The sequence below is a fragment of the Marmota monax genome, unplaced genomic scaffold (assembly GCF_021218885.2).
Source record: "Marmota monax isolate L192 unplaced genomic scaffold, Marmota_monax_Labrador192_F-V1.1 WCK01_AAM20220418_F8-fsc00003, whole genome shotgun sequence".
Classification (NCBI taxonomy): Eukaryota; Metazoa; Chordata; class Mammalia; order Rodentia; family Sciuridae; genus Marmota; species Marmota monax.
The window spans coordinates 6,246,471-6,318,559 of NW_026694084.1; the positions used below are offsets into that span (position 1 = coordinate 6,246,471).

A 72,089-nucleotide genomic window follows, 5' to 3' on the forward strand; every position below is an offset into this window, starting at 1 on the left:
CTATAGTAGAGCACTTGCCTAGCACATGTGAGGCCCTGAGTTCAATCCCCAAGACTGAAAAATAATAATAATTCATGAAATTTTAGGATGTTCTAAGGACATTGATGCATCTTAGAAATATCAATCCATTTTGAAAAGGGTTTGGGGCCTGTCTTAAGCATATTACAAGGTTCCGCTTTGATAAAGCAGCACTGTGATAAGTCAGAAGGAGCAAGGACTGACTACTCCACATACCTGGTTTCCAACCCCGGCTCTGCTTCTCAAGCAGTGTCCCACAAGCTCAAGATCAAAAACTTTACATCATGTACAACCATAGAAAAAATGTAAAGTTGTGCTGCAATTGTGTACCATGAATCAAAATGCATTCTGCTGCCATATAGACCTAATTAAAATAAATAAATTAATTTTAAAAAGAAGATTAAAAACTTATGCCTTGGGCAAGTCACAGCCTTTTGGAAGCTCAGAAAAGTCACCTAGAAAATGGTGGTTCCTCAGTGGGCGACGGTGAGGATCCAATGAAATGTCAAAAGAGTTTCATAAACATTGAAACACTGAATGGGTATAGGCCTTTTTACTAGAATATTCATTAGGCACAAGCCTGAAACATGGAGTGGAACAGGACAGCAGAGTTCTCATACTCAAAAAGAGTCACTGCTGAATTATAACACTTAGAAAATTGGGCCCAACTCTAATCCTCCTTACAATGAATAAGAGTGTTCCTTCCCGCCCAAGGGTTCTCTTCCTTCCTCATGGTCTAATACCCATAATATCTGACCATATTTGTGAATGCAATGCAAATATATGGCAAAATAAAATTACAGGTCTGGCAAAATGAGGTATTTCATGAGGTCAATGAAAGTGATGTTGAAAGCTGCATAATTCAGGAACCCTCACCACTGACCAAGAAGTACAGGCAAAAGTAGCCGGCACCCGAATAAAGAGAGTAAGGTTAGAGATGCTTCCAAGAAAATTACTTCAATGGCAAGGCTTTGGGGGAAGAAATGATATAAACTCAAGTGTTTTGTAAAAAAAAAAATTGATCCTATTTGGATTGTGTTACAAAAATTAAATGTGAAGAATTTAGTACCAGGCAATCGTATAATTTTGGGGGGAATTTTTCACACATTAAAAAAAAAAAAACAGTTTTATTCATTCTTTAAGAATCTGCTGACAGTTGATATTTATGACCTAAGTTTTGCTCAACATTACATAAAACATATTTTTATAGTTTTTAGTATGATTTTTCTAAGCAAAACTCAAACAAACCTATTGTTTGTTGTCCTTATGTGCTTTTTGGTGTTTTTGTGTTGTGTTTATTTGTTTGGTCTGTTGTTGTTTTTTTACTATTTACCATGATCTTTTTTTGGTTAATGTTATAAGTGGATTCACTTTCTAGTGGTTGCTTATTTTTTTCTGATATCAAGCATTCTCAGATAATGAGGCCCTTTCATAATTATTGAATTATTATTGCTAATTTTATTATTTCCCAGTCTCCTTCTATGAAAATGGTGTTGACAGCCTTGTCAAGCCCAGGAGAGGGAAACAAATGTGCTTCCAAGCCTTTTGGAAATGAGAAGGCCCAGGAAGCTTGGAAACAATGCAGATAGGAGAAAGCCCAATTTAGGGGCCAGGGCTGATGCCGGTATCCCAGGCCAGGTGCAGACTGTGCTGGAGAGAAGCTGGCAGAAATTGATATGCCGGACATATACCTCCTTGATCTCCACATCCTGTAACCCATCATGATGGCCGTGTGCTCACCCTCATCCTATCCAATGGCTCCAACTGTCCTCTCCCCTCTGCCAGTGTTGGTACTTTGTCCCTCCAGGTCCTGGACCACACCATTCAGAGAAAATATGCAGCTAAAAGATCTCAGGGTGCTTCCAGGCAGACCTGGGTTTGAATCATAATTCTGCCATCTTACTTGTTGTGTGATTGCAGGTAAGTAAGTGTCTCCCACTGTCTAAGCATCAAATTTTCCCTTCTGTAAAATGGGGAAGGATTTACTATAATAGATCTACCTCATGGGACTTGGGGTACGTGTGTCTTAGGTTAGACTCACAGAAGCAACCCCTAAGAGACGGATTCATATGGACTCAATTAATCTTGGTTATGCTCCCACTAAGAGAATTAGCAGGGCAAGTAGGAAGGAGGTACAGCCAAGTAATAGGCAGGTTCCCAGCCTCATACCACAGGGCATTCTGAAAGATCAGTTACTCCCCAGTTGGTCCCAACTGAAGCAAGGGAGCTGGACTGTAAAAATCCTGCACTTGTCACTCATGAGGTTGGCCCAGGAACTCTGGCTCTCTTCATGGTGGGCAGAGACTCCAGGAGCCCTCAGGCAGGGTCACAGGTGTGAGCCATTGGGAGTGTTGTCATGGTAAGGGACCCAAGAATCTGGGCAGAGCATGAAGGGTCTCTGATCCAGCACCAGTTAAAGTAGATCATTTATGTCAAAACCTAGCACAGTGCCTGGTGCAGAGGGGGCTCAGCACATGATCCCTGCTAGCTTTTGTTGTTGCTGGAATTATTAAAACTACAATTAATCATTTTCTTAAGCACTTTATATCGGGGAATCTGCACTATGGGCTACAGATGAGGAGCTGGTGGTCAAAGCCTCCATGTGGGTAAATAGTACATTCTAATAGGAAAAAAGAAGGGGCACTAACATTTATTGAACGCCTACTGTTCAAATGTCAGGCTCTGTGCTGAGCACTTCACATGAGCTGTCTCATCTAATCCTTCTAACTGCCCCATGAGGTAGGTTATTATTGTCATCTTTATAGCTAAAGAAACTGGTCCAGAAAATAAAAATACACTGCCTATTGTCACACAGCTAAAAAAGCAATCGAGACAGAATTCAAATACACTTATAACCAGGTTCCAAAGCAATATTCTTTCTACCTAAGCTTCAGAGGCTGCCCCTAAGAGAGATGACAGAGCCTGTCTGTTGTCTGCCCAATATATTCTGAGCAGCAAAGTACACTAAAATAATACATATCTCAGCTTCCCTTTCAACTCAGATTTTACCAATATAATTAAATTATCTGGTGGGACTCCTTTAAATAAAATGGATTCCATCAGGTGGTATTATTTTTGTCCTACTTCCTTCATTCTTCTGCTTAGAACATAGATGTAATGGCTGGTACTCCAGAAACCATCTTGGGCCATGGAAGCCAGAGACCTATAGATGAGCTCTGAACTTATCTAGGAATCAGTGTTGTCATATATAACAAATTAAAATTTAAAAAATACATTCACAATTTATGCAACCATTACCACCATCCCTTTAGAATCATCCTTTAGAATCACCCTTTTCAATCATCCCAGACAGAAATTCCACACCCATTAAATTCCCAATAAGCCCCTTGACTCCGCCCATTGTTTTCCTTTCTGCCTCTATGAATCGACTTTTCTAGGTCTCTTTCGTAAGATGGAATCATACAATATTTGTCCATTATTTCACTTAACAGAATGTCTACAAGGTTCATCCATGTTGTAGGATATTTCAGAATTTCCTTTTTCAGGCTAAATAACATGCCACTATATGAGTATTTCACATTTTGCTGACCCACTTATCTTTTGATACCCTTGGGTTGCTTCCACCTTTGGTGATTGTGACTAATGCTGCTAAGGACACTGGTGTACAAGTATCTGTTTCAGTCCCTACTTTTGATTCTTTGGGGTACATATGCTAAAGTAGAGTAGCTGGATTGCATGGTGCTTCACGTTTAACTTTTTGAGATTCCATTTCCATAGTGGTGGTACATTCCCACGAGCAAAGCACAAGGGTTCTGATTTTTCCACATCTTCCCAGCACGTGTTCTTTTCTGCTTTTTGTGGTGGTGGCTGTAAATAGCCATCCAGCCAGGAGTGTGTTTATATTTTTTTAAAGTTGGTCTTTTCTTGGTCACAAATATCAGCAAGAACAAATTCCCAGATTACCCTCTAATTATTAAAAATAGTCACTGTTTGACTTTGACCAAGTGGTGCACATGATGAAGATTCAGCATGCATGGTGATTCAGAGCCACAGAAAGCTGACAGATATTTAATAATGTAAATGGGCACGATTGGGCACAAGAGTGGGCACAAATTGTAAGTGGTTCCCATAAAAGAGAGTACTTGGGCAAATTCTATATAATCAAAGTAAACCAAGTTTTCCTCTTAAAAAAAAAAACGATTTATTTTATATGAGAGAAAATAAACCTCTCTGTTACCTAAGCCATTGTGCAGCTGGACCTAATCCTAACAGGCACAGATTGGATGACATTTATGAACTTTACTATCTTGAATCAAAGTCAACTACCCACATGCCCCAGGCTCTCTGACCTGGAAAAATGTTGATGCATCTCCATGCTACAAGGCTGAACCATTAAGTCCTAACTTGTTGCTTTCTAATCATCAACAGATATGTCACATAAACTATGAGCAGTCTGATGTTCAAGAATTTCCAGAGCAGGTACAATTTATTACTTTTTGAAACCAGGGAGACAGGGGCACCTGCTAAGAGACAAAGTCCTGATCTGACAGGGTTCTCTGAGACCCTGGAGTCACTACCCCCAGCACCTGGACTTCGGTGCCTCCCTGGATGTCACCCATGGAAGCAGCATTCAGTTTCTCCTCAGGGAAGCAACAGCGTTTTGCCCTGTACCTTGCAGGCTCCTGACTCCCCACTACACAGCCGATGGTTTCCTGACTGCAGTTCCAGAATTGGTGAATGACTGAAAGCCTGATGAGGACTTCAATCTATATCCTGTCATTTGCAGGAAGAGGTGACCAGAAGCTTCAGTCAATGTGGTATCTCCCCAGTCCAAAGCACAGCAGAGGGCTTACATAATCAAGGATGATTTGTCAAAGCAAATTTCACATGCAACTTGATTCTATCACCTTGGGGACTATCTGGCAGAATAAATAATCACCATACACATTTTGTTAGCTACGCCTCGTTAGAGATGGATTTTTGGAAATGGCATCCTGAAGGCTGCTTATCTCTCAATGCTCTTTTTAAGCATGGTAAGCTTTCCAGATTGGCTTTTCTGAAAAATCAGACTGTTGCCATGGCCAGGTGCAACCCGTCATGGTTACTGGCACTGTGGGAGCCAAAGGTAGGAATATGAAGACCCGAGCTCACCTTCAGAACTTGCATCTTCAAGTGCTGGAAGAAAGCTGTTTCTCTGCAGAGTGAAAGCTTCCTGGGAACCCCGTCAGAGAAGTCTCTGGATTCAACATCACAAGACCCAGCTTCAACACCCCCTGTATTTCTATTTCTTTCTTCCATATCATTCTTGCCTCCTCTACTCTTCAGGATGTGTTTGATCGATCCTGCTGGAACCACTAGAGTACAGCAAAAGGAACTGGTTGGAAAATAACTCTACCCTCAATAACCGAACCGAGTCACAAGATGGCAGATGGTCTTCAAGCAGGCTCTGACAGGGGCCCCCTCTTGCTGAGGGGCCCTCTGCTCTTCCCTACTACTTGAGGGCAGGGACTAGTTACTGGGCTTTCTACTCCCTAGACACAGTATAGCCCCTGTTACACAGTAGGTGCTCAATACACAAATTCAAAAGAATTTGATGGGCACATCCTCCAATGATCTTGGGCTTCTTGTAACTGTGAATAGCTTCTCTACAGTGAAACTACTTTCCAGGCCCTATCATACATTCTCCTCATCTATATTCAAAGTTTCAAGGCAGGAGCCTTCTGATTAGCATCAGCAAAAGGCCACAGGCAGGATGGATACTACCAGTAATTCCAGCACAAAGCAACGGAACCTGATTGTCTGGTTGGGGATGTTATACATGAGAAAATAAAGACACGGGTTACCTGATTCAAGGTTTCATATGGTACTCAAACATACAGTTTGTCATTCTTTGTGAAAATCTGAATTTACCATGAGGCAAAAGATTAAGAAATGACAACTCTTCTCAAAAAAGGATTCCTTTAATTTCCTTATATTTTCCAACTATCCTTGTGCAGCTAAATATAATTATCAAATTTTTTGTACATATGTAACTTTCAGGATCATGCTCAGTCCACAGAGTAAGGGTTGTTTGTCCAGATGAGCTTGGTCCTAGTCGTTAGGTACCTATGAGGTTGGAGAGCAGCTCATTTTCGAATTGGAGTACGGTGTTCAGCCAGGAGTGTCATTAGAGGGTCATTGGCGCACTTTCTCCAACTGAAAAGCAAGGAACACAAGTTAGGAGCCCCAGAGGAAACAGCTCTGTCCCCGGTAGGCCAAACTTAGCCAAGCTGTAATTCTGAGCTGAGTAATTAGTGGCTATTTTATTCATCCTTTTGGGACTTGTTTCCCCAGGAGGAAAAAAAAGAAGGGGGTCAGATAAAGCAAATTTCCATACTCTTCTCAGACATGATATTCTAAGGTTCTAAATTCAAGAGGAGCAGTGGCAGAGAGGTGGGTAGGGTTAGAATGGACAGCAACGGTCACCTGGTACAAGACAAAGAGGATAAAAACTTTTATTCAAACTCCCACCAATGCCCTACAGTGACTGCAAGATTATTCCATTTAACACACACACACACACACACACACACACAAACAAACACTGGCCAAATGTTTTGCATATCAGTCTCCTTGAATTTGGCAACAGTAGTGTTTGTGAAGGATGCACTTCTCCGCATCTACTACAGAAGTAGTCCCTTTATCCATTTGGCTTCCAAAGCATCCAGGGGAGAGGTTCTTGTGTCAGAGGAATGAGCACTGAGCCTAGGAATCAGGAGAACTTTCAAGTTCTCTCCAAAGTGAAGCTGCCCTAGTCAATTGTTTTCTCCAACCTGCCACCATAAAACAAGATGAACAGTAGCAGGGCACAGTGCTTAGAGCGAGGATCTACTGCAACAGCTCTTACACTCTTTCCCCTTAAAAAACAAAGGCATTAAGTTTATGGATGTGTTTGTTGGAACAGAGAAGTCCCCTGTAAAGAAAGTTTCTAGGACATAAGTAATGGCTAGTGACAGACTGGGCTTCAGGGATTCCTAACAAATGAGTGCTCCCTGAACTTCAGTCTGTCTGCTCAGCCCATGGCCAGCTGTCCAGACCTGTTCAACCCTAGAAACAGGGAGAGCTGTGGCATTCCCCAGGCTCTGGCCTCACGCAGGACAAACAGGTCACAAAGGGCTCAGCCTGTGGGTTTTCTCTCTCCAAAAGTTATCTCTTTCCTTCTCCCTGTGATGACCCCACACACCATACATCTTGAGTAGGATCCTCTTGAATGAGATGAAGGATGGACATTCACTATGCTTCTATCTTGCTTTCTATGCTTCTGTGATTCTTAGGGTTGTGGGAGGACCACCATGTTGCACAACTCCAGAGAACTTCATTCCCACACAGACCCAGGATGTGGTTTGGGAATTATATTTTTAACTCCATTTAGTATCTAGTGTGTTACTGAATGGTAATCTACATTTTACATCTTAAAACTTGGGTCTGTTCTTTCTGAGTACTCTTTAGTATATTTTATACTCAAATTCTTATAATACACAGTCCTTATTTCCTATACCACACCAGCCTCAAGAAAAATCAAGATCTGTGATTAATGAACAAGGCCACTGGCTCTGGAGCCACAATTTGTTTAATACACTAATTTTCTTTATCTCACCTTTCAATCATGTGCCCCATCCCCACTTCCTGTCACATGGAGAACTTTATAGGCCTTAGACAATTTCTACATGGTGTCAACCACATTCAAACACACCCAGTCTTCATTTATAGATACTAGGTAGATGGACAGATAGAAGTTCATATATATATATATATATATATATATATATATATATATATATATTTATCTAATTATATATTGTTCTATATTGTTTTGCTATAAATTTTGAAAGGATGTTTAATTTTCACAAGTTTTGAATTTAAGAATTGTTTTATGATACAAATTTTAATATTTACATATAACTGTATGACATCTATCCTATACATCATCCATTATTCGTTGATTAAATGTCATAACTTTTTAAATTTTTAATTATTAATTTGGGCTTTGAAGTTTTCTTTATGTATCAAAAGATAATCAATATTTTTACAATTCCTGAAATATTTATAGGTCCTAGACAATCAATGAATAAACAACCCTGTACTTGTCCCCTCATCCCCAACAACACCTCAGCCAGTCCCAAATCCCCTTCCTCAGGATCTCAAGAAGCCCTGTTCCTGTATCCTGGCTACTAGGCAGATGTTGCTACTGGGTTCCCATTTCTGATGCACTGTATTACCTAAGATGACCACACCCTCGAAAAGTCCATCCTTCTCTTAAGGATTAAGCTCCCCGTTATGGAGACTTTCCATCAAGTTTCCTCAACATTCAGCTTTTCCATTTTCTATGCTGCCACAGAATGTGTGTCTCAGGAGGGACACAAAACTTGACTCTCCCCCACATGGGGGTGAATTCCTGACTCCTGACGACAGCCTTGACTGCCTCATTTTATCTTCAAAGTCAATCCCAGTGTCTGGGGATCTGACTGTGCATCCAATGCACTTACTCTCCAAAGGTCCAGGATCATAGAAATCTGATTTTGGTATTTCATGCTCACATTGAGATAGCTTTTACCTTCCTCAAAGGATCTTTATGGACAATAAAAGATGTCTAGATCCCAAAAGATGTTCTGTCCTAGGGATATTTGCACTCCTAAGCGTAATACCTTTTAAGCCATAGTTACATCATCATGGGTATATTTTTGTTTTTTGTTTGTTTGTTTGTTTGTTTTTTAATTTTTTTATTGTTGGTTGTTCAAAACATTACATAGTTCTTGATATATCATATTTCACACTTTGATTCAATGGGTATATTTTTGTACTGACAGAATTTTTTGGAGAAAACTCCATATCAATTTAATTCCTTAAACAATTTTTTTAAAACAGTACAGTTAAATCCTTTCCAATACTTTCAATTTTCAGTTCATATTGTATTTCACAGAAGTTATTTTCAATGGGGATTAATTTCTTCCCCAGGCAAATTTTGCATAAGGCTTTGACCCATCATTTGTTTTCTTTACATTAAACATTATGGTTGAAAATTAAGCTATATCCATTTATGAATATATCAATGAATCCTGCTTATGTACATAATTATAATGTACTAACTAAACTAATAATAATAATAATAATAATAATAGAAGGGAGATCAGTAAAGCAAAAAGATCAGAGGGGAGAGGTGGGAAGGGAAAGGGAAGGTACTGTGGACTGAGATGAAACAAATTATGAGTGTGCATATATGAATGTGACATAATGAATCCCACCATTTGTATAACCATAATACTCACCAATTTTAAAGAAAGAAAAAAATATGGTTATAACTTTTCGTCTTGACCACTTATTTTATTTGACATTTTTTCCTGCAAAATTCAATGTTCCTAATTCAGACTTCACAGATCAAAATTTTACGTTGTACAGATTTTAGCCACTATTGACTTTCTGTCAATCACATCAACCAGTGATATTAATCATGAACTTTATAAAAAAAACTGAGGATGTCTCTTTCATAGCAAAACCACATGCTTGTACCCTCAGATCTTCTAGACTAGACCCTGTCTTTAGGGCTGCATTGTATACAGTGAGTGCCTAAGGCATGAGCCCTGGAATGGAACCATCTGGGTTAACCTGGGCAAACAATTTAATCTCTCTGTTTTCCTATTTGTTAAAATGGGATCAATATTAGTACATGGATCACAAGGTTCTTGTGAAACTTAAAGCATAATATACTTCACACATTGCATGGCATGTAGAAACCAGGTAAAAATTAATACCTTTTGCTATTGCTCCAACCACCTTTAAACCTCTGTTACTACAATGACAAACCATCTGAAACCTAATGCCTTAAAATATCAGCAATTTATGACTGCATAATACTCCATTGTATGGATATACCACATTTTGCTTACTGACTCATGAACTGATATATACTTGGGTTGTTCTCATTTCTTGGCTATTGTGATAGTGTCGGAATAAACCCCAGTGTACAAGCATTTGCTTGAGTGCAAAGAGGAATGAAGTATTTGATACACGATCCAATGTAGAAAAACACTGAAAACATCATGTTAAATGAAAGAAGCCAGTTTTAAAAGTCTGTCTCCAGAGTAGCAGAAAGCAGACTGGTGATTGCTAGGGGCTAGGAGGAGGGGAAGAAGGGTGTGGCTACTTACTGGGTACAGGGCTTGCTTTTGGGGTGCTGAAAATGTTTGTCAATATAAATAGTTATGGTCATACAACATTGTGAATATACTAAGTGCCGATGAATTGTAGACTTTAAAACCGTTAATTTGGTATTAAGTGAAATTTGTCTCAATTTTGAAAATTATACAAAAGCCATTCATTATTTCTTTGGACAGCTGGAAGGCCCTGTGGCCTCACGTGGGCTGGCAGGAAGCTGGGTAACCATCTTCTACTTGGTCTTTTGCCCTCAAGGGAGAGAGCCCCAGCTTTGGCAAATCCCAATGAAGGAGCATCAATCAAACTTCTGCTTGTGTTATGTGTGCCAAAGTCCCACTGACCAAAACAAGTCACATGGTCAGGCCCAGGGTCAGTGGGGTGAGCTCCACACAAGAAAGATACTGGAAGGCATGACTCATTGGGGCCGTTACTGTGACAACCCTCCACAGGCATCATTCTAATCATCCACCCCAATTCAGATTTGGGTCTGAACTGACCCTTGCATCTTAACTGATGGGAAACAGGAAGCTTGGGCCTGTGATGCCAATGTGGTTCAAGAATAGGGAGAACGCTTTAAATATATTCAAATCCTCTGAGTGGAATGCAACTCAGCTTCCTTTGGCTTTTCCTGGACTTCACTCATATTTAATTTCACTGGTTTTGATCATGGACCACAAGGTTAGACTCTCTTACTCTGAACCCTGATTACAATTTAATATGAAACAGCTGAATAAAGGGCAATGTAGACACCATAAAATGATTTTCACAGTGTCCAACTCTGAGGGCTCTGGATTCACCACCCTGAAATTCCTGGGTAGTTAATCCTATCAGAAGGGACTGAGGTCACCTCTGCTGGGAAAGGACACCTACAGCTAGTGCCTTTCAGGCAAAATACACCCACAATGTCCTTAAAGAAAACTGATGTCAATTTACAAAAGATTTGTACACATGGTAACTGACTGACACCCTGCAAGGTTAGTACATTGTGATCCCCACTGAACAGATGAAGAATATGCTGAAACACAGCACTGCCCAAAACCTCCTACTGGAAGGAAGGACTTTTTGCCTCCAGCTATTAGTAGCTCTTTCAGGTGTGCTTGCCACATAGAGCTGCTTAACCCCAGGGCATTTCTTTCCCAACCAGGCAGCCTGTGTGCACAAATGACAGAGGCAGGGATGTTAGGCTTATGATAGGACACCTTTGTGAGCTGTGTATGCTCCAGAGCGCCCCATATGGATTGCTGGCCAACTCCCTATGCCCTGTTCCACTCCCTTCCCTTCAAGTTCACACTGTTGATCTACAGTAAATACCTTAGAGGCCAAACACTATCCTGAGTCTGCTTCCAGAAATTCCAACTGCTACAAAGAAACTGAGGTTTCTCAACATCCAACAGTAAGAACTTAGAACTCAGGACTGCAGCACCACCCCTGAAGGCAGTTTATGACAGTGAGTACTGGGCTTGGAGGCAGATAATCTACTGCATCAGGTAGAATGGATTCAGCCATGAGTAACAGGGACCCCAAATAGCAATGGCTTAAACAACATGGACAGTTATTTATCTCACACATAAAATCCAGTCCCGGACTGGCATGGGAGGTGCTCCATGGAGTCTTCAGGACCCTGGCTCACAGTTCTGTCATGTTCTGCCATAACAGGTAGCAGGTGGAAAAGTGTAAGGATAAAGGAAGTGAAGTGTGTGCACTGGCTGTTTTTAAAGGAAGGTTTCTAGGGGCTGAGGATAAAGCTCAGTTGGTAGAGTACTTGCCTTGCATGCATAAGGCCCTGGGTTCGATCCCCAGCACCAAAATAAATAAATGAAGGAAGTTTTCTAAGAGCCACTGCCAACATTCTCTGCTTTCACTCCAATGGGCAAAACTTCATCACATTGTCACATCTATCTGCAAATAAGCCTATGGAATTGTCTTTCTTCTGGATGACGATGTTCCCCAGTTACAGTTGGGGAGATTAATATGGGAGAACAGACATTGGACAGATACCCAGAAAGCCCCGATGCACGTGGTGTTTGGGTTTTGCACTTGCTAGTTCTCAGTTAGTGAATCTCAGAGGTTATTTTGCCTGTCTGGGTAAAGGGTCTGCTTTTCATCACTATGACCAAAATACCTGACAAGAACAAATTAGAGAAGGAAAAGTTTATTTTGGCTCATGGCTTCAGAGGTTCAGTCCATTGTCGGCTGACTCCATTGCTTTGGCCCCAAGGTGAAGCAGAACATCATGGAGGAAGGGCTGGCAGAGGAGTGATACTCAGCTCATGGTAGCCAGGATGCAGCCAGGGGTGGGGGTGGGGGTCTACAGGGAAGAAGAACCCAGGGCACACCCAAGTGACCTACCACCCATACCACACCTGCCTACAATGGTCACTGCCTAATCAGTCCATTCAAACTAGGATGGACCAATGATTAGTTTACAGCTCTCATAATCTAAACATTTCATCTCTGAATGTTCCTGTATTACACAGAAGCTTTGGGGGTACACCTCCTATCCAAACCATAACAGGATGTGAGAAGGATGCCCAACCACCTCACAGAGTGTCAATGAGATACAGAGATGCCTGTGAAATAGAAGCAGGATGCGTTGACTCTGATATTTACTCTTTGTTCCAATAATATGTGAACATCCTTTCTTGGATCCTCAGATTCCCACCTAGTTTTTTCCAATGGTCTTAGATATAGATCCACTATGGCTGGGCTTGGTAGAACACGCCTGTAATCTCAGCGGTTTGGGAGAGTAAGTCAGGAGGATCGCCAGTTCAAATGCCAGCCTCAGCAATAGCAAGGCACTAAGCAACTCAGTGAGACCCTGTCTATAAATAAAATACAAAATTAGGCTGGGGATGTGGCTCAGTGGTTGAGTGCCCCTGAGCTCAATCCCCTGTGCCCTTCCTCAAAAACATATATAGATCCACTATGTACTAGTTCCTGTGGTGACAATAGTGCCTCATCTTACTTAATACTCATGAAAACACTATGAAATAGGTACTATCTGATATTTACTATTTCACTGCTTTCAAAGAAATTTATATCTGACAAAATCTGCTAAGCAATTTAAAAAGTATCATTACTGCTGAAAACTGGCCCTCAGATAGATAGATCTGACCCTACTTGGCCCCAAATCACACAGCTCCTAAGTCCTGGGGCCAAAGATTCAAACTCTCGTCTGTCTTGTTGCAAAACCAGTGTTCCCAATCACTACGCTGACACTGTCCTCTTCCTTTCCTCCCTCTCCACCACAACCTGCCCCAGTCCCATATGCACTTGCATTCTCACATAGCCCAGTAGGCTGTCCCTTCAGGCTCAAGCACAGCTGAAAGGGGCCACACAGCCAGCCTTTAGGAAACCACTGCTGCTATGTGGAGGGCTGGGGTCCAGCAGACAAGTCCCAAGGTGCCTCCTATGGCTTAGCCTTACTCTGATATTTGCTCTTTGTTCCAACAATATGTGGACATCCTTTCTTGGATCCTCAGACACCCACCTAGTTTTTTCAAATGATTTTAAATATTGATCCACTATGGCTAGGCATGGTAGCACATGCCTGTAATCCCAATTTCTAGTGGGTTCCTTTCTCTTCCTACCCACAACTGCACCCCTCCTGGGCAGGAAGAGAGAAAGCAAACCCCTTCTGAAAAGAGGCACGTAGACAGCAGCAGTCCCTTCTTTCAAAGGCAAAGGAAGCTCATGGAAGATGCCCAGAACTCTTCTGCAGCAAGAGCCCTGCAGCAATGGAGCCAAGAGCAAGAGCCACAGAAGGCTGCAAACAGTGGACAGGGAGAGATTGGCACTGCCAAGACCACACTCCTCAAGCGAGGCCGGCTCCAGGCTACATCCTCTTCTGCAAATAAACATCATGGCAGCACTGCCCGGGGCCAGCCACACAGCTAGCAAGGAGCTGCCAACATTTCCATTAGGAAGCCCTCATTTCTCATGTTGAAAATGGAGCTTTCAGAGTTTATTCTGGGTTGAGATTCTTCCATGTAATCTCGGGAGGCAGTTTTTCATTTATTTCTCATTGACTTAAGATTCTCTAGGGATGAAGAACTCCCCTGACTCTTCACTGTCCCAACACATCCATTCAAAACCAAACCCCCCGTTGATAAAATGGTCTTACTTTCTGCTTTGGACTTCTTTTTTTCTTTCTGTGCTACAGAAGTCGGAATTAAGCCTAAAAGAACAAATGGTTCCTCTAGGTTGGGCTGGAGACTGAGTGCTTTATTATTTAAAAGTGCTTATGTGGGTGGGAGAGGCAGAAGGCCCTCACAAAGGCTTGGCAAAAAATAGGACATAAACTGCACAGCCCTGGGCCAAGGCGGAAGGGACCTGCAGGAACCTTCCTGAAGTACGCTCCCTGGTTCTCCAGTGAACTCCCAGCTTCCTCCACCCAGCATGTATTTCTCTGTTGAAGGCCTTAGGCCTGGTCTTAGGCTGCTGGCCCTGCATTCTTACTCCGCATCACTTCATCCTCCTGTCCCCCCACAGCTGGCTCCACACAGAGCTCAACTCAGCCACAGAGGAGGGAAATGGGTGTGCAAAGGTCAGAGACAATGAGCGTGTGTCCTGGGTCTCTTGCCTTGGGACAGGAAAGGCCTCCTCCCTGGGTGGTCTCTTTCCTTCCACACTAGCCTCAGCCTAAAGCTCTTTTCCTCTTTCACATTCTAGCCCAAGGCTGAGCATCCTGCTGAACCCCTCTGGTGGCTGAAGGAGGAAATGTCCTCCCTGCTTGGGCCCAGGCCCATCCCTTGGATTCCTGCATGGAATTACAGGGACTCCCACCCACCCCGACCTAGTTAGCCCCTGCCACTTTTATGCCCTACTGCTGGGCCTCTCTTTTCCCTTAGTTCCACATCAAAGACTGGATCCCCCCATTCAAGCTCCTACATTTTGAGCAATTCATCTAAAATTTTCTTCATTCTCTCAGCCACCTCCTCCCTCACCAGGGCCCACCACCCCTACCAAGAAGAGTTCCCCTCTTTCTCTGACCCATGTTCTTACGGTAGGTTTCTGTGGAACACATCTTGTGTTATAATTCATTCTAATCCTATCCTTTTTATGTCTTGAGGTAAATCTTGCCATCTCCCTGAGGCTCAGGGACTTCACTTGTATCTCCCTCCTTAAGCAGTACTGTCCAGTGTTGGAAGACACCCACCCATCTGTGGGCAAAAGAAAAGAAGGACTGGGCTCTGGACTGGAAAGGGGAAGTGAAAAATCCTTAAATCTCCCTGAAGTACAAGCAACCTTCCGTACTAGTGAGTTCTGGAGGATTCAACCAATGTAGACTGCAAATGGCACTAGGCCTACAATGGCTGCCTCTGTACTGAACATGTACAGACTTTTTTTCTTGTCATTACTCCCTAAACATCATAGTATAACAACTACTTCCATAGTATTTATGTGGTATTAGGTATTACAAGTAATCTAGAAGTGTAAGTATACAGGAGGATGCATTTAGGTAATATGCAAATACTATATACCCTTTTATATAAATGACTTGAACATCTGAAAATTTTGTTATCACTAGGGATCCTGGATCCAATCCTTGGATATCAAAGGGTGATTATACATGGAAAGCCCTGTGGTTCCCAGGAAAATTCCATCCACAGATTCTCACACACCTGCCTGAGTCATCTGGCCCAGCACCTACGCCCAACAAGGAGCCCTCATCATCTGTCAGTAGCAGCGACTGGCCTCTGTTTTTGAACTTCCCAGTCTCATACGAACCCAGACAACAATTATTAAAAGATTATCTATAGCCAAGATGCACACCAGAAAATACAGAAGAAAACTACCAAGGCATTAAGAGGAATAATAGCAATTCAACAAGGACTGGTGACTTCAGAGTTTAAAGCAATGTAGGTTGTATATTACCTCCCAGCTACAACCAAATTTCAATAGAATAAAGATTGTCAAACTGCAGAGAAAGGCAGGGTTAACAGTTGGTGATTCTTGATGCCTGACCTCAGCCTAAATTCTTGTAAATAATAGTGCTGTTGTTCTTGCCCACCCCCACTTCCGTATTAACAAGGATGACCTGGGAGTGGCCTAGGTCCAGTGGGCATCTATTGTTTTGGCCTGCTCAGCAACCATCCCTCTTGCTCTGGTACTAGCAACATGATTTATTTACATCTGAAAAAAAAAATAATAATCCCTTCCCTATTGTCATTCCTTGGAGCTTGGGTGGGTCTGATCCCATTCCTCGCCCCTGGGCTGGGCAGTGACCCAGCTCTTAATTTGGTTCAAGTGTTCATAATGACCTAATAAGCCCAGTCAATCTCAGGACTTCTTTTTTTCCCTATCCTCTTGGTACTGGCAGGAAAAGAATACTTTGTACTTTTTTTTCTTTATTGGGGTTGCTGAAAGGGTAAGACCTGTTGGCCTAGAGCATCAAGAAGCCATCCTGCCATAAGGAAGAAAGCACCTACCCCTGAATCAAGACCTATCCTGAACTCAAATTGTCCCTGGGCTTTAATATTTTATTCTGACAATTGAAGTCTTTTTAAAAAAATGATTTTACCCAACTCCAAACTTCTGTTGCTCTTTTACAGATAAGAAAACTGGATCCTCCAGAAGCTAAGTTATCTAACAAGTTCCCACACACTAGCTAGTAGTTATCAGAGTTTGGATATGAACCCAAATAGGCCCAACTCCAAGTTTTAGCTGTCATTATCTAAGACCTCTGATGCTATTTTTTCCCCTCAATCTGAACATCCCAGGCCTAGCTTTGGGGGATATTTAGCAGTCAATCATTCTGGAACATCTGGTGTCAGCATCAAGTACTCAAAGCCAGTGACTCTGGGAAGACTTGCTTAGATGACAGTCCAGACTCTTCTCTTTCTTGCTTCCAACTAGAGTTTTGGTTTTGGAGATGAATGTCAAGGCTTTCAGACACAGACCTCAAGCCAGCCACAAGGTGGGCATGTTCTGCAATCTGAATTTTGCTCTTTTTCTTTAGCCAAGAGATCCACAACATTTTACCCAGTTGCTCTTTGGCCCAGAACCTACTGGAGTACTCAAAGGAAGAGGATGACCCACGGCTGTGGGGCAGCACTGTCTCTTTTTAGGTTGATTTCAGTCATCCTGGCTCCAGCTTGCTAGGATTGAGGAACATTTAAAATGCCTAACAGGGTGTAATAAGGCAGCAAAATGATTACACCCACTCCCATCAGAACAAGCCCTGAAAAGAGAGCCTGGGAAATGCCAGGGCCTACGCCAGGTGGGGAATGACACTCCCTGCTCAACTCCAACTCCACAACAAAAAGAGGCTAGATAAATAAGGTAAGCTTTTCTGGGAGGATTCTATAACAAAAGTCCAACAACAAAAATCAGGGCCTTCCAAAGGGTGATCTTATCAAAGTTAACTGGGTTACAGGGAATATTCTCAAGAAATGAGAATTCACGCTTTGGGTCACCATTTGGGGACTTGGGGGTTTCAAATGGTGACTACTCTTAACCAACATATTATAGAAGAAGCAACATAAAATTATCAGAGAAGTAGTATGTTTAATCTTCTTATGGGACTTTTCTAGAAACTAGGGTCATATTGAGAAGATTGCCTATAATCAGAGGCCAAATTAAGGTTTTTGGCTATTGCTGTGGCATTTTACATTATTCAAATGCCTCAAATATAACTACTGAAATAAATGTTCATGCTTAATTTGAATTTAAGGTCCCACAATTTCATTTCAATGCTGCATAGACCCACAGGGAACCCACCAAAAGGAAAATAAGTCATAAGATAGCCATACTTGGTAACACTACCAGGACTAATGTTTAAATTTATGGTTGGCTCACATCTCTTGCTGAAGCACCAAATATTTCTTCTAGGAAACCACAAACATTGTATTTAACATTTAAGAATAATTTCCTTGTCCAAAAATAGCCTCAGATCAAATTGAGAAATTTATGTTCATTTTCTTTGGAAGGAAATAATGAAAATAAAAATACAAAATTAATCCTGCTGATAAAAAAGAACACAAAGTGCTTTCTCCAATAATGAGTAGGTCAAAGACTCTTACAAAGTCTACTGCATTTCTCTCTGACCCAGAGACTGTTACTAAGTTTTTGTTCCATGATTTTATTGAATTGTTCACATATATATGTTCTCCTCCCTGGTTTAGATTATATAATATGTGCAAGCCTGAATCCTGAAGTTATTTTGACCCTCCATGGTGCCTGAGATTAGAGAAGGTACCAAACAAGCAAGCTGTCCAAATCAGTGAATAAGTCGCGAGTACTCTCAATTCTCCAAGGTATTCTGTTCCAGCGATGGCAGTCACAGAGCCTGGTGAGCTCTTGGCTTTAATAGTACATGGCCAGCAGCCAGACTCCTTCTTTGCAGTCTCCATGGAACTAGTGCTGGTCATTCATGGAATTCGCATTCCTCTTTGGCAGAAATAGGACTAAGGGGGAACTCATTTCTGGCCAGTGAGATGTAAAGCAAAGTCCATGGGAAGCTTCAGGAAGCATTTTTGCTCCCCAGTAAAAGAGAACAGAGTCTCCATTTGCCCTCTTTCCTGGTTTCCTATTTGGAACACTGTCTTTGAAGACACGATGCTGGAACAGGAACAGCCATCTTGAAGCCATTAGACAAGTTTGAGAACAAAAAGTTCTTGCCAAGTCCATGCCAAAGGTGTTGGAGGAAAAGGATGGAAAGATCTGGGGGCTTATTAAGATAAATAAGCAGCTATACTAACTATGGGGTCACCTACTTCCAAATTCCCTATTTTGAAAACAATAACTGCCCTGGTCCTTGGGCATCATTAGTTAGGGTTTCTGTTACTTGCAGCTGAAAACAATCTAAGTACTTCATATCATTCTTATTAAAAATAGGACAAATTACGTCTGTCTTCTTCTAGTAAGGACAATATAGTATAGTATGGAGAACAAAGGTTTTAGAACCAAACAGACTCTAATCATACAGAATTCTGGCTGAGTAACCCTAAGCAAGTTTCTTAGTTTTCAGATCTTCAGTGTTATTAACTGGAAAATGCAGGTAACAATGATGACTTCATAAGTTTGCTATTGCAAAGAAAAAGAAAAAAACAACAAAAAAAGAAAAAACAATAAGATAATGACTGAATATATGCCACTTAGGCATGTAGTAGGTGCTCAGTTAATGTCAACTCCTTTCTTCCTTTCCCTCCACAATATCCCTGTGTGGAGTAGATGTTTCAGTGAAATTTTGTGCAATGAGAGAAGCACAGCCTCTGCTAATGCCAAGAAATCACGGTTTGTCTATCATTATCCTTATTCAGAGACAAGAAAGAATAACAGAGATAGCTGTCCATGTGAGAGGCTGGAGCTCAAAGAAGACCTTTGATCAGCATGCCTGCCTATGTTGCCAGTGCACAAACAAGTCCCCTCATTTAGTAGCTGTTACAGCCTTTTGTTGGGCCTGGTTCTGTTTGTGACCTAGCTGCTGGTCAAACCATCTGATCAATGCCCCTATTCAGAAAGGCCTTGTCTTCGGGCTGCAGCAGACCAGAAGGTCTTTGTCCCCCCAAGTTGCATACAACTAAGAGCCTTTAAAATGTGGACTCAATTGCCCCAGTGGGCAGTGAGCCCTGAATGAGCCTGCATCATGCCCTGGCAGCCACAGGATGGTATGGGGACAAGCAGCAGGCAATCTACACTGTGTTCCCAAGCTGGCTCTCTAACCACTCTCATGGCCTTCCTATAAACACACATTGCAACACCCCTACCCCTACACACACACACACACACACACACACACACACACACTCAATGGTGATTAGGCACAGTGAAGCCACCTCAGGAGAGCTCTATATTCATCTATTCCCACACACTATCTTCTCTCTCTTCTGAAGTAAGAGCACAATGTGAGCTTAGCTCACCAACTCCTACCACAATCTCCAGCCTGACAGGAGTACAGAATCATGATTAAAGAGCTCACCCTTAACTCTGAGAGTTTCAACTTACATAACCTTGGGCAAGTTACCTAAACTCTTTTGAGCTTTTTCATCTCATTTGTAAAATAAGGATAATAATAGAATTGTTGTAATAATGTGTGTAATGTGTTCAGCACTGTGCTTCACCTGTAGTACTTACTTGATAGAAATGGACTCTCCAAGACCCATCCCATATACGAAGAGGCATCTCCTCTTGCCATAGGACAATTCCAAGGTCTGACCATTCCACCTGCTATCTTCACTGACCATGGCTAAGACTAACACTTCCATTTGTCTAAATATTTGTCAAGTACCTCCCATGGATAAACTCTGGGATCTACCAGTGAACATAGATTCTTAAAAGCTTACAGTCTAAGGGAAGAAACAAACTCAGAGACAAAATCATGGCCATGAATTGTGATTAATTCTATAAAGGAAAAGAAAAGGTAGCTGTGAGAAGAAACAGAGAGTGAGCAGTATGAGTAGGAGTATAGTCGACTGGGACATCAGACAAGACCTCCTGCAGGCAGAATGGCAGGGAAAGGACTTCAGTGTCCCTCACATAAGTGCAAGCAATCCCAAGCCAGAGGTGGCACTGAAAATAAGATGGATTCTCCCAAGGGAAGGTGAAGGAGTTTTATTATGATACCCCAAAGCCCTACAGCCTCCTGAGGGATAATCTGCCCCATGATTATCTCTTGTCCAGAATGTTCCTGGGTTTGAAAGGCCTTGTTTTGCATGTGTCTCCCCCTCTCTCAAGAATTCTAAAATCTTTCACAAAGTATCTGATGCCACAACATTAAGCAAAGCAGAATTGGGCTTTGATGACCCTATTTTCCTCATAATCCTAAAAGTTAGGCTATTTTGTATTGAAACTCAAGGTGATTTTTCCCTAGATCTGCTCACCCTGTCCATTCTGCAGTTTTAATCTCCTGTTCAGCTTGTTTTCCAATGATATTGCTCTTTTAGAGACTGTCTTTGTTCTAATCCGATTTTTGTAGTCATCTAAATTCAAGGGGCCTCTTAAGACAGCTCAGACTATATATACATATCTATGTAGAATGAGAAAAAGATACCAGGAAAGTCATTGTCCACAATCACATCAGCTTTGCTCGCTCTTCTTTTCGATTACAGACTCTTGTGCTATGGAACATTACTAAAGCATAGCACACATGGTACATTTTCTACATTTTTCAGTTGCTTTCCTGCTCTCTTCTATTTTCCTACTTGATTTCCAATATGCTGTGAGATTTATTTGATGCCACTAAGGGGTTTTTTTTGCCTGAGGCTTTGTGCAGGTAATAGCCACCCTAACCACCCCCACCCTCTGCCTTTAATTCATTTGTATTAGATTCATGCTTCTCCTTCACTCCAAATTATTCCCATTCTCTGCTCCTGGGCCCTTTCAAAATCCTTTTGTCCATTTTTTCGTGCTTAATAAGCACCTACTATGTGTAAGCCACTGTGCTAAGGGAATAAAAAATGATTAAGACATATGGTTTGTTATTATCATTTAGTGACCTAACAACCTTAGAGTCTCTGGTGAAAGTGGACACGTAAAAAATAAGTGCAAGTCATTACATTAGGTAGGCACTATAAACTGAACTATGGACAAAATATTGTGGAATTTAAAAGAAAGGAAGGATTAATTCAGCCTTAAAAGACTAAAAAGAACAGCACAGAAAAATTATAACTGAGGCACATCTGAAAGCTTTCTTGCTGGTGAAAAAGCTTGTACAAATAAGGATGTTCAGAGAACCAGAAGGGCTCATACTGGCTGAGCACCACACCCAGGGTGATAGGAGACAGGGACGAGGGTGAGTGGTCTGATAAAAGTTCATTAGGGTCAAATTGCACATCAACTGAGTGGCCAAAAGAAAGAGGACTGTAATTGGCTGTAGATCAAGCAAAAAAACAAGCACAAGGTGGAGCTTTCTGGTCAAAAGCAGTGACTACAAGTCCTGGTAGGAAAGGCAGCTGTACATTGCCCCCAGGTATTGTCTCATGTTCAATGTCAGCAAAATTATCCAGGAAAGAATGAACCCACGAGTGACTGAAGATCTCTAGCTCTAGCCCCTTGACCTCGACTTATTTCCTGCTGCAGAATCCCACTCCCATGACAGGTGCTGAAAAGTTCTAGATTTTCTCAAGGTAGGATGCAGAAGTATAACACATTTCTAGCCCAAGGGTCCTAACTGAGGTCTTCTGAAACCCACTAGGGACCACTGGCAAAGAATTTTTTCCCTGATCAAAGCAGACACTGACCAGGCTCCCTCTCCCTACTTCCTTCCTGCCTTTAAGTGCAGCTGGGAAAGGGTGTGATGCCTGAAGCTAAGGAGTCATGAGGGGAAAGCCAGCGGGTAAAGGTGGACTCAAAACCATGACACAAGCCTGTAACCCCATATCGCCAGATGTTGTATGTCAGCAAATTTTCCTTCTTTTCCCAAATCATTTATAATCAAGTATAGACACTTACAGGCCAAAAAACTTGCTCAGCCTCCATCTGTAGCTATACTCTGCTTAGAATGAATCCTAACCTACAGCAATTTAGTTGGAGGAGGCCTCCCTCACCATTCTGAGTCAAGTCAGTCCTACTCCTAACTGAGCTCCAACAGCATGCATGCTGCTGTTTAAGATGGTAAAGAAGGTTCACATTCATAGCCAACTCAAAGGGATTTTGGCTAATGGACTGTGCAGAGAGTTAAATATAGATTCGGTGCCTAGATATATACAGCCAGATATTTGCCCTAGGCTGCATGTTCACCGTCCAAGGGGTGGATGGAGTTTGGAATCAAAGGACTTAGGTTTAAGTCCTGCCTCTAATACTTACTGATTTTGTGATTTTAGTCAAGTCATTTAACTTCTTGGAGCCTTCTTATGGAACAGTTGTTATAATTGAGATAATCTAAAGTGCCTTGTAAACCACGAAGTGTCACACAACAGTAGCTATTGTGCCTTCTGCTTGTCACATCAGCTGAGGATCAGGTCGACAGGAGGGACGGAAGAGGAATTTCAAGGCATGAGACTGAGTAGCTGGTAGCAGTACACTTGACTGAAGGGTGCTGATCTGGAGAAGAGAAGTATAATTACCACGAGGCCAGAGTTCAGCCAAAAGTCAATCAGCAGAAGTAAGGGTTTGAATAGTGAAATACAGTTAGTTGGAGAAGTTTCCAAAAGTAGAAGTGAAGATGTAAGGAAATATAGAAAAAAAATGGGCTATTTATCTATTTATGCTGCCCCAATACCTGAGGGATATGACCCTACCCCATTAGTAACTCTCCAAATCTAAGTATCTCAGGAAGTAAGAGAATAGAAGGACTTTCTAATAAGATACAAATGAATCTGCTAGTAGTTCTCTCCCTGGGGGATTCTAAAATCTGTCCTTAGGGAAATGAGTCTCTTTCCTCTGTTGCAAATCACCATCATAGTGTAGAGGGGGGAAGCCAAATGTGTAAGAAGAGAGTCAGAAGTGAGTAGAGATATTGGGTAAGCTAACGGTGGCAGGGCCACTTATTTTTCTCTCCTTTCTCACCTATGGCATAGCACAAACTTCATACACTCCCAAAAAAGTCCAGCAAGTAACATAACAAGAAATCAGGCTGGGTGCAGTGGTGCACGCCTATAATCCCAGTGGCTGGGAGGCTGAGGCAGGAGGATCGTGAGTTCAAAGCCAGCCTCAGCAATTTAATGAGGCCCTAAGCATCTCAGTAAGACTCTGTCTCTACATAAAATATAAAAAGGGCTGGGAATGTGGCTCAGAGGTTAAGCATCCCTGGGTTTAATCCCCGGTACCAAAGAAAGAAAGAAAAAAAAAAGAAATCAGATAAGGGCCTTTTATAATAAAATTCAAAGGTGGGATAGGGGCCAGGGTCTCAGTCATGAGGTCCTTGTGCTCCAGGTTAGGAAGTGCCTGAGTGCCTTGTGAAGTCTCACCTAAAGGCCAAGGGTGGGGAAGCCCTCTAGCCCCTTCCTCATCACTATGGATCTAAAGAACTTTCCAGCACTATCCAGGAAAAAAAGAGAAAAGAGGAAATTAAATAACAATCCTAGGCAAAAAGAGAGAAGAGGTTGAAACCTGGGGAGTGGAAGGAATATCAGAATAATTCAGGGCTGTATTTGTTCATAGCTCTGTCTCCAAGGCCTACAACAGAGACTTGCACACATAGGAAGGAGCAAATGAATCAGCCCATGGGCAGGTGGTGAATACCAGCTCAAATAGAAGGTAAGCTACAGTTTGAATATGGCTTGAGTTTGTTCCACAACTGTTCATATCTTCAAAGGTTGGTCCTCATAGTGACTCTCCCTCTCACATGTACTCCTGCCAAGATGCCATTTGCTATGATGTGATATGACCAGAGGAGCCCTCACCAGAACTATTTGGACTATGCTATTTGGACTTTTCCAGGGACATCCTCTCCACTTTTTCCTGAAAATGTCCATAACAAAGAGCCTCTAAAACTGTGAGCCAAATAAACCTTTTCTCTTTATAAAGTGCATGGCCTTCGGTATTCATTATAGTAACAGAAAATTGATTAACACAAGGTGGTCAAAGGCAGGACCTGGAAAATGGAGGCCCTGCATCTGTGGAGAAGTAAGTGCATAAGCCAAATTGGGCAGAAAGCATCTCCTAATTTGTAATCCAAAAGGACTCTGCACAAATTCCAAGAAAAGGCTCAGGCCTGAAGAGGCTGCTCTCAATTGCCTTATACACTCCACATATTGATAAATTGAAAAACTTAGGTGTTTATAAATGTTTTTCTAGTTGGAAATTTAGGATATTCTGCATAAAGATCCTGATTCCCTACTTCTCTTTGAAAGTGCAGCTTACAAAGGTCTGCACTGGCCAGGTAAACAATGCTAGAGGCTCCAGAGCTGCTGCTCCTGACCTATAAACAACACCTCTCCATTTGTGCCCAGGCACCAATGCCCTATCTGATTGGTCCTCTGAGTGTCAGCCTTGGTTTGTTATCCTTACAGTATAAACTACTTTTGTCCCAAAGTCTGTCTCTGTAAGTATTGCTTCAGAGCACCTTTCTTTTGATAATGCATGACTATTCCTATGTAATTCAGACAAGAACTATATGTGTGGATTCTTGAAACAAACACTCAAGTGTAAAGCATGGATCTACATGAACAATTTACTTCTTTTTTCCTCATCCTGTGCCCTCGCTGGGGATATCATCACCTACCTCAAAGGACAGTGGTAAAAGTTCAATAAGTTAATCTTTCTAAAGCTCCTACAACAATGCCCATTACCATGAGCCTCAATAAAATAAAATAAATACAACTTAAGTTGTTCTTAAGAGCTGAATTATGCCCCCTGACCCGTGTCCACCACCACCAAATTCCTATGCTGAAGTCCTAATCCCTAGTACCTCAGAATATGTCTGTATTTGGAGACAAGGACTTTAAAAGCTAACAAAAGTTAAATGAGGTCATTGCAGTGGGTCCCAATTCAATGTGACTGGTGTCCTTTTAAGAAGGGATTAGGACATAAGACACACTTCATATCTGTGAAGATAACAGAGAAAAGAAATCTATCTACAAGCCAAGGAGAGATACCCTCAGAAGAAACCAACCCCGTCAACACCTTGATCTTGGATTTCTAGCCTTTAGAACTGCATAAACAATTTTCTGTTGTCTAAGTCACCCAATCTCTAATACTTTGTGATGGCAGCCTCAGAAAACCAATATGGTTGACCTCTAAAATGAATTTCACCAACCTTACAAATTTACCAACCCCTCCTTAGTGTATCTGAATCTAAACTGTGGATGAATTCTTTGTTTCACTCAACATTGGAGAACCTGTGAACACTGCACATTTATTCAGCACCTTCCTTATTTAAACCAATTTCATATTGTCATTTAAACACCCACCTGTATTTTTTTTTCAATCATTTTCTGCTGGGCAATCTCTTTCCTGATTTAGGAAAACTTATTTTTAATTGATTTAGTTGGTCTTTGTATAGGACTCTGGCAGTATATATTTTTAAGCATTCCTGTTAATTCAAATGTGCAACAAAGGTTAAATGTCATTATTCTAGTTTAAAGGGCCTTCATGGGCACCTCCCTTGTGGCCATAGGGCAGTCCACAAACAGCAGCAAAGTCATCATCTGGAAGCTTGTTAGCAACAGAATCTCAAGTTCTACCCCAGATTACTAATATTAGAATTCATATTTTAACAAGATTCCCAGAACAATTCAGATGTACTCTAAAATTTGAGAAGCACTGAATTCCCACTGGAAACAGCTGGATAACTTGTTAAAAACAAGAATACCTGGCTTCCTCTCAGAACCACAGAATCTCAATCTCTGGAAAAGGTTTTGGAATCAGGACTTTTCTTGTATTTATGTTATTGTTTTTGTAGCTAGTCACACAATAGTCTGAGGCCTGGGAATCACTTATCACAGCCAACGTATATGTCCCTCAACTGCCCAGGCTCTGCCTAACAACCTCCCAATTATTTTTTTACAAATAAGAAATATAACAGAGATATAGGTTTTTATTTTTACAACATGCATATAAGCTTACAACTATTTATACTGTTTAGGAACACAGAAATAATTGCATTATTACCAGGGTGTCAAATTATCAAGTACAACAACCAGTGAGTGATTACTTTGGGGAGGTTATTTTCACCAAATACAGCAACAATTTCCAAATTTTATTTCCAAGACCAGAATTATGAGACCAGGATAAGCCGATAACAATCCTAACAGTTGCACAAATCTCCACGTTACATAGAGGAAAAACAAAAAAAAAAGGCTGATATCATGGCAAAGGATCTCAATTAAGTACCTTATACTGGAGTCTTTGAAAGAGTTTTAGAACCCAACAATCTGTCCTTTTGTGGACACAGAGCATCCCTTCATCTCTTTTTCAGACCCCTTGTTATGAAGACTCATTTCTTAGGTCCATTTCTGGGACTTCATTAACACTAAGAGCAAAAAAACAGACTTGTTATAATAATGATAGCATACCCCACAACCATCACTACCAGAGTCCCAATCTCCCAAAGTAGCCCTGGCTACACTGGAATAGTACCTTGGAACTTTCAATAAAAAATAAAGGTGGAAGAAGGAGCTACAGACAAAAGTTAACTGATCATAACAGGAAACTGATGTACCTAGGTGATGACCACACAAGGTCCAGGGACATCCTCTCCACTTTTTCTGAAAATGTCCATAACAAAGAGCAAAACTGTTTGTTGTTGTTGTTGTTGTTGATAGCAGGTACTGAACTCAGGGGCACTTAACCACTGAGCCATATCCCCAGCCTTTTTTTCATATTTTATTTAGAGACAGGATCTCATGAGTTGCTTAGGGCCTCACTAAATTGCTGAGACTGGCTTTGAACTCATGATCCTCCTGCCTCAGCCTCCCCAGCCACTGGGATTACAGGCGAGCACCACCACACCCGGCAAAACTGTGTTTTGTTTTGGTTTGTTTTTTTGTTAAAGCAGATTTGTACAGCTATATTTTCACTTTTTCCAAGAGGCAAAAATGGGAGAAATGGTTAACATTTTACTTAGGAGGTGAAATGTACAGCATACAGCATTCGTCTCCCACATATACAAGGCCACATCTAAACCAAGGGAAAGCATCCAAAGTAATATAAATAAAGATTCAGATTAGACAAAAGTTTGGACCCTTGCCTAGGCACCCTATTTACCGACAACCCCTTTAATTCTTCTTTCCCAACCCTGAAAAGAGTTCCTCCTATCCCCTCCTTAACTGAGAGAGAGGCATGCTATCCCTGCAGTTTCTCAAACCATTCCTGCTTTTCCAGGCCAACACCACACCAGCTCATACCTGCTGTGTTTGCTGATTTCCCTGCCTCGCATCCTCCAGCTACAACTTCAGTCAAAGACTCTGGTGCATAACTTAGGATGAGGTCTTCTATAAGGTAAGGGAAGTTAGGGGGAAGGCAGGTATGGACTTAGTCCCCCTCAGGGATGAGGGGGAGAGAGGACAGGCAAGCTTGGGCAGGAGGGCTCAGTTCAGCTTGCATACTCACTGGAAACAACCTAAAGATCTAGAACAGATTCCACCAATGCCCTTTCCCATAGCCTGGGATCCTCCATCATGGAGTCTAAAGCCTACTCCCATGGGATTTGAAGGCAAAGAGAACAAGTCCACTAAAAGTGGAAAAGCTCAGTGCTGAGCATCCAGGTGACCAAGGCTGCCCACAGAACAGCAGAAGGCCCTAAGTCTTAAAGGGTATGCACACACACAAAAAAAGAGCAAGAGTAGACAATAGTCCAAACACTGCTGCCTTGAGATTTCTAATTCTGGCATATGAACAGGCATAAAAGGGGCTTCAACTTCAAAACTGCAGATTGAGCCAAGGAAGTCAGGACCAGCATTTGACCACAGACCAAGTGGGGTTCTGGTTTCCTATACCCTATTTCAGTCTAGTGTGTGAGCGTGCATACCGAGTGCCCGCTATCTCCCTAACTGTGTATATAAAACCCTGTTCTTGTTTTTGTTTTGTTTTCTGAGATGTGGTTCTATTGAAGCAAAAAAGGAAGAGGAGGAAGATTAAGGAAGGTTGAAAGGGAGGAGACAAGGGAAAAGAGGAGAGTAGCAGAAAACGAAGGAAAGAAAGGGGGGAACAGTAGGAGGGAAGTTAAGAGGCAGGTCAGGAAGCTGGAGTATGGAAATGTAAGATGAAGTCAAGTGGAGAGATGAGAAATTCCTCTTCCCCAGCATTCTGATCATATTTTAGGAGAGGATAAAGGACTCTGACAAAGGTACCTAGTTGACAAAGGTAGCTCCACCCTCACCTGTAGTATGATGACAATGAGCATATGTCCACACACACCAACCCACCCATCAGTCTGGCAGCCAGTAGGGTTCCTGGAAGTATGAGGAGTGCATTTGTGTGTCTCATGCACTGGCAGGGTGTCTGGGTTCACAGGCAGTTCTTGAGGTTCTTGTTGACCTGGAAGTCAACTGGGGCCAATGCAACCTAGATAAAACCCAGTGGCCTGACAAATGACCAAGCATGGCCAGACCTTGAAGAAGGTTCACCAGGAGATGGGTCCATAGGCAAGAAGAGACATGATGGTACAGAACACATGGCATACTGCTTCTTGCCCTTGACCTCGTCCATGCCCGGCAATCAAATGCCATTCTGCTGGATGTCCAGCAGGTGGTCAGCACAGACTTCAAGCCAAAGCTGGAGATAAAAGTAGATAGCATCTTGGCCGGTACCCCCAGAGCCACAGAGCAATAAATTCTGGCTGATGACTAATACTTTGTACACTGGACTTATTTTGCAGTGGCAATAGAAAAGTTTGCCATTGATGGCATGCATGGCCAGCATAAACATGAAGCCCAGCAAATGACTGGCTGTGAAGTAGCAGAGCCTGAGGCTGTTCTGGCCTTCCTGGTAGATGACTCCTGAGTGTCCATGTTAAAGACAAGTGAGAAAGATCAGAGTCAAGAACAAAGCCTAGGCAATGTACAGAAAGGCAGCACACATCTGAAGCATAAGTGCTTAACATAATAAACAGCAGGGGTGAAGTCACATAGCATGTGACACTGTTATAAAAAAGCAAGTAGGCCATAGGGAGGCAAAAGAACATGATCAAAAATGCCATATTCTTGCAACTAAAGTCCAAAGGGACTATAGTACACAAAGGCCAACATGAAGAGAAGGCAGAGAGCCAAACACACATGTAGTCAGCCAGAACAGGTCCAGCAGGAGGTAGTAGGGAGATTTATGCAGGATCAGTTGGATTGGTTTACCCCAGGCTCAGGGGTCTCCACTGGCTGCTTTGCTGGACCTGGCCTGCCCTCCTTTCCTTTCTCTCCACGGGCCCCTTCACTCATAAGGTAGTACTGCAGGGGATTGGGCCATAGTTCCTCGTTGATTATCTCAACAATCTTGTCAGATTCGATAGAGCTGTGGTTTGAAAACCAACCAAAGAAGCTACGGTTGTTTTCTGGGTTTCCCTGGCTAAGAGACTGAAGGTCGTGACCTGGGAGCCACTGGATTGGAGTAGACCGAGACACCACCTGACCTGAAGGACCACACCCGTATTCCTTGATGAGCACCTTATTTTGGAAATAGGGGTTGCGGCCGAAGTAGAACTTGATTTTGTAGCCCAATCTGGCGAGGCCAAGCTCTTCCACCTCCAAGCTGTTCAAGTAGCTTAGTACCTCTTTATCTTGGTTGTTCAGAAAGGATGATAACTGGGGGTGATTCTGAAAAGCTTGCCCCCAAAAGCCTGGGATATTCTGGATGAGAAGGTTCCTTCGTTCCAGGTGGTGCAGTCGCAGCTGCCCAAACTTGCGAGAGAGCCTAAGGTAGGCCCTGTCCGCCTGGGCATTCATGGTCTCCAGCTTCAGCTGGACGTTCTCCAGAGTATCCATGCTGCCTTCTGTCGCCGGGATACCTGACCCTGCATCCTTCTCCACCACCTTCTTTTCCTCCACTACTGAGACGGGATTACCTTCCCCAGACGTCCCTTTCTTTGGCTTCCCACCAGCTATGGCCTGAGGTCCCCTCCCCAAGGCGCTACAGGTTTCTGGGGCCTTCTTCCCAGCAGGGCCACGCCGATTCCCAATGCGGGGGGCATTTTTCGGCCTTCCCACGGTTCCCACGGTTCCCACGAAGACGGTGTCGGTTGCCAGGCGCTCTGAGAGAGATGCGGCCATCCCCGGACAAAGCCTGGTGGCGGCCAGTCCGCGGTTCCCAGCTCGGGCGCGGAGCGCGAGGCCACAATCCAGCGGGAGCCGGCAGGCAGCATCCTCCCCGGGCTGCAGAGGCGACGCGGGCGCAGCGGTTTCCAGACCACCCCAACCCGCGCCAGCCTGCACCTGTGCCGCCGGGATGTCCTCCCCGAGCCTCTGAAACTGTGGAGGGTCCGGGTCGCGCAGGGCGTCGTCAGGAGCAGCGCGGACTCGGGCTTTGGCGCGGCCTTTGCCCCGGCTTTTGGCACGAGAGGACTTTCGACCTCTACTTCGGCCGCTCATGGTGGTAGCGGACTCGGCTTCAAAGCCACGCTGTGACCCTGCGGCCCCTGGCGTCAGCTCGCGGTCCCTACCGAGCGCGCCTCTCCATGGCAACCGCCGACGTCACGGCGGCACGACTGTACCGTCGCGCTAGGACCCGCTGCGCCCGGTGATTGGCTCCGGCGTCGCGGCTGCGCACGAGCCCAGCTCGTGCACACTCCCAGCTCAATCCAACCCTTTTTCATTACTAAAAGTTTCTACTGACATGGGCCTGGGATGTGCTAACCCTTGGTCTCTTCCCATTGACCTCAGGCGTGCCCCCGCCCCAGGGTCTCATAGAACACATCTGTCCCTCTTATAGGAGACAACCTGAAGACAGCCATCTCGACCTGGCCCCCTCATGATCTATTTTCTGAACACGTTCAGTTGCTTCAGTTATCTCTGGTGACCCCTATCATGATGAAACTGCTATTGACCTCCGTGTCTCATCATGCACACCTCTCCTGAGAGTTACTCTGATAACTCCTGGGAACTCAAGGTGGGTGACAATGATAGTGATACCGCCGGTTATCAGTGATGAGTACTGCTTCCCCACATGTTGAATTTGAACATTAGAGAAGCATGAGGCAAGCATATGAAACAGGGTTTATTTAAAAAGGAGTAACATAGACTTCTCCTGCGAGGGAGAAGGGGGCCATAGATGGTATCCTGGTACCCCAAGTGGTGAGGTGCTCTGTCCTTTTTATATGTCCCCGTTATCTTTCTCCTTCCTGCATACATTACTAGGGGTGAGATGGACAAAAGGTGGGAAATAGGTGGGCTGAGGGGGGAAGGGCAGGATGGAGTAGACAAGGACACATTAATAACCTTATAGCTCTCTGTAGGGAGCTGAAATTCCTGGGACAGGTTACCTTGGCAACTGGTTGGAGCAGGAGAAGGTTCTTGATAAGATCCCTCAGGGGACAGTCTCCACCTTCCCAGACTTGCTCAAAATTGGCCTCCTAGATCCAACCTGACTCGATTTACCTACACTGACTGCCTAATTCTGGCTTCAATAGCAAGTCTCAGAGTGATTTAGAAAAGTAATAGCAACTAGTATTTCGTGATTGTCATATGTGCCAGGCTGGATACATTATCTCCATGTATGAGAGAAGTATTGTTATTCCCTTTTCCTGATGAGAAAACTCTAGTTCAGGGATGCCAACAAGCATCCCTGAGATTACACAGTAAGGGACAGAGGGTGAGTCCATATCCTATACTTTTTATTTACAGATGGCTAGACATTTCAGGTCTAAATTACTTTACTGGCTCTTAGGAAAATCAGCCTACTCTGTTAACAAAGAGGTACCAGTGGAGCACCTTTTCTCCCAGAGGACATTTCCCAAGTCCTTCAGGTACCTCAGGCCTAGTTTGTAGAGCAGGGATATCCCTCAAGGTATGGGACCAAAACAGAAGGCCAGGAGTCAGAACTCCTGGAGTAATTGGAGTAAGTCACAAATGTAGCTCGAGTGAGATGATCATTCAAGAAGCAGAGTAGGGTTTTCTAGATTGAGGTTCAGAAGCAGAGTCTTCATGTAGCAGGGTAGAGGCCCTAGAAACTGTTAATACCCTGCATGAAAGCAGCCAAACAACCTGCCTTATGTTTCAGAGGCAGCCCTAAACTGTGCTTTGACTAGCCAGGTGATAGGGCGGTGAATAGTGAGGGCACCTGTGGCCAGTATCAAAGTATGGACAGAAACCTTGTGAGGTGATCCTTTCAGGTTCAAAGGGGAAAAAAAAGCCCTTGCAGCCAGCTAATGGAGAGTTAGAGTTAGTACTCTGGGAGTTCAGAGTTCCCAGGATTTTATGTTCATTATTCAAAGTATTTTATGGACCAGAAGCCTGGCTTCATCTGGAAGCTTTTCAAGGATGCAGACTCTTAGGCCCTACCCCATTCCTATTAAATCAGAATGTGAATTTTAATAGGATACAGGTGATTTTTATGTACATTAACGTTTTAAGTATAGAAGACAGGGAAGAAGAGGAATTATTTTGATATAGGCAACCCTGCTTTAAGCCAGCCCAGTACAAGTGATATCTAGCTTTCTCCAAAGCCATGCAATAGCCTGCAAGGTTCTGCATGCTCTACAGGTCCCCTCACCACCACTAACAAGTTACCTCTCTGATCTCCTCTCTCCAGCCCCTTCCAACTACACTAGTCTCCTTGCTTTTCTTCAAACTCAATAGATAAGTGATGAGTCCTGCTTCCCTACATGTTGAAGTTTGAACATTAGAGAAGCACACTGGCTCTTTCTTCTGCTTTAAATGTTCTTTATTCAAATTTGGTTAGTAATCGTGGCCAGCTCCCTTCATAATTGCCTTAAATTTCACCTTCTCAGTGGCCATCCTGCTTAAAATTACCACCTGCCCCATCTCCTTTACTCTGTGCTATTTTTCTTTATTCCATAGCACTTATTATCATCCAACACACTATACCAATTGTTTTTTATGCTTCTTGTTTATCCTGTCTCCAAAATTTCAACTCCTTGAGAGCAGCGATCTTTGTTTTGCTATTGATATACCCTCAGTGCCTTTAAAAAAAGTATCTGCATGTAGTAAATAATTGTTGAGTGAAAGAACCAATTAAAGCAAGAGTCTTCAAAAATGGGTTTGTAAATCAATTGTCTGAAATTCAGCATACATCCTTTTCCCCACAGGTACAATGTTATAAATGAAGTCTATATTCTCATATCAACCCATGGAAACCTATTGAACTCTCATGTTAGTCAGAAAATTATCTTTGGTTACAGAGTACCATTTAAGGATAGTCTATAGGTGAAAATCTAGAATGACAAATTTAAAAATTAAGTTTTGGAGAACTAATATTTAATTTGAAAGGAACTAGTAGTCCAAGGGTCACCTTACATTCCTATTGATGACCCTTTCTTAACCACTTTTTCCAAGGCCTTTCATATTCACCCCAGACCATTCTACCCTTGATCTAATGGAGAACTTGCTAGCTGTACCATTTATTTAGCAGTTAGACAGGCACTATTTTGTACTATTTATTGTGCAGAATTATCTCTTACACTGGAGACTCATAGTCTGGAATTCTCCATAAATCTCAGAAAAATCAAAAAAACGGCTGAAGCGTCTACTATCCCTCCATAAATGGCATTGACTGGTTGTCCCACTTCTCAGAGTGCTCTAAGCTCAACCCATCTCTTGTCAAGAACCTTAATTCAGCATCAGCACCTGTATCATTTAACATTCACCCACGGCTGGCCCACTACAAACAGCATTAATTATGTAATCTGCCTAGAGCCTTTTTTCATCATTTCAAAGAGATCAGCATCCAGTGAAAGGAAATTAGTATAAGACTAACATCTTTTATAAAAATACTTCTCTTGTCCAGGTCACCCAGTCCTTATGACTTTTGTATTTAAAAGTCTGGTCTGTGCTGCTGAACTACGTGGTTAGTTTTTCTTCCCAGGTATTAATATTTAATTTAACATGGGAATGTAGCACAGGTTCCTAATTATATAGTAAACTATATAAAGGTAGGGACTGTGTATCTTTTTTACTTGTATCCCTCAGAGCCCCTAGCATGGAGCCTTGAACATACTACTAATTATAATGAAGGTTCACATTTATTTGTACTTTATAGGGTTCCATGTCTTAACTCATTCAATCTCTATAACCATCCCAGAGGGCAGGTACCATTATTGCTCCCATCTTGGAGATGAGGCTACTGCTACACAAAATGGTCCAGGAACTTCCCCAAGGTCACACAGCTAGTAAGTGGCTTTTACCCAGGCATTCCAGCTCCAGTACCATGATCTTAACCACTACTCCATGGTGGAAAATTATGGCTAGAGAGATTAATTACTGTGGTACTTTGCTTTCTCTTTTACTCTCTAGAAGGTAAAAATATTTTTTTTAATTTTTAAAAATTATATATATATTCACATATATATGTATACATATACATTTAATACATACATGATCAATCATGATTCATTAATCTATTGGGCATGTAATACATTTGATGTGGTGATATTCAACATAAGGAGGTTAGTTTCAACAGCCCATGTTGGAAAAATCATCTCCATTTGCACTGCATTTGTCATAAGCATTCTGTGAACAGTATAAAAGAAACACACATTCACTGTCATGAATTCAGAGATCAGGGATGTTTTAATGTGTGCCCATATTTAAGCATTAATTTCATGTAAGCAAGCATCTTTTTAATGTGATATTTTATTATTAGCAAATACTCATTAAAACACTTTTCAAAATGTTAGAATAATGCATCTTCACTTTGTTGTCTGAAAACCAGTCTTCCTCTCTTCCTTTTGAAATCCGTTTTCCTCAAGTCATAGAAATTAACAAGCTGGGAAAAGGATATTTCAGTCATCCATTCCCTTCCCCAACCTAGGGAACCACATTTCCCATAGTTTCTCTTGCAGAGCTTTAGGGTTCCAGACTTGATGTTTTTAGCCAGAGGGCTCTCTCTTCTTCCCCAAGGAGCTGGTCTATGTCATTAGATGGCAGTGAGCATTGCTTTCTGTGTGGGATTTTGCCAAACAGCCCTCCCAGGTTATGAAAGGGCGTGGAAAAGAAGGCATTGCCATGAAATACTTTCAAAACCAAAAAAGGATGGAGAGAAAAACTTTCCTCTTATGGTAGATTTCCAGGCTATTTGAGCTTAACATCTTGAAAAATACGCCTAGCTTCTTTCTAGTTTTCCCCCAAAGGTCAATTGTATAGCAGGCCACCTGCAACATTTCAGTTCTTATCATATAAGTAGTTGTAGAATATTTTTAAATATTGCCAGATGTATTCTTTATTCTTGGAATTTTCTTTTTACCCTAAAGCATCTTCACTATTAAAAATAGATGTATAGATCTTTAGGCTAAGACTTTTGTCCTAGAAAAAAGAAAATACTAAAGAACCCAGCAAGCAGAACTCAGTAAGTCAAAATTCAAAATTAGGCGTTTGAGAGAGAAAAATACAATAGCCTTGAGAGATAAAAGATAAGAAAGGAAAATAGATTTTAAAATACATAAAATATATGTTTTTTTCAACGGTAAATCATCCTGGGCACTATGCACATAGAGTTTGTAACATAAACCATAGAAAAAGAAAAGCATGTGATGGAATATGAGCTATTTGTCCACCCCACAGAGAGGAGATAAGAACCTTTTCTGGAATGGGGAGTTGGAGAATATTCAGAAAGTGAATAGATGGCATAGGATTTTTAAGAAAGGGATTCTCACAGTGACCCTCCCCAGGAGTCCAAAACCTCAGGGAATTGGTGGAGCTGCCCTCACTTGATAAGATAGAGATATGAGATTGAGGGATATTAGTTCCCAAGTTCAAAATTGGAATTTAGACAATAATTTTTTTCAAAAGGTAGCCAGAATAGTATAATAGTTCATACAGGTAAATGTTGATAAAGAACAGTCTGAAATTGCCTGACCCACCCTCCATGCACCCTACTCCCAATCTCTCATGACCCTAGTGTAGCGTGGAAGAACAGCTATATATTCCCCATGCTTACTAAGAGAAACACAAGGTTAGCTAAGAGCAAGTGGTGAGTCCCATTGGACCTTGCAACGCAGGCACAGAAGATGCAGAGTAAAAAACTTGGTGATCAGAAACCATGGGGGACATGCCTCATCAGTGGACAATGGAAGTACAGCAGATTCCAAAGACTAGCAGAGCCAGCTAGATCTCAACAGAGACCAGCAAAGACAGAAGATGAAACACACACCAGACACTATTTCATCAATGACAGGAGAGATGACCCTTAACCTCTGAGGGAGATGGAGGAATAAAACAGAGAACATGATAAATAACTAGGTATGTGTTAACCTAAAGGAAACTAGAGTATTAAGTAGTAAGTTACCAAGTCTCTTGAACTGCCAAGTTTAAATTCACCTGAGTTATATGTTGAAACTATGAAAATTCATACTTGATACAATGGTATTACCTAGACCACACCCAGTGTCTAATGGATTTAACCATACAACACTAAAGCTAATGAAATTTAAGAGGCAGGTGACCTTAAAACTCTTTAGAGGATGAGTGCAGCAGCCCACGCCTGTAATCCCAGTGGCTCAGGAGGCTGAGGCAGGAGAATTGAGAGTTCAAAGCCAGCCTCAGCAAAAGCCAGACACTCAGCAACTCAGTGAGACCCTGACTCTAATACAAAATAGGGCTGGGGATGTGGCTCAGTAGTTCAGTGCCCCCGAGTTCAATCCCTGGTACCCCTACCCCCCCAAAAAAAACTCTTAAGGAGACAAGAAACATTGATATTTTATAAAATAGCAGAAAAATTCAAATAAAACCTTGTAAAAAAACATGACATATGATGGCAAAAGTCAAGAAATCCATGAGACTGCAAATATAAGCATTTTGCTACTGCTTAGGTTGGAATTCCAGAAACAAACACAACCAGTGCACTCCAAGAAAGTCTTCTATTCATTGACTATGGATTAAATTCAGAACTGTGGGTATACCTATTAGTTATGGTTATTTTTAATATCATAACTTAGTAATTTATCAAACTTTTGAATTCTTCTCTAGTTGGATTACCTATCTATGCCAATCTTTTCTTCAAACCAAATCAGAAATTCTATGTGTTACATAAACTGTACAGCATCTTCTCCCAATTGGACTCACCACGTGCTCTTAGCTACAGATCCATAGTGGTTCAGGACCAAAGACATTGCTACATCAAACAACCCTCATCAACTTTCAAACCAACGAGAAATTGTTCTCAGTCAACATACCACATGTTGTCTAGGGCAGCAAACGATAGTAAGGAAGAGAGACACCTGTGTCCTATTTCTTTTCATGCTGCTCAGGAATGTTTGTTGATACCATACCCCTAAATTTTGTATTTTCTATTGTGTGTACACATAGACACACCCTCAACATCTTTACTCCTCTTTTCTTTCCCAACTATGACACCTCAACAGTAGGAAAAAAAAAAGTTGTGGTTGCAAAATTTTCACTTGAAAAACTAATGAGAGGAAAAAATTCCAATGGGTCCTTGATACAAATCTTGGATTATAACAGGAAAAGTTATTGAAAAGGGTAACATGAAAAACTGAAACTGGAGTCACTTCTTCCTCAAATACTTAAAATCCTAGATGGATCTCATGTGGTGAGAGTGTAGGTCGCAGCATACTGCTATGAAGAGTGACCAGGACCAGCATGTAGTTAGGGTCCTGGAACAGGAGTGGAGAAGGAACCCTCTTAGATAAGCCAGCTCAGACACCAACCAAGAAACAGTGGTGGTGAGAGACCCAATTAGAAGATCCCAGCCCTCTTTTTCAAGCAAATCATCAGTTATCATGGAACTAGGATCACTGAGGACATGGGAAGAATGAACAAAGATAAAACTATGTTGACTCTTAAACTAACAGGCAAACATCATGGGGTTAAATAAAATGTTCTAATAGTTTGTAACCAACTGGTACCCATAAGCATGGGGTCTCATTGTTCCATTTTATTTTACCAAGACTAATTTAAAGATGATCTTTTCCCACATCTGGAATGCCCACTTTAGTCATTCATTCTGTATTTGTGTAATACCTGGTAGCAATAAGACATTTTACAAAGAAAGCACTTAAAATTAATAGTTAAGAAAAAATAAGGGGGCTGGGACTGGGGCTCAGTGCTTGAGCACTTGCCTGGCATGTGTGAGGCACTGGGTTCGATTCTCAGCACCACATATGAATAAAATAAAGGTCTATCAACAAACTAAAAAAAAATTTTAAAGAAAAAAAATAAATAAAAATTAAGGGCTTGGAAATCCAGAATAAACAAACCAGAATGAAATATGCATTCTACTTCTTTATGCATCATATGCTTGCGAGAGGCAGGTCATGGATTTGACTCTAATCTTTTATCCACTAGTACAAGTAGTCAATGTTGGGTAGCATTTATAATTCTTATAATATAGGAAAAACAAATTCTTAGAGAAAACACACATATTTGCAATACTAAATCTAGAGAGGGATGTTTTATTTAAAATTCCCAGTTGTATCCTGACCCTGAATCCAGCCCTGTGCACCATGCCCTGTGCACCATGCCCTATAACACCTGTCTTACAGATCTGTGAGCAGCACAGAGAGTGACTTGGTAAAAACAGATCCATAGTGGTTTAGGTCCAAAGCTAGAATGACTTAATCCAAGGAAACAGTTTGTAGAATTTAGAGGAGAGGGCACACACATATCACAGAGTCAGCCTCTGAGACACTGTCTTCTTCCACGACATTACTCTCCCTGACAGGAACCTGGAGCCCAGGGAATTGCGTGTGGTAGGCAACATCACATGAAGAACTGACTGAGGGATTTCATTCTGCTCTCTGCTGCCAGAGGGCTTCAGAGAGCCATGCCTTCTCGCCGTCCCTTCCTCTTCTTTTCTGTCTCTCCTCACTTTCCCTTCTTTTCTCTCCCCCACAAAATGATGCATTCTGAGAAATGAATTTTATTCCTTTACAAAGTGTTTTCCCATTTCAAGGTGTATCCCATTTACATTCAGAATGAGTCCCAAGTGGAGGTAAATTTCATTTTCCTCTTACAGTTACTCCGTGCCTCTGTTTCTCCAGAATGTCAGGAGTGGTTGTTGGGATCAGGGTGCAGATACAGGGCCAGGCACATGAGGAAGAAATGGGGAGGGTGAATATTTATGCCCCATCTCAGTTTGACAGTGCCACTCAACTCCAGCTGATTGTTGCCATGGAGAAACCCAAGTTTTTCTGTGAACTGTCTCACTTTTTAAAATCCTACAAAAGCCAAATAAAATAGTTTGACTTGGAGGCTTCACTTTGCAACCTACTCCACACCCTTATTTCTTGAAACCTAAGTTTTTAAGTAAAATCATGAACAAATGTCTGAAAAGTATTTCTGTTCCCCCAAAGAAGAGAGGTTTTTGTTCCTATCGCTCCAGGGAAGCTTTTGAAAACAGATAGTACAATAGAGTCATGGTGGAACTCTTCAGGTTAAAGCAAGCAAGCCATATGGAGGGGGGGAGCAGCTTTTAAAAGAAAGGGATACCTTTGACAAGCAATATTTCCATCCTTTTTCATTTTAAACCTCAAAGATCATCATTATTTTTAATGAGGGTTTTTTTTTTCCCCATACACAGGACTCCATGTTGCCTCTGATTTTTTACCACAGATAATGCAGGCTTCACAAACATTTTCCCTCCCTACACTCAGATGCCTTTTCAAGACCAGTTCCAAGCATCCGTGCTGCTCACTGCCCTCAGCAGCCGAATCTGCAAATCTTTACAGAGCAACTAAGTCGCTCCTGACATAAATGGCAGATTGAGTGACTAACTGTGCCTCTCTGGATATTTCTTTCCTCCCCAACTTAATCAATACCTATATAATTGATCAGGTGGGCCATATGGCCCCTCTGATTCACAGATTAAGACAATTAGGACAGCAGCCAGGTAATTACTCAAGCTGGCATTTTTCATAACTAAGACAAGCAAATCTAACACTTTGTCTTCCTCAGAAAAAGCAAGCTCCATCTGGTCTTGGGCATGATTCAGTACTAATTCATACACAGTTTAGCTAAAAATGGGTATAACCATATTTAGACAAAATATTGAATAAAAGTGAATTATGTGGCAGTAAATTTGTAAGAGCTTCCACCACAGAATCTGGATTGAAATGAGATAGTAAAAATCTAACACAAGATTACTGAGTTTACTGCTCAGACCAAGATTTTACAGATTTTGCAGATGAGTGGGAGATGCAGAATATTTCTCAGAGACAGGAAAGCTCTGAGACGAGGGAGCCTCCATCTCTGAGCTCTAAAATTATTGTGGGGAAAGAAGACCTAGAAATACAAGGCCAAGTAGAAGGAAAGATAAAACATATTTTTCTGAAACTCAGACTTATAAAGAATGCTCCGCCTATGCTCAACCCTAGTTCATTAGGAAAAAAAATAAGCAAAACAAGCAACCATTTGAACACAGAATTATAATTTTACTTAGAACAGAGAGGATATCTATCATTTTCTGATTTGATGTATGACCTACAATTCGAGAGACCAGGAGGTTTGTGCTTCCTGCTATGATGTGTTCTCTCACCTCTGAGCCTCAGTGTCCCATTACAGGAGTGGTTTAGGAAGCCAGCTCCACCATAGCAGGGACAGCCCTGGAAATGAGGGGACACTGAACACCTTAAGGCTGCAGGAGATTTACAAAGATTAGAGAGGCCTGAGGTCCCTGGGTATTCTCATCACACAGAGAAGAGTCGAAATATGACAAGTGCCTCTGGGAAGGAGATGACAATACCCCTCCTGTCTCTTCCCTTCCATCCCTCAAACCAATTATAAGGTAAAATGACAGTACCTGAAAGAAGCAAGCAACAATTAATTATCCTGGTTTATAATCAAACCAGATTTCAGCAAGCAGTGATGTTTTTAAAATGGCTGCCATATGTCCTGTATATTACAATAGGAAATGAACTCTGTCTCCATTAAGAGTGTTTACATGACATTTTCTGGATGATAAAAGAATTCATTTACTAGAAGAGTTTTCTAGAAAAGGTCGTGTTAAGAATCATCCTGGCATAATTCAGGTTTATCTAAACCTCAGCTTCTGGCCCTTGATTTTATCACTCAACAGTGACTGGAAAAGAATGGGACAAACTCCCCCCCACTCACACCCCAATTACACATGGTTAACAAAAGAAAGTGTCATTTCAAACATAAAAGCAATTTGTGTTTTTGAGATTGTTTTGTAGGATAGAATAGGGTGGGATCATGCGGGATGTGGGGTGAAAAAGGGTGGACACAGGCAGGGAGCTAATTTGTGAGTTGGTAAGAATCAAGATCTAAAGAAATCGAACCCAGGCCTTTATGATTTTTTTTTTAACTCAGAAGAATGAGATTGTTTGCCAAAGAAAAGCAGCAATGTTGAAATAGGGGAAAAGGGAACTGGGGCATGAACTAGTTTCCTATTGCTGCTAAACAAATTCCCTCAAATTTAGTGGCTTTAAATAGTATAAATGTATTAGTTGACAGTCGTGGGGGGGGCTAGAAGTTCAATTTGATTACACTGGACTACAATCAAGGAGTGGGTAGGGCTGTGTTCCTGATGGAAGACAAGAACAAATTTGTTCCCTGGATAGCTTCCCTGTCTTCGATAAGCTGTCCACATCGGACTCCTCCAGCCAGCAATGATATCCTTCCTAATCCCATTACCTTTGTCACACCTCCTTCTCTCACTCAGGCTCTCCTGTCTCCCTCTTTCACTTACAAGGACCCTTGTGGTTATATTGGGTCCCCCTGGATAGTCCAGGATGATTGCCCCCTAGAAAAATACTTAACTTTATCACATTTGTAAAGTCCCTTTTGCCCTGTGAAGTAACACAGTGACAGGTTCTGGGAATTAGAATTTGGACATCTTTGGGGGCCATTGTTCTAATACAAGACCACAAACTATGGACTGTTATTTTTTAAAAGAGAAATGCTACAAGATTTATGATCAATTGTCATGCTTCATAATTGTTCTCCCTCTCATCTATTTTAAATCTGAGCCCTAAATCTATTTTACAATAACAACAGCTAGCATTTATTATTTTGTAAGCACTATGCTAAGCAATTTACTTGTGTTTTCATACTTAATCATTTCAACAATCCAAACAGGTCAATGTCATTATCAGTCCCTTGTCACAAATGAGAAAACTGAGACTTAAAAAAGTTACATCATTTAGCTAAGGTGGCACAACTGAAATTCAAACCTAGGTCTGTCTGGCTCTTAACCAATAGGAAACAACCCAAATATGTTGAGGTTTATAAAAACAAAGTATATTTCTTGCTTATGCTCCATGTCTACTACACATCATCTTGGATCTCCTACATCTCTGTTCCACATCATTATCATTCTGAGACCCAGGCTAAAGAAGCAGCTCCTATTGAGATATTTGCTAAAATGTTTCTTGGAAGTTTTCCTTGTTGGCAAAGGGGAAAGGAATAGACAGTAGAACTTCACATTGACTTTTAGAGCATTCATTTGACAGTGATGTACATCACTTCTGCTTATATCTCATTGACCAAGGCAAGTCAGGGATGATGCCTGACATCCATGAAGTTGGAAGTGATCATTCTCTCACCATGTATGGCAGCAGACATTGGAAGCAATAATATAATCTACCACAGCTCTTAGCTACTTTGCTCACTGGGAGTGAGAGAAAAGTAATATGATATTATCACTAGAACTATCACAGAGAGTTAAGAGGAATGGGACTTTCTATAGTGGCACATCACTCACTTCCAGGCCAGCTTGACTCCTGGGTCTATGTAATCAGAAGCCACTTCATTTGTATAGGGGGAGATTTTCAGATCCTGAAATTTTCCTTCATTCATGAGCCCAACATGGCTAACACTATACCAATGGAAAGTTCTGCCACCTAAGGACAGCTATGCACTACTGAGTTATGACTTGTTCTTCACAGGGACTTTCTCCCAGCTAGTAGGACAATAGATTTGAGTGGAGCTCCCTCAAATTAGAAGATGACAATAATGTTCTCCAAAGGTCCTCTCTAGTCCAAAAGCATTTAGGATTCTAAACCATATGAAGAACACTCTTCCCTTGAGGACAGTTCTTAGAAATCAAAGCCTGGGGATGATGATTGCATCACTATGTTTTAGAAATCCATGTTCTATAAAAGTGTCTCAGAAAGAGCCAGTGAATTCAAAAGAAATAATCAGGAACATGAAGAGAGAGCCTAAGAATGGGAGAAAACCTTTACCACCTGCACCTCAGAGCATGAATCTCCAGGATCTATAAAGAATTCAAAAAACTTAACACCAAAACAACAAATAACCCAATCAATAAATGGGCTAAGGAACTGCACAGATACTTTACAGAAGCAGAAATACTAATGGTCAACAAATATATGAAAAAATTTTCAACATCAACAGCAATTAGAGAAATGCAAATTAAAACTACTGAGATGTCAGCTCATTCCAGTCAGAATGGCAATTATCAAGAATACAAGCAACAATAAATGTTGGCGAGGATGTGGGAAAAAAAGGTTCACTCATACATTGCTGGTGGGACTGCAAACTGGTGCAACCACTCTGGAAAGCAGTATGGGGATTCCCTAGAAAACTTGGAATGGAACCACCATTTGACCCCCTTATCCCACTCCTCAGTTTATACCAAAAGGACTTAAAATCAGCATACTATAGTGACACAACCACATCAATGTTTATAGCAGCTCAATTCACAGTAGCTAAACAATGGAATCATGCTAGATACCCTTCAACAGATGAATAGATAAAGAAAATGTGGCACATATATACAGTGGAATGTTACTCAGCCATAAAAAAAGAGTGAAATGATAGCACTTGATGGTAAATGGATGGAACTGGAGACTATAATGCTAAGAGAAATAAGCCAATCCCAAAATAAACAAAGGCCAAATGTACTCTCTGATATTTGGATGCTAACTCACAATAGGCCTGGCAGGTGGGGGAAGTGGAAGTTCACCAAATTGGACAGGGGGAAAGCAGGGAAAGTAAGAGAGGATGGGAATGGGAAAGACAGTAGAATGAATCGGACATAATTTTCCTATGTTCATATATGAATACATGAACAGTGTAACTGATATCATGTACAACCACAAGATTGGGAAGTTATACTCCATGTATATATGATATGTCAAAATATATTCTACTGTCATGTAAAACTAAAAAGAATAAATGCAAATTTTTTAAAACAGAAATACCCAGTGAAAGGGACACACATACATACATATCCTTACCCCCACTTCTCAGGCTTCCACATAGTCAAAAGCTAGGCCTGGGATAAGAAATGGAACTTTCAATAATGAGACTCAAGGTAGATGGAGAAAGAGAAAAGTTCCTTTGATGTAAAGATACTATGAATGTAAAAAAAAAAAAAAAGATACTAAGAATGTCTGCCAGGAGACTTTCCATTTTGGTCTAGAAGATCTGTCAGGTATTTGCATTACTTGAAGTTATACTGACAAAACATCCCTAATGTAAATATCTGAAATCTGAAACACTCTAAAATCTAAAGTTTTTGGATGCCTATCTAACAACACAAGTGGAAAATTCCAAACCATGAAATTTAATTTCATACAGAAAATTATTTTAAATAAACAAATTATCTTCAGTTTAACATACATTAGGTATATACAAAACATAAATGTTTATATATATTTATTTAATTCTTAAATAAATATATATAAACATAAAAATTAGACAAATACATAAATGTTTATGTTTTTTATATACCTTATATGTGTTAACCTGAAGGTAATTTGCACATTATTTTAAAATAATTTTCTGTATGAAACTAAACTTCATGTTTAGACTTAGGTCCCATCCCTGAGATATCTCATTATGTATATAAAAATGTTCCAAAATCCAAAAAAAATCTGGCCCAAGCATTTTGGGTAAGGGATACTCAACCTGTAAATGGTTCTGTCCCACCCTACTCTGCAAGGCCAGTTTGGAGAGGATGGAGCTGAATAACTGACCATCCATGCAGAAGGAGGAGGAAGAGAAGATCATTAAGAAAAGGAGGTTAAGAAGACGGTGGCCAGGCAGGGCCAAGGGAGGACCAACAGAGAGGTTCAAAACGTGAAGGTTTTTCTATGTGACTCCAAGAAGGCCATGTGGCAGAGCCCCATGACTCAGGGTCATGGCTGAATGGAGGAAAGGCACACCTCTGACAACCCTACCTCCCTTCAAATTTTGGAATGGGGAAGGAGGAGTACTGGAATGGCCTCCACTAAGGCTCTTCAATGAAACATCATTCTGAATGGAGAAAAATTGAAGGCATTCCCTCTAAAATCTGGAACAAGACAGGGATGCCCTCTCTCTCCACTTCTGTTCAACATAGTTCTCGAAACACTGGCCAGAGCAATTAGAGAGACGAAAGAAATTAAAGGCATAAAAATAGGAAAGGAAGAACTTAAATTATCACTATTTGCAGATGACATGATTCTATACCTAGAAGACCCAAAAGGGTCTACAAAAAAACTACTAGAACTAATAAATGAATTCAGCAAAGTGGCAGGATAAAAAATCAACATGCATAAATCAAAGGCATTTCTGTATATCAGCGACAAAACTTCTGAAACGGAAATGAGGAAAAACACTCCATTCACAATATCCTCAAAAAAAATAAAATACTTGGGAATCAACCTAACAAAAGAGGTGAAAGATTTATACAATGAAAACTACAAAACCCTAAAAAGAGAAGTAGAAGAAGATCTTAGAAGATGGAAAAATATACCCTCTTCATGGATAGGCAGAACTAACATCATCAAAATGGCGATATTACCAAAAGTTCTCTATAGGTTTAATGCAATGCCAATCAAAATCCCAACGGCATTTCTTGTAGAAATGGATAAAGCAATCATGAAATTCATATGGAAAAATAAAAGACCCAGAATAGCAAAAGCAATTCTAAGCAGGAAGTGTGAATCAGGCGGTATAGCGATACCAGACTTAAAACTATATTACAGAGCAATAGTAACAAAAACAGCTTGATACTGGTACCAAAACAGGAGGGTGGACCAATGGTACAGAATAGAGGACACAGAGACTAATCCACAAAGCTACAACTATCTTATATTTGATAAAGTTTTCTCTCAGCAAGAGAAACAATAAAAGAGGTAAATAGGGAGCCTACATCATGGGAACAAATTTTTACTCCTCACACTTCAGATAGAGCCCTAATATCCAGAGTATACAAAGAACTGAAAAAATTAAACAATAAGAAAACAAATAACCCAATCAACAAATGGGCCAAAGACCTGAACAGACACTTCTCAGAGGAGGACATACAATCAATCAACAAGTACATGAAAAAATGCTCACCATCTCTAGCAGTCAGAGAAATGCAAATCAAAACCACCCTAAGATACCATCTCACTCCAGTAAGATTGGCAGCCATTATGAAGTCAAACAACAACAAGTGCTGGCGAGGATGTGGGGAAAAGGGTACTCTTGTACATTGCTGGTGGGACTGCAAACTGGTGCGGCCAATCTGGAAAGCAGTATGGAGATTCCTGGGAAAGCTGGGAATGGAACCACCATTTGACCCAGCTATTGCCCTTCTTGGACTATTCCCTGAAGACCTTAAAAGAGCGTACTACAGGGATACTGCTACATCGATGTTCATAGCAACACAATTCACAATTGCTAGACTGTGGAACCAACCCAGATGCCCTTCAATAGATGAATGGATAAAAAAAATGTGGCATTTATACACCATGGAGTATTACGCAGCACTAAAAAATGACAAAATCATAGAATTTTCAGGGAAATGGATGGCACTAGAGCAGATTATGCTTAGTGAAGCTAGCCAATCCCTAAAAAACAAATACCAAATGTCTTCTTTGATATAATGAGAGCAACTAAGAACAGAGCAGGGAGGAAGAGCAGGAAGAAAAGATTAACATTAAACAGATACATGAGGTGGGAGGGAAAGGGAGAGAAAAGGGAAATTGCATGGTAATGGAGGGAGACCCTCATTGTTATACAAAATTACATATAATAGGTTGTGAGGGGAGTGGGAAAATAAACAAGGAGAGAAATGAATTACAGTGGATGGGGTAGAGAGAGAAGATGGGAGGGGAGGGAGCGGGGATAGTAGAGGATAGGAAAGGTAGCAGAATACAACAGTTACTAATAGGGCATTATGTAAAAATGTGGATGTGTAACCGATGTGATTCTGCAATCTGTATTTGGGGTAAAATTGGGAGTTCATAACCAACTTGAATCTAATGTATGAAATATGATATGCCAAGAGCTATAATGTTTTGAACAACCAATAAAAAAAATAAATTAAAAAAAAATAAATAAAATTCAAAAAAAAAAGAAACATGGTTATTACTACTTCTTGTACAATAGTATTGAGTATGTGGACACAGAAGTCTTCTACTTGAGATTTCATTTGAGTTTTAAAGTAGAATCTTGAAATCTCACAAATCATTCCAATCTTCCTATTTCATAAGAAAGGAAACAGGAGCCCAGATAAAAAGATTCATCTAAGATAACAAAACGAACAAGAGGGAAGTAGCACCAGAACCAGGACTTTCAGCTCCCAGTCCACTGCTCATTCCCTGCAGGTCCTGGGTTCCCATCCTCGGCAGCCCCATCAGTGAGGGACGGCAACTGCTTGCTTTTACTGCTAACTTCATTTCCAGTTCACTTGTGGAGGCGGGTGAGTTGTCTGGATTCTGCAGCAACACCATCCTGCTTGGAAAGGAATCCAGCCCTCATCTTCCAGTGTTACTGGGCTCATCTCTGGCCATAAAAGCCACAGTGTTGGAGGATATAAACTTCTAGATTCACCTGGTTCCCACTGCCCCTCACATCCATTCTCTGACCTGCCTCATACTCCTTCAAAATGTCTCTCTGACTTTCCAGGGTGGTGCAGCCCACCAGCCAACTGCCAGTCAGGTCTTTCACAAGTTTGCCACGTTGCAGTGACAGGACTGTGTCAAAGCCCAGATGCTTTAGCATAAATAAATAGTACATCCGGGATCTGGAAGGGGTTCAACTGCATATTATAGAGAAAAGTGGGGTGGAAACTGAGCCAAATGATACACAGCTGGAAAGTGTTAGGAGTAAGGGTGTGGGATGGGGGGAGAAAAGGAGAATAATTGAAAAGGAGAAAAAAAAGATCAAACCAGGGATTACTATGGTCTAAAAGGCTCTGAATTAAAATTGCTAAGAAATGGAACCATGGTTTATATAACAGTTGAATTAAGAGCGTTCCTACAAAAAAAAAAAAAAAGATAGTTTATAATAATTGACCTCAAAGCAAAGAGGCAGAGCAGGGTTGAGAAGCTCCATTTCTGGACATCTGACTGCCTTGGATAGCTGGGAGGGGAAGGGGGACTTGGTCCCTGCCTAGATATTTCACTCTGTAAATGGCTTCAGGGTGTGCAGGGTGAAGGAGTTCAGTCCTGCACTGCTGAGAACCCCAGTGCTCCCTGCCTGGGATCATCCAGCCTTTGGGAAACTTAGTGAGTTCCCAGGCTCCTAGGCAGCAACAGCTGAACATGCCTATGGTGAGCAGAGAATTAAAAAGGAGGCCTGGCAGGAGGAGGATGTGCAGTGACATCAATCCCTTGCTTCCCAGGGACCCAAGCAGATGAATCACCAGAATGAATCAGCAATGGCTGCAAAGGGAGCCACTCACACCCACACCCTGTCCAGCGCCTGAAAGCTACAATGACATCACCACACAGAGAAGATGTTTATGTACAGGGGAAATTAGAACAAAAACAAGTGAGAACAAATAAAACCTTTGCTTCTTAATGGAAGTCAAGTGCATGGATTACCTACTTAATGGATGGCTTAATCACAGATTAAGCCATTTTTTTAAAATGCCAGACTACAGCAAGCAAAGCACAGAACCACAGGGTAAAGACTCTCTCATTCCTTCCATCCCTCTTTGACAGTGTCCTGTTTTATGACAGGTAACATAGGTTGGGTCCTAGAAAGGTTCCAACCAACTTGGGGCTGAATTTTGAGGGTGTTGAGATGAAGGTTTGTTCTGTAAATAAAGCGTGAAGCCTCCTGGTTTGGTCAAAATTCTAGGTTTTCTATGTGCACAGGGAAACTGAAGAAGATGATTTCCTTTGGATCCATACCAAAGAAAAGAAAGTTTGCAACTGTCAATGACAGCACTTTAGGGAATCCTCAAAATAATCGAACCATAACTCAAGTACTTACTTGTCGTGGATACCGATTCTCAGTTTATGTGTTTCTGGTATTTTAGTGGAGGACAGAAACCAGTGTTCACAGTATCATTTATTACGATTCTAAAATCTTTTAATAAAACATGTAGAGGAATATGGTTAGACAGTTGTAGGATTCAGTTTTAGATTTATGCACAATTTAAAATTTTTGTTTCATTCACTCAAAAACCATTTATTGAATCTTTTAAAAACCAGGCATTCCTCTGAGAGCTTGGAAATTCATTGTAGAACGTGACAAAGCCCCTGTCCCCAAGGAGCTTAATAGTGCAGCAGCCAGAGTTTCTGTAACCATCATAAAAGTGAGTGAAAACACAGTTGTTAATTCTGTTCCAATTAATTTCCTGGGGCACCAGGTCAATTCTAGGACAAAAGCAGGCTGCATAGTTCTACAAATATCTCATGCCTCAAAATTAAAATAGAATTGTATCTAGAAAATCCTGATTTTGTGACATTTTAACAGCACAGAAGCAGCAAAAAAGGGAAGTAAACCAGAATTCTTTCTGTAGCCTGGTAAATAATTTGTGTCTTAAAATCTACTGCAAGATACTCCAAACCAAGTAGTATTTTGAGGAAGGAGATTCAGAGAGATTGAATATACTGCAAGGCATGTTCCCTAAAAGCATTTCCTAATTAAAACTCTACACTATTCAAGCTGAGAATATAGCTCAGTGGTTGAGTGCTTACCTAGCATGCTCAAGATTCTGGGTTTCATCCCCAGCATCACAAAAAAATAATCCCTCCAAAATCCATACTATTCAAAACAATCCTAAAATAGACAATTTGGGTGCTGCTTGGTATTGGCATCGCCATGTGGCAATAGCTTAAACAATGAAATTATTTTATTTTTGGTTCAGTTTTTGGTTTAACTGGGGAGTAGGCTGGATTTTCTGTTTGGTCCTCCAGAGTCTTCTCTACTCTGATCTATATGCATAAGAAGTATGTCTATATTGACTACAACAACAGGTTCCCTTGCCCCCCGGCTTTCAGGAAGGTTTCACCAATGGTTGAAACATCAAGAGAAATCAGGGAGTGGGGGAAGGGGGGGTGGGGTACCTGATCTCAGGGCTCTCTCTCTGCAAGGTTTCTCTGGGCCAGCTGCATCCTTCTGCCAAAGGACCCAGTTTCTATCAGGAGCATACTCCATATGGCTACCATCCCTGTGATTCAGTAACTGCTCATTCCCCTCATCCCCCAGTTTGGTGGGGTCTCTGTACTAGTCCTGGTAATTTCCCTACATCCTGCCAATACCTTTGTAAATAGTCCTTTCTTCCATTTTAATTGCATCATATATTTTCTGAAATGACAGACATTAGGGATTTCACATTATCTCAAGTTTTCTACCTAAAAAGAGGCTTCATAATTATTTTCATATTACACTATTTCAAGTTTGCATGGTTCAAATTTTCAAGAAGAAGAAATACGTGCCCACCCCGCCATGCTGCAGCCCAAAGATTCAGAGGAGAGGCCTACCCACTCTGCCACACCATGGCCCAGAGACCTGGAGGGGAGGCCCACCCCACACCCATGCAGAGAGCCACCCCCACACCAGCATCAAGAGCCACCCCATGCTGGGGTTCCTTATTCACTAAAGCATGGCTCCATAGCCCAACATCAGGGTTCATATAGGCTTGAGGCTGCCACCACCACGAAATCAGGATATCACCACTTCTATCAAGGGACATCACCAAGGTCCCTGTGGGCCTGGCTGCACCAGAGGTTTCTCTACTAAGGGTACTAACAGTTATCCTGTTGCTGAGGGAATGGGGAGTCTTGCATGCAGTTGCCTATCTCTTGTTTCTTCTACTAACAGCCAACTTCGTATGATTACCCTTACTTGTCATATAATCTAAAACCTCCATATTCTCACATCCTACCTCATAAATAGCCCAACTCCCCAGACCCCCTTCTACCATTAGAAACTGTAAACCATTATGCAAACCTATTGACTATATGGTAGAAGAAAACCAAACTCATCATTTCTGATTATAGTAACAAAATTGTAAATGTAAAAATAGAAGCTAACATGGCTGCATGTTGGGTACATTGAGTGCTGTAATATTGCCCTCTCCCTCAAAAGTGAGGTATTGGTAACCTATAGGGTCACTAGAGGAAGACACATAGACATCTTGAAAGAACAAGGGAGGAAAGTGCACCATACAAACCAAGATACCACAATAATAAAATCATAGATAGCGCAGTAGGTGAAATGTCAGAGAAGGAGTTCAGAATATATATAACTAAAATTATTTGGGAAATAAAGAACAATCTAAGTGAGCAGATACAGGCAAAAATCAATCACTCCAACAAAGAGATAAGAGAACAAATACAGGTTACAAGAGATTACTTCAAGAAAGAGATACTGAAAAAAAAAACCAAACATAAATTCTTGGAATGAAAGAAACAATAAGCCAATCAAAAAACTCAATAGATAGAATCACAAACAGACTAGATCACTTGGAAGTCAGGACCTCAAGACAATGAAGACAAAATACAAAATCTTGAAAATAATGTTGACCTCATAGTAAAGATGGTAGGAAACCATGAACAGAATATCCAAGAATTATGGGATACAATCAAAAGACCAAATTTAAGATTTATTAAGATAGAGGAAGGTTCAGAGATTCAAACCAAAGGAATGTACTCTTCAATGAAATAATATCAGAAAATTTTCCAAGCATGAAGAACGAACTGGAAAATCAAATACAAGAGGCCTATAGGACACCAAATGTACAAAATTACAACAGATCTACACCAAGACACATTATAATGAAAATGCCTAGCATACAGAATAAGGATAGAATTTTAAAGGCCACAAGAGAAAAAAATCATATTACCTATAAGAGAAGACCAATTCAGATCTCTGCAGATTTTTCAACCCAGACTCTCAAAGCCTGGAGATCTTAGAACAACATATACCAGGTTGCTCCACAGTTTAGCTATGGTGAATTGTGCTGCTATAAACATTGATGTGGCTGTGTCCCTGTAGTATGCTGTTTTTAAGTTCTTTGGGTATAGTCTGAGGAGAGGAATGGGACACAGCCACATCAATGTTTTTAGCAGCACAATTCACCATAGCTAAACTGTGGAGCCAACCTAGATGCCCTTCAGTGGATGAATGGATAAAAAAAAAAGTGGCATATATACACAATGGAATTTTACTCAGCATTAAAAAAGAACAAAATCCTGGCATTTGCAGGTAAATGGATGGCGTTGGAAAAGATAATGCTAAGTGAAGTTAGCCAATCCCCAAAAAACAAATTTGCTGAATGTTTTCTCTGCTATAAGGAGGCTGGCTCATAGTGGGGTAGGGAGAGAGAGCATGGGAGGATTAGATGAATTCTAGTTAGGGCAGAGGGGTGGGAGAGAAATGGAGGCAGCAGGGGATTAGCAAGGATAGTGGAATGTGATGGACAACTTTATACAAAGAACATGTATGAAGACTTGAATTAGGTGTCAACATACTTTATATACAGAGATATGAAAATTTTTGTTATATATGTATATTAAGAATTGTAATGCAAAAAAAAACAAAACACATGTATAAAGTCATGAATTGGTGTTAACATACTTTATATACAGAGACACAAAAAAATGTACTCTATATGTATAATAAGAATTGTAATGCATTCCACAGCTGTCATGTATTTAAAAATATATATAATCAATAAAAGATAAAAAATAAAATAAATAAAACAAGAAAATAAACATATACCTAGCTCTAAAAGATAATGGATGCCAACCAGGAATCTTATATCCAGCAAAATTAAGCTTCAAATTTGATGATGAAATAAAACCTTTCATGATAAACAAAAGCTAAAAGAATTTACAGCAAGAAAGCCTGCACTACAGAACATTCTTGGCAAAATATTCCACGAGAAGGAAATGAAAAGCAACAATGAAAATCTGCAAAGGGAAGAACAATAAAGGAAAAGCCAACCAAAGGAAAAAACAAATCAAACTAAATACCAAAAGTAAACAAAAATGACAGGTAATTCAATTCACGTCTTTTTTAACCTTTTTGATACATTTTTACACATAAAAATTTTAACTCCAATATCATCTAATTTTTTAGGTTTTTGTTTATTTTGTATTTTTTGTTTTCCATTTCTCTTCACAAACTTACACAAATATTTTCTTTCAAAGTTTTAGCATTTTATACATTATATTTTAATATATAATTAATCTGGTATGTGTACATACATTGCCTGTGATATGAGATGAGGTATATTTTACTTTCTAATAATTAAAAAAAAACATTATTCAAGATTCAAGGATGAAAACGGTCGATCGGTAAAAATTGTTTAATAAGGTATTTATAAAGATAAGGGCAAGGTTGAAGGAAACCAACAAATTTTGTGAATCACCTTTCCTTCTATAGACTTGGAGAGGAAGGAGGTGAAAGAAGAGAGAGCCTTTATGAAAAACTTGTAGGAGAAGTTGACCTAACTGAAGTTATTCCCACCAAAAGCATGAAGAAACCAACTCACAGTCTAATAGAGTCTTATAGGGAGGAATAAAGCACCTAGCTCTACTCTTGTATATTCCAAGTTCATCTCTTGGTTGTCCCTTTCTGACCAAACTCAACAAGAAACCGCATAATAAGGGGACTTATCAAGCAGCCTACAGCTTATGTCTCAGTAAAAGTTGAAAGATGGAGAAAGGAGCCAATAGGGCAGCCATTGGTTACATGAGGCTGCTGAGACTTTGAAATGTGCCTAGTCTGAATTGAGGTATACTATGTGTAGACATTAGATTCCAAAGAATTACTAGGACAAACAAATGTACATGAAATATAGTACTAACAATTATTTTCTTTGCAAATTATGTTGGTAGTCCATTGGGTTAAATGAAATATATTAAAGTTAATTTCTCTATTTGTTTAAAAAAAGGAGTAAAAGCGAACAAGGTAACATATTCTGTATCTTGACTGTAGTACTATATATCATATATATATATATATATATATAGTCATTTTTTTATACTTGTGTTGTCAAAACTCATATAACTATAAAACTAAATAGGGCAAATTGTACCATATATAAACTATATCTCAACAAACATGACTTTAAAAAGAAATCTAGTTCATGAAGTGTTTTAATAGCATTGGGCACATGCTAACCACCTGATAAATAATGGCTATTATTATGATTCATTAAAACAACCTGCATCAGGCTGTTTCATAGTGGGTAGGAAGGGGGAGCATGGGAGGAATAGATGAACTCTAGATAGGGCAAAGGGATAAGAGGGGAAGGAAGGAGGCATAGGGTTAGAAATGATAGTAGAATAAGATGGACATCATTATCCAAAGTACATGTACGAATGGTGTGAATATACTTTGTATACAACCAGAGATATGAAAAATTGTGTTCTATATATGTAATATGAATTGTAATGCATTCTGCTGTCCTATTATAACAAATCAGAATAGAAAGAAGAAGAAGAAATACATTTCAAAAGATACACAGGCCCATTTATGAGTTACAGGATAGAAAATCAAGGCTTACAATGAACTGCCTGAGATTTCCCCTCTCTGGCTTAAACCATTACTATTAATAACCTTGGGGACCCTGCTTTTGGGAACCTTGCTTTATTTTTAGCTTAAATAGTAGGAGTAAGGTTGTCCAATAGTGATGCTTTCTGCCCTGGCTTCATTTACTTCTTGGCAAAAGGACAAACAGACTCTAAAGACAATGCCTTAAGGCAATCATTTCCAGCCTTTGGAAAGTCATTCCCAGGCAATGACCTCTGAAACATTTAGAAGCAGCCACATGGCATCTCTCCTTATCCACTGTAGCACAGGGTTTGATTTCTGGTTTTTTTGCTTGATTTCATCATTTAAGCCCCTTTTGTGGCTTCACTGATTCAGCAGTAGACAGTTTGGCTTCCACTCCAGTGAGCAAAGCCAAAGCACACAGTTTGGATGTGGGGCAAATGGGTGTCTATCACCAAGAGCCATGGCACATCTGCTGATTTATGGACACAACCCATCATTTCCCACCTCCATCTGGAACTCCCTATCCATCCATTCATTCTTACCCAATGGTGCCATTTCCACGTTAGCATTTACAAGAAAATGCATTCTGGAAGCATAGTAGGAAGGGGCAGCCAACAATTTCCTGAGATTCATGTCCAAAGCAGGGATTTAATGAAAAGGCAGGATAGACAGAGACCCCTCCTGATAAGTCAAATGTATTCTACTTGCTAAGAGCACTGACTTTACAGTCAGGTTGCATTTTAATCCCAATTCCATGTCCTATTAGCTGTATAACATGGGGCCAGTTGTTTGCTGCAGTCCTCACTTTTGTCCTTTGTAAACTGTAATATTATTAATACCTATCTCCCTCAATGGCTATTGGGGAAATCAAATGAAATAATAGAGGTAAAGCTCTTAACGCAGCACATAAAATAAATGGTAGATATCAATAAATGGTAGGTACTATCAAACAGTGAGCCCCTAGATGTCTTTCCTAGTGGAAAATGAGTCTCTTCAAATTTAGCACACATTCCACCTTCCATTGCCTGGGCACAACAGGCAGAAGCAGACAGAATTCCTCTGTTATTGGAAAGTATAAATTTTCTATACATCTAATTATATTTTCTGACCCACACAGATATCAGCAATATCAACCCACCATTTTGAAAAAGAGCAATGTCATAAGCCCATGAGTTTTTTTTCCCTTTTAAAGTCATTAGTTGTGGATGAAGAGTTAAGCTGAGCTGGACTTCTCTGATACCTCTCTAAATAAAGGAAGATCAAAATAATACCATTCAGCCCATAAAATTATCTAACAGCTAACCTTTCCTGTTGTCCTATCTTCTGACAACTTCTCCATCAAAATTACTGTATTCTCTACTCCCTGTGTCCCAAAAACTATGAGATTTAAATTTGATTCTTTGTGTGCATCAATATCACTAAAGAAAAAATTTTAAGCAAAGGGAATGTAGATTTAGATCTTTAAAAGAACATTCTGGGAGTACACAAAGGATAGGAGAGGAAGGTACATGTTTCTCAGTACTATTTAGATGTTAATGAGCAGCCTGATGATCCTGTAAAAATGAAAAGTATGATTTGTAGTAGGCTTGGAGTGGGGCCCGTGATTCTGCACTTCTCACAATACTGCTTGCCCTGGGCCATGCTTTTTAATATGAGAGTCCAAGTTCTGTTGAGGGACAGTTGCCTTTTTGCTATCTTGCTCTGTGTACTCCTAGTATAATGTCTAGGATAGTTGATATGTTTGATATTTGCTTTCTGACAATGCTGATGTTAGTTGATGGCAATGCAAGCATAAAGATATATTACATTATTGAAAATGTGCCCAGAAGCTGTCCAAATCTTGATTTTTATTTGAGGGTAAAAAAAAATTAACACTGAGTTTACCTTAGTTTAAGCATTGCTATCTGCCATATTTTGCACCTGAAATGTACCCCAAAGACGCTCTGCCCCAGCTCATGGTGCGACTGGTAGGTGGTGGAACCCTTAAGAGGTAGAGCCTATATGGAGGCAGTTAGGTCATTAGGAATGTGCTCTTAAAGGAAATATTGAGATCCTGGCCCCTTTTCTCTTCCCTTCTTTTCTCTTCTCTATTCCTCCTCCTCCTCCTTCTTTCTCTTTATCTTTCTCATTCTCTGTATCTCCCACATACAAGAATGCTTGCACTTCAGCCACCATGAGGTCAATCACTTTGTTCTGCTACAGACACACCCACTATGATGTACTGCCTCATCACAGACCCAAAAGTAATAGGCCAACTGACCACAAACTTAAACCTCTGAAACCATGAGTCAAAATAAACCTTTAAAAAGATTTAAGTTTATTTATCTCATGTATTTTGTCTCAGTAACAAAAAAATAACTAACACACTACCCAGCAATTTCAAGCTATTTTTAAGAGGCCACCAAGTCAACTTTTTACAACTGAAACGTTTTAGTTCAAGAAATTACACCTTCTGGCTCTGTCCTCATATGGAAGGGGGAACAAGCTAGCTGTGTGAGGTTCTTTATAAAAGTGCTAATCTCTTTCTGCCCTCATGACCAATCACCTTCTAAAGGCCTCCCCTCCTAATATCATCACATTTGGGGTTGGATTTCAACATATGAATTTGATGGGGACACAAATATTCAGACCACAGAAGCTTTGCTTTCTGCTCAAGTAAGTACGGCTCATGCTAATTTTTCAAATTTCAAGTAAGAAACAACCTTTATTGTAGCTAAAGGACTGCTTCGCCTAAGTATATGAGATTTCTATTACAGCATAACAAATTAACAAAAACTTAGAAATTTAAAATAACATGTTTATTATCTCACTTTTCCATGAGTCAGGAATCCCTGACAGGTCAACTAGATCCTCTGTTTAGAGCCTCACAGAACCACAACCAAGATGTTGACCAGGGCTGTGGTCTCAACAAAGGATGAGTGCTCTTCCCAGCTCACGTGTTTGTTGGCAATATTCAGTTTCTTGCTCCTGTTGGCTGCTGCTCCTCATAGGCAGCGCACAGCCTATTTGCATCTCCTAGGCTATCGGGAGAGTCTCTTATTTTTAGGGCTTTCACTTGATTTAAGTGATAATGTTTCTTTCAGATTAGCCCAGTCACTGGTGTGACTTCCCATCACATTCACAGGTCCCCCTCATACTCAGGGAGAAGGATTTTTCTAGATGAATACAGGAGGGGGAATAATCTTAGACTTCTTTCTATCATATCAACAATGACTGTGATGCCCTCTGAGGCTGACCTTGACTTGAAGGAGCCCTCAAGGGGAACTGCTACAGCAAGAATTTTATTTTATTTATTAATTTTTAGAGAATTTCATTTTAAAGAAAATAGAGCCTTTTAAACCTAGTCAAAGCCAATCCTAAAATTAGCAGAGTTGCAGTACAGAAATTTTTCAGACATTGGGATATGGAATGATGGTTTTCTGCTTGGATTATGCTTCTGAAGTATTTCTAGAGGCCAGGCATTCAAACTTCAAAGGCATCTAAGTTCCTCTAAGCTGCAGAGCACCAATGTTCATTTTCTGTCAATTATAGGTAGGCATCTCCAGATGCCTATTACTTTCCATATTGTTTAGAACTGAGTTCAGGGACAAGGAGGGGAAATTTGGAAATAGGTAGCTAATCTACAGACTCAAATCACCCTGACCGCCAGGCTTCAAGTTCATTCTGAATTTGTTAATTGTATACATTCTTTTTTTTTTATTTTTAATTTTTTATTGTGGGTTGTTCAAAACATTACGAATTTCTTGACATATCATATTCCACACTTTGATTCAAGTGGGTTATGAACTCCCACCTTCACCCCATACACAGATTGCAGAATCACATCAGTTACACATCCATTGATTTACATATTGCCATACTAGTGTCTGTTGTGCTCCGCTGCCTTTCCCATCCTCCCCCCTCCCCCCTCCCCACCTCTCCCCTCCCCTCCCCTCCTCTCTCTACCCCCTCCACTGTATAACCCTGAGGGTCTCCTTCCATTACCATGCAATTTCCCTTCTCTCTCCCTTTCCCTCCCACCTCTCATCCCTGTTAAATGTTAATCTTCTTCTCCTGCTCTTCGTCCCTACTCTGATCTTAGTTACTCTCCTTATATCAAAGAAGACATTTGGCATTTGTTTTTTAGGGATTGGCTAGCTTCACTTAGCATAATCTGCTCTAATGCCATCCATTTCCCTGTAAATTCTATGATTTTGTCATTTTTTAATGCAGAGTAATACTCCATTGTGTATAAATGCCACATTTTTTTTATCCATTCGTCTATTGAAGGGCATCTAGGTTGGTTCCACAGTCTTGCTATTGTGAACTGTGCTGCTATGAACATCGATGTAGCAGTGTCCCTGTAGCCTGCTCTTTTTAGGTCTTTAGGGAATAGACCAAGAAGGGGAATAGCTGGGTCAAATGGTGGCTCCATTCCCAGCTTTCCAAGAAATCTCCATACTGCTTTCCAAATTGGCTGCACCAATCTGCAGTCCCACCAGCAATGTACAAGTGTACCCTTTTCCCCACATCCTCGCCAGCACTTGTTGTTGTTTGACTTCATAATGGCTGCCAATCTTACTGGAGTGAGATGGTATCTTAGGGTGGTTTTGATTTGCATTTCTCTGACTGCTAGAGACGGTGAGCATTTTTTCATGTACTTGTTGATTGACTGTATGTCCTCCTCTGAGAAGTGTCTGTTCAGGTCCTTGGCCCATTTGTTGATTGGGTTGTTTGTTCTCTTATTGTCTAATTTTTGGAGTTCTTTGTATACTCTGGATATTAGGGCTCTATCTGAAGTGTGAGGAGTAAAGATTTGTTCCCAGGGTGTAGGCTCCCTATTTACCTCTCTTATTGTTTCTTTTGCTGAGAAAAAACTTTTTAGTTTGAGTAAGTCCCATTTGTTGATTCTAGTTATTAACTTTTGTGCTATGGGTGTCCTATTGAGGAATTTGGAGCCCGACCCCACCGACTGTAGATCGTAGCCAACTTTTTCTTCTATCAGACGGCGCGTCTCTGATTTGATATCAAGCTCCTTGATCCATTTTGAATTCACTTTTGTGCATGGCGAGAGAAAGGGATTCAGTTTCATTTTGTTGCATATGGATTTCCAGTTTTCCCAGCACCATTTGTTGAAGATGCTATCCTTCCTCCATTGCATGCTTTTAGCCCCTTTATCAAATATAAGATAGTTGTAGTTTTGTGGATTGGTTTCTGTGTCCTCTATTCTGTACCATTGGTCCACCCACCTGTTTTGGTACCAGTACCATGCTGTTTTTGTTACTATTGCTCTGTAGTATAGTTTGAAGTCTGGTATCGCTATACCGCCTGATTCACACTTCCTGCTTAGCATTGTTTTTGCTATTCTGGGTCTTTTATTTTTCCATATGAATTTCATGATTGCTTTCTCTATTTCTACAAGAAATGCCGTTGGGATTTTGATTGGCATTGCATTAAACCTATAGAGAACTTTTGGTAATATCGCCATTTTGATGATGTTAATTCTGCCTATCCATGAACAGGGTATATTTTTCCATCTTCTAAGATCTTCTTCTATTTCTCTCTTTAGGGTTCTGTAGTTTTCATTGTATAAGTCTTTCACCTCTTTTGTTAGGTTGATTCCCAAGTATTTTATTTTTTTTGAAGATATTGTGAATGGAGTGGTTGTCCTCATTTCCATTTCAGAGGATTTGTCGCTGATATACAGGAATGCCTTTGATTTATGCGTGTTGATTTTATATCCTGCCACTTTGCTGAATTCATTTATTAGCTCTAATAGTTTCTTTGTAGACCCTTTTGGGTCTGCTAGGTATAGAACCATGTCATCAGCAAATAGTGATAATTTAAGTTCTTCTTTTCCTATTTTGATGCCTTTAATTTCTTTCATCTGTCTAATTGCTCTGGCCAGTGTTTCGAGAACTATGTTGAACAGAAGTGGTGAGAGAGGGCATCCCTGTCTTGTTCCAGATTTTAGAGGGAATGCCTTCAGTTTTTCTCCATTCAGAATGATGCTAGCCTGAGGCTTAGCATAGATTGCTTTTACAATATTGAGGTATGTTCCTGTTATCCCTAGTTTTTCTAGAGTTTTGAACATAAAGGGATGCTGTACTTTGTCGAATGCTTTTTCCGCATCTATCGAGATGATCATATGGTTCTTATTTTTAAGTCTATTGATGTGGTGAATAACATTTATTGATTTACGTATATTGAACCAGCCTTGCATCCCAGGGATGAATCCTACTTGATCATGGTGCACAATTTTTTTGATATGTTTTTGTATCTGATTCGCCAGAATTTTATTGAGGATTTTTGCATCTAGGTTCATTAGAGATATTGGTCTGTAGTTTTCTTTCTTTGAAGTGTCTTTGTCTGGTTTAGGTATCAGGGTGATGTTGGCCTCATAGAATGAATTTGGAAGTTCTCCCTCTTTTTCTATTTCCTGAAGTAGCTTGAAAAGTATTGGTATTAGTTCTTCTTTAAAGGTTTTGTAAAATTCTGCTGTATACCCATCCGGTCCTGGGCTTTTCTTAGTTGGTAGTCTTTTGATGGTTTCTTCTATTTCCTCAATTGATATTGGTCTGTTTAGGTTGTCTATATCCTCCTGACTCAATCTGGGCAGATCATATGACTTAAGAAATTTATCGATGCCTTCACTATCTTCTAATTTATTGGAGTATAAGGATTCAAAATAATTTTTGATTATCTTTTGTATATCTGAAGTGTCTGTTGTGATATTGCCTTTTTCATCCCGTATGCTAGTAATTTGAGTTCTCTCTCTTCTTCTCTTCACTAGCATGGCTAAGGGTCTGTCGATTTTGTTTATTGTTTCAAAGAACCAACTTTTAGTTTTGTCAATTTTTTCAATTGTTTCTTTTGCTTCGATTTCATTAATTTCAGCTTTGATTTTAATTATTTCTTGCCTTCTACTTCTTTTGCTGTTGTTTTGCTCTTCTTTTTCAAGGATTTTGAGATGAAGTATGAGATCATTTATTTGTTGGTTTTTTCTTTTTTTAAGGAATGAACTCCAAGCAATGAATTTTCCTCTTAGAACTGCTTTCAATGTGTCCCATAGGTTCCGATATGTTGTGTCTGTGTTTTCATTAATCTCTAAGAATTTTTTAATTTCCTCCTTGATGTCTTCTATAACCCATTGATCATTCAGTAACCTATTGTTCATTCTCCAAGTGATGTATGCTTTTTCCTTCCTTCTTTTATCATTGATTTTCAGTTTCATTCCATTATGATCAGATAAGATGCATGGTATTATCTCTACTCCTTTATATTGTCTAAGAGTTGCCCTGTGACATAATATATGATCTATTTTTGAGAAGGATCCATGTGCTGCTGAGAAAAAAGTGTAACTGCTTGATGTTGGGTGGTATACTCTATATATGTCAATTAGGTCTAGGTTATTAATAGTGTTATTGAGTTCTATAGTTTCCTTATTCAACTTTTGTTTGGAAGATCTGTCCAGTGGCGAGAGAGGTGTGTTGAAGTCTCCCATGATTATGGTATGGTGGTCTATTAGACTCTTGAACTTGAGAAGAGTTTGTTTGACGAACATAGCTGCACCATTGTTTTGGGCATAAATATTTATGATTGTTATGTCTTGTTGGTGTATGGTTCCCTTAAGCAGTATGTAGTGTCCCTCTTTATCCCTTTTGATTAACTTTGGCTTGAAATCTATTTTATTTGATATGAGTATGGACACTCCTGCTTGTTTCCAAAGTCCATATGAGTGATATGATTTTTCCCAACCTTTCACCTTCAGCCTATGTATGTCTTTTCCTATCAAATGCGTCTCCTGTAGGCAGCATATTGTTGGGTCTTGTTTTGTGATCCATTCTACTAGCCTGTGTCTCTTAATTGGTGAGTTTAAGCCATTAACATTTAGGGTTATTATTGAGATATGGGTTGTTCTTCCAGCCATATTTGTTTATTTCTGTTACTAAACATGGTTTGTTTTCCTCTTTGATTATTTCCCCCCCCCTTTATTGTCCTACCTCCCACTGTTGGTTTTCATTGTTATTTTCCATTTCCTCTTCCTGTAATGCTTTGTCGAGGATGTTTTGAAGAGATGGTTTTCTAGCTGCGAATTCTTTAAACTTTTGTTTATCGTGGAAGGTTTTAATTTCATCTTCCATCCTGAAGCTTAATTTCGCTGGATACACAATTCTTGGTTGGAACCCATTTTCTTTCAGTGTTTGAAATATGTTATTCCAGGATCTTCTAGCTTTCAGAATCTGTGTTGAAAGATCAGCTGTTATCCTGATTGGCTTACCCCTAAATGTAATCTGCTTCCTTTCTCTTGTAGCTTTTAAAATTCTCTCCTTATTCTGTATGTTGGGCATCTTCATTATAATGTGTCTAGGTGTGGATCTCTTATGATTTTGCACATTCGGCGTCCTGTAGGCTTCTAGGATTTGGGATTCTGTCTCATTCTTCAAGTCTGGGAAGTTTTCTCGTATTATTTCATTGAGTAGACTGCTCATTCCTTTGGTTTGGAGCTCTGTACCTTCCTGTATCCCAATGACTCTTAAGTTTGGTCTCTTAATGTTATCCCATATTTCTTGGATGTTCTGCTCATGGTTTCTTAACAGTCTTGCTGAGCTGTCTATGTTCTTTTCAAGTTGAAATACTTTGTCTTCATTGTCTGATGTTCTATCTTCTAAGTGTTCTACTCTGCTGGTAGTATTCTCCATTGAGTTTTTAAGTTGGTTTATTGCTTCCTGCATTTCTAGGATTTCTGTTTGTTTGCTTTTTATAACCTCTATCTCCCTGTATAGTTGATCCTTTGCTTCCTGGATTTGTTTGCGTAATTCGTTGTCGAAGTGATCTTTCATTGTCTGATTTTGCTGTTTAATGTCTTCCTTGATACTCCAGATCATCTGAAGCATGTATATCCTGAATTCTTTATCTGACATTCCATCTGCTGCAGCTGTTACCTCTTCTAAAGTTGCGTTGACCTGCATTGCTTGTGGTCCTTTGTTTCCTTGTCTTTTCATACTGCTTGCGTATCTTTCCTGCAGGCGCGGGCGGCGGCTCTGCTCTCTCCTTATTCCAATTGGGGTGTCATGGCTACCACGCCGGCAGGTCACTGGGCCTGTTCTGGGCGCTGGCGGCGGCTCTGTTCTGCCCCTACTCCAATTGGGGTGACGAGTGTACCACGCCGGCAGGCCACCGGGCCTGATCCGCCGGTCGGTTGCAGGTTTGCCTACCCTGCAGGCGCGGGCGGCGGCTCTACTCTGCCCCTACTCCAAATGGGGTGACGTGTCTGTCGTACCGGCAGGCCACTGGGCCTGTCCCGCTGGTCGGTCGCAGATCTGCCCACCTTTCGGGCACGGGTGGAGGCTCTGCTCTGCCCCTACTCCAATTGGGGTGTCGTGACTACCCCGCCTGCAGGACGCTGGGCCTGTTCCTGGCACGGGCAGCGACTCTGCTCTGCCCCTACTCCAATTAGGGTGGTGTGTGTACCACGCCGGCAGGCTCCTGGGCCTGATCCGCCGGTCTGTTGCAGGTCTGCCTACCTTGGAGGCGCGGGCGGCGGATCTGCCCTGCCCCTCCTACCACGCCTGCGGACCCCTGGGCCTGATCTGCAGGTTGGTCACAGGTCTGCTCACCCTGCGGGCACGGGTGGCGGTTCCGCTCCGCCCCCACTCCAATTGGGGTCACGTGGCCACCACACCGGCAGGGCCTGATCCGGGCGTGGGAGAAGGATCTGCTCTGCCCCTACTCCAGTTGGGGTGACGTGTGTACCACACTGGCAGGCCACTGGGCCTGACCCGCCAGGCTGTCACAGGTCTGTTTACCTTGCAAGCGCGAACGGTGGCTCTGCCCTGCCCCTCCTACCACGCCCATGTACCACTGGGTCGCGGGTCTGCCCACCTTGCGGGTGTGGGTGGCGGCTCCGCTCCGCCCCCTCTCCAATTGGGGTCACGCGGTCACCATGCTGGCGAGCCGCTGGGCCTGCTCCGGGCGCTGGCGGCGGCCCGGCTCCTCCCCTCTGGCTCGACGACAAATTGAGGAGACTCGGGTGTCTGTGCCTCACCCCCCCTACCAGGAGACCAACTGTTTATGTCACCGCTGGTATTGATGAAGTTCTCTCCTCCGCCGCTTTCTGATGACATCAGATCTCTGCCATGTTGGTATCCTATGCGAATGGCAGCATTTCGTTCCCCTTGCCGGGCAACCAAAGCAACAGGTGAGTCCTGACCGGCCCTCAGCAGGACCCGGACAGAGAAGCAGGTTCCGCAGGCTCCTAGCCCCGGTCCAAGGAAGTTCCGGGAGCCGGAACTCGGCCGCCCCGTGCTTGGTGTAAGCTCCTATAAGAGTAGGCTCCAAGAAGCAGTCCCCGCGGGCTCAGTTCTGGGAGCCGGGATTCGGCCGCTTAGTGCTTGGTGTATGCTCTGATTGGAGCAGGGTCCAAGAAGCAGCCTCTGCAGGCTCCGCAGCCCTGGGCCAGGGCGGTTCCGGGAGCCGGAACTCGGCCGCCCCGTGCTCGGTATTCGCTCCGATTAGATCAGGTTCTAAGAAGCACCCAGGCACTGAACCCTAGCAATCTGTCTGCAAGCCGCAGGCAAATGGCAGCCTGAAATTACCTGTTCTATGGCTGAATGAGCTGCGGTCAGTCGAAAACAGGGATGGTGACGTCAGCTTTGCAACATGGTGGCTTCTGGCCTCCTCTGTGGTCTGACCGGTGTGGAGAACCGAGATGGACCGCTTCCTTCCCCCGTCTCGAACCCAGAATTCAGCCCTGAGTACGGTGCTTGCACGGCTGGCAGAAACTGCAGCGCTGTATCCCTGCGTCGCTATCTCCTCGTTTCCCAGCGCGCGCTGCAGACTCTAGCCGCGGGGCGATTTGCTGAATAAGCAGTGTTACCCTCCGTGCGACAAACCTCTCGCGTTTGAGTCCCCGTAGCCGATCCTCGTGCGATGGAAATCCTTCCTCCAGATTCCGGAGCACCCCACTATTGCTGGAAATTCCTAACAAGATAGCCTTTAGCCATCCTGACTTGTCATACTCCCACACAGTGAAGCAGCACACGGGGGCAATGCACTCCCCTCGCCGCCATCTTCCTAAATCTTAATTGTATACATTCTTGCTCTCACTTTACATTTCAGAGTCCCTAACAATGAAGACATTCCAGAAGGGTGGTAGATTTCATCCAAGCATACATCAAAAGAAATAGGAGTCATCCTTTCATAAGGAATATGCCATCTCCGTGGGTTTAAATAAAAGGAGTAAATGAAGCCAAGGCAGAAAGCATGTCCATCTGCCTTGTCTTTACTTAAAGACAGACATGAAGGGGAGAAGAAGACATGACCAGCCCTAACTGCCCAAAGGAGAAGATGAAGAAGAGCAGTGCAATCTGACAGAGCCAGTAGGAGTGACCCGTCCCTCATCCCCACTCACTGAGGGATCTCCAGTTCAGGAGCCAAGAAGAGGCATGCCCCTTCCCTGTAGGAAGAGAGTCCATAGTGAGAGCAAATGGAGAAAGCACACACAGGAGATTGCAACAGCTTTACCCCATGATTACAGAAACTTTAGACCCATTCTAGAGGAAATGATCCAACTTAAACACTAAGAAAAATTAGTGGGTGAGTTTTAGGGTAGAACCATTATTATAAATGAAAATGCAGATATTGCCTGTGACCTGAAAGAATACCCAAGAAATCCATGGAATTTAGACAAATAAACCATAGTGAAGCTCAACAGGACAAAACTAGATGGAAAACTTTTGTTTGCAAGGGATGCTGGAAAGATCCAAAAATCTTCTACTTCTTATTTCTCAGCCTAGGAGTCCCCAAGGGAAAAAAATCTAGAGGGATATAATAGAAAATCAAAGTTTTAATTTGCTTAATGAAGAGAAAGAGACCTTGAATTAGACTTGGTGACTGGGGCTGCCACTGTTGTAAATTTCCAAACTTGGCAAGAAACCAGGGACATATTTAATATTCAGTCTAATGAAGCAAATGGTTTTCGTGTGTACCTTCCACCCTTACCCCCAATATAGGAAACTGGTATCATGAGTAACTGTTTTACAGAAAGTGTCTCCCAATACAGTTAAGTTCACAGTTTATAGACAATGTACAAGGGGCCTAGAGAGACATTTTTAGAAAGGTGAAACTAGTTTCTGTCCTCCCTCCTTCTCATAGTGTCTATTATGATCTCTGTGGCACTAATTATAGAATGGTGGGGGCACAGATTGACCAGGTATACCTGCACGAAAAGATGGCAATTTGCTTATGTTCTTCTAGAAGCTGGTAATTTGTTCTAGAAGAAAATAATTGATAAACTTGGGTGTCCTATTAATTCTTTGGACTGGTTAAACTAAGAGATTTTGTGTTGAATTAATTTACTCAGAGGCATCAAAGGAAACCCAGATTTTCCATCTGACGGATGGAATACCTAATACCCAGGCCCTGAGAACCCACCTGATCCAGGCTGAGCCAAACATGCCTGAGAAGCATAACTCGGCCATTGAATGATGCCCTAGAAACCTTAAAAAGTACAACACTGGTCATGTCTTCTTCTCCCCTTCTCCTCTTCCCAACTGTCCTCCCCAATCTCCTGTTCCCAGCCACTTTCTACTGCCCCCTAACTCTGCAAGTTTCCCCCACTGCCTCCCTCTTTCTTCCCTCTGTCTCTCCAATTAGCCTTCTAGATCTGAACTGTCCAATACAATAACCACACATGGTTATGGAGTTCTTGAAATGAAGCTCCTTGAAATTAAGATGTGCAGTGAGATCAAAATACACACTAGATTTTAAAGACTTAGCATGAGAAAATAGCTCACTAATAACTTTTATATTGATTTATATTGATTCCAGTTTGAAATGATACCTATGTTTGGCTTTGCTTCGTTTGGTTATCCATATGCACTTCTTGGACACTTGCCTTGTTTATAGATTACACTTAGGTCTAAGGGAACATACCAAAGAAGCATAAGGCCCACCCCTGCCTTCCAGCAGTTAACAAGCAAATTAGGTGTCACCATTTGATCAGAACAATCAGAAACACAAACATACTGTCCCCAAAATGAATGAATCAAACAGGACTTGTGGGCAAAATTATGAAAATCATTTGTATTATGGATTTTGGAAGTTTCACTAAGGCTTTCGATTTATTTATTTTAAAAAAATATTTATTTTTTAATTGTAGTTGGACACAATACCTCTATTTCGTTTATTTATTTTTGTGTGGTGCTGAGGATCGAACCCAGGGCCCTGCACCTGTGAGGGAGTGCTCTACCACTGAGCCACAACCCCATCCTCAAGGCCTTCAATTTAAACTACACATGTGTACATACTTCCAGTCCACTTCGTTTTCAAGCAGTTGGAAACATTTTGGTTTATTGTGAGTTTTATGTATTGTTATTGTTTGGTTTCTGGAAAAAAATTCCACGGTATCTGTTTCTTTAGTGTGGACAGTGTTGTGAAGAAAAGTAACTGACTTGAGTTAAGCTAGAAAGAAACAAACAAATGTCAAAATATCTTCATCTACATGTCTCATGGGTTTGAGGATAGAGCATCCGGGAGCTGTACCTTCATAGGTCTGCCCTGCCCCATTTTCTTCCCTGTTCTCTGCTCACAGAAAAGTCAGAGCAAAACCAATTAAACAGAAACCCTACTCAGAGTAGAAATATATTCTGAGAAAATGGCTCTTCTCTTTTTCTTTCACCAAGGAAAGTAATCATTCCGGTTCAAGAAGGCAAGGATAATTTCACTCATAAATTGTATACTTTGACCACATGATTTTTAGCACATATTAAGGATGGGATATAGTTTCAATTTTCTTTCCTTTGAATTTGATTATTTTAAAAGAGGGATGTTTTCCTTGAAACATTTAGTATTTGTAGCCCAAACATTTTCTGTACATGGCTGTCTACAGACTGCCTTTTGGATATAAATGTCTCTAATAGATCACAGTTTAGGGCTTAAACTGTCCATGTTTATCCCAAAATGTTTATTTCCTTTCTCCTTCAGCAGACACAATAGTCAATTTCTTTTCCAACCCTTTTTTATCTCAAAGAAAACAAGCTTTATCATTTGGAAGTATATCTCATGCCATAAAACCAGGTCAATATTAAGAGTGTAATCACATAGATCAGTATCAGACACAAAATGCAGAATTTAGAGTAGAGAAAGATGAGATTGTTAGGACCACATTAATTAATTGCAATGAACCAAGAAAGTGTAGCCCAAGCTTCAGCATAGAGATCTTATTTATTGGGATCTGTGCCCAGGAACTGGGATTCCACTAGGCAAGAAAAGAAACCTGGTCTCTTTGAGACCCAGGTTCTCATTTAATCAATCACGGATTTACTTATCATGTTGTGACATTTGCAACCCTGAGCATGCCCACACTTTCTCATGCTTCCCCATTTTTGTAGTGTGTGCTCTTTTCTCTGCTTATTTTAATTCTTCTCATGCCACATCTACTCTTGTCCCTATTCATCCACACCTGCCCACCTACCCTTATTCAATCAGATTCACTCTGAGTCATGTCCTTCTGATCTTCCCCCAGCACCCTACAGGCCCACTCCACCTGACTGAACTGCTCTTTTGTCTAAGCTCTCTCCTGATGTTCTTTGCACAATTCACCACTGAGCTCTTAGTACAACTACATTATGGCCCGATAACTTGGCCTTCTCCCTAGAGTATAAACTCTAGGTAAGGAACTGGATCTTGTTTAACATGGTATGAACAGGGTCTAGCACAGTGCCTGAATTAGCCATACTCAGCCAACATTTTTGCATGAATGAATTCTACCTTTAATCAATAATTTCTTATGCCTTTAGGACTGTGATGGGTACTAAGGGGAATCTCTTCCTTTGTATCTAAAGGAAGTATTCATATCCAGTACTATGACAAAGCAAGAGATGATCAGGTTCTAGAATGGAAAGGGAGGTGTTACAGGAGTTGGGAGTAAGGAATTCACAGTAGCCTAAGTTAACAGCTAAAGCATAATGTGAGCACTTATTCATTCATTCTTTCATTCATTCAGTAAGTACACATTGAAAGCCAGATGCTGATTCAGGGGCCAGGGATAGACACATGAGAAAATGAAACAGACACAATTCCCTGACTTTGTGAAACCTATGTCCCATTAGGGAGAAACAGACCAAGAAGTTCAAACAGCTCCTAAGAAAGCACTTGCCCAATATAGGAACAGAGATACTGAGTTATGTTAATTTCCTTCTTTGTGCTACTTACACAATAGTATGAGCCAGCTGGTCTGTTTAGCTGAATACAAAGTGGAAGAACTGTTTAAAAATGCCTCAGTATTGTACCATTCTGAATTATCCTTTTCTTCTGTCACATTCCTGCTCCAAATCTCCTTCTTTTCTCCAGGGAGTTGTCCAGGTAATGCTGACCCACATTAGCCCACAGGAAGCCATTGGGTTTTGTGTCTGCACATTGGTCACATTGATTCTGGGCTGTGTAGTACTGACGAATCAAGTCAGAAGTTGGATATGGCATGGACCTTGTGGCAAACCTCTGTGGCAATGTTCCTTCAACATTTTTTGAGCATTCTAGTGATCACTGATGAGCACACCAAGACAAGTAAATAATTCACTCATTCATTCAACAAATATTTAATGAGCATCCACAACCACCTAGGCAGCAATTTGACACTAGAGATTCAGTGATGAGTAGAACAGATGAGGTCTCTATCCCAATGGAGCTTGCAGTGTAGTAGAAGAGACAGATGTAAACAAGAAAACAAACATCAGACAAAGCATCACACAAATGATAACTCCCTATCCCTTGATGAACCTGAATAAGAAAACCTAGAATAATAGAGTCTCCTGTAATGATTAATTTTGTTGTCAATTTGGCTAGGGTAGGTGATGTCCAGATGGCTAGTAAAACATTATTCTAGATGTGCCTTTGAGATGTCTCCAAAGAGCTTAACATATGAATCAGTAGACAGAGTAAAGAAGATCTTCCCTTAGGAATATGGGTATGCATCTTCCAATTTGTTGGACCTGACAACAAAAAGCAAAGGAGGCAAATTTGGTCTTATTGTTTGAGCTGGGACATCCATATTCTTATGCCCTTAGACATTGGAGTTCCAGGTTCTCCAGCAGTTGGACTCAAATGGGAACTTATACACCATTGGCCATTTGGTCCTTGGGCCTTCAGACATGGACTAGAACTACACCACCAGCTCTCCTGGGTCTCCATCCTGAAGACAGTAGATCAAAGATCTGTCAGCCTCCATAATCATGTGAGCCAATCCTTCATAATAAGTTCTACGTATCTTATTGGTTCTTTTTCTCTGGAGCATCCTGATTAGCCCACCTCTTCTCCCTTTACAAAAGACTAGCTGCATTTCCTCCCCAAAGCTGCATCCTTTATCTGAGTCTCAATCTCAATCTTGTCTTTCTCTTTGAGGATGGGATTTTCTCAGAACCTGTCTTACTTGACATCTCTCTGGAACTGACATCATCAATTCTCTTTTCTTGAAATACTCTCCCTTTGCTTTCTTTGCAACATTTTTACCTTATTTTTTTTCTCCCACTTCTCTGACTGATGCCTCCTTGCCTCCTGTCTCCCACAAAAAGTGGAAGAAAATAAAAACCTACTCTTTTCTTCCTTTTTGCCTCTGAAGTTTGGTTAATTCCATGAACAGTCTTATCTCCATCTACACACTGTTCATCCATTCACAAGGCTCCAATGGCATTTCTCTGTGAGGCCCCTCGGTCTCTCCAGGTGAGGCCCCTCCTCAGCGCACTTGACTTCATTCCTAAATATTCAACTGTTTTTGGAAATCCCCTCTTATTTGTCCCTCAAGAT

At 41.2% G+C, this 72,089-nt stretch overlaps 1 protein-coding gene across 1 annotated transcript; it reads right to left on the reverse strand.

The window, feature by feature from the left end:
* Positions 1 to 5,953: 5,953 nt before the first annotated feature.
* Positions 5,954 to 31,165, reverse strand: Tspyl5 (TSPY like 5). The gene is made up of 2 exons (XM_046464879.2): positions 28,874 to 31,165; positions 5,954 to 6,174 (listed from the first exon to the last, which is right to left on the reverse strand). The coding sequence occupies exon 1, from the start codon at positions 31,068 to 31,070 to the stop codon at positions 29,823 to 29,825; it is 1,248 nt and encodes a 415-aa protein (XP_046320835.1). The 5' UTR covers positions 31,071 to 31,165; the 3' UTR covers positions 5,954 to 6,174; positions 28,874 to 29,822.
* Positions 31,166 to 72,089: the final 40,924 nt, after the last annotated feature.

Coding starts and splice junctions, on each gene's coding strand:
- Tspyl5 (XM_046464879.2), bottom strand. CDS start 31,070: ATGAGCGGCCGAAGTAGAGGTCGAAAGTCCTCTCGTGCCAAAAGCCGG.